The sequence below is a fragment of the Somniosus microcephalus genome, unplaced genomic scaffold (assembly GCF_052327205.1).
Source record: "Somniosus microcephalus isolate GS21.2 unplaced genomic scaffold, FLI_Smic_1.0 scaffold90, whole genome shotgun sequence".
NCBI lineage: Eukaryota > Metazoa > Chordata > Chondrichthyes > Squaliformes > Somniosidae > Somniosus > Somniosus microcephalus.
The window spans coordinates 391597-463685 of NW_028225277.1; the positions used below are offsets into that span (position 1 = coordinate 391597).

General features: G+C 44.6%; 5 non-coding genes across 5 annotated transcripts; all 5 read right to left on the minus strand.

Moving 5' to 3' along the window:
* Positions 1 to 676: 676 nt before the first annotated feature.
* On the minus strand, positions 677 to 748 carry trnaq-uug (transfer RNA glutamine (anticodon UUG)). The gene has a single exon. It is a non-coding gene; the product is annotated as a tRNA-Gln (tRNA).
* Positions 749 to 17589: 16841 nt separating this feature from the next.
* Positions 17590 to 17665, minus strand: trnag-ucc (transfer RNA glycine (anticodon UCC)). Its single transcript has one exon. It is a non-coding gene; the product is annotated as a tRNA-Gly (tRNA).
* A 2262-nt stretch (positions 17666 to 19927) lies between these two features.
* Positions 19928 to 20001, minus strand: trnav-uac (transfer RNA valine (anticodon UAC)). Its single transcript has one exon. It is a non-coding gene; the product is annotated as a tRNA-Val (tRNA).
* Positions 20002 to 22264: 2263 nt separating this feature from the next.
* On the minus strand, positions 22265 to 22337 carry trnag-ucc (transfer RNA glycine (anticodon UCC)). The gene has a single exon. It is a non-coding gene; the product is annotated as a tRNA-Gly (tRNA).
* Positions 22338 to 24600: 2263 nt separating this feature from the next.
* trnav-uac (transfer RNA valine (anticodon UAC)) lies at positions 24601 to 24673 on the minus strand. Its single transcript has one exon. It is a non-coding gene; the product is annotated as a tRNA-Val (tRNA).
* Between the last annotated feature and the right edge of the window lie 47416 nt (positions 24674 to 72089).

Below are 72089 nucleotides of genomic sequence, written 5' to 3' on the forward strand. Positions count from 1 at the left end.
GCTGGAGAATGTTACAGAGATAGGGGGAGGCGAGTCCATGGAGAGATTTGAAAGCAAGGAAGAGAATTTGAAAATTCAGTTGTCGCCTGGTTGGGAGCCAATGTAGGTGAGTGAGACCCGGGGTGATGGGTGAACGGGACATGGTGCGAGTTAGGATACGGGCAGCAGAGGATTGGATGAGCTGAAGTTTATGGAGGGAGGAAGATGGGAGGCCTTCCAGGAGTACATTAGAATCGTCAAGTCTGGAGGTGACAAAGGCAAGGATGAGGGTTTCAGCAGCAGATCAGCTGAGGCAGAGGCGGAGTCGGGCGATGTTACGGAGGTGGAAGTAGACCGTCTTGGGCAGAAGCTCATCTCGGGGTCAAATACCAAGGTTGCAAGCTGTCTGGTTCAGTCTCAGTGGCCAGGGATTGGGATGAAGTCGGTGGCTCGGGAACGGAGTATGTGGCGGGGACCAGCACCGCAATGGCGATACATCACTGCCCTCTCAAGGCTACTTGCAAATCCCGTCCAGCAGCAATATTGAAAGGACTGGACAATTTTAACTTCACCATTACATTTTTGCCCGGCCTTTTCTCATTCAGACTTTCAGCTTCGACACTTTCCCGCTGCTGAGCAGCCAATCACACAGCTGCCATCAAAATTACTTTCACGACAGCTGGGACAAGAGGGAACCAAGTTCCACCGAGATTTGAACTCGGATCGCTGGATTCAAAGTCCAGAGTGCTCACCATTACACCATGGAACCCTGACACACTAGCTCGAAGCCAATTCGCTTTTTTCCGACTCACCTGCCATTCACAGCTGCTGAGTATTTTCAGCAAATTCTGTTTTTATTTCAAACTTACATCATCCGCAGCATTTTGTCTTGTGTTGGAAAAGCAAACGGGATCCTGGGCTTTATAAACAGAGGCATAGAGGGCAAAAGGAAGGAAGTCATACCAAACCTTTGGAGTATTGTGTGTAATTCGGGCACTGCGCTTTAGGACGGATGCGGGACTTCAGTTCCGTGGAGTAGTGGAGAAGAAGAGGTTGTTCTCCTCAGAGCAGAGAAGATAAGGGGAGATTTTGTCGACGTGTTGAATATCATGAAGGGTTTTAATAAAGTAAACAAGGAGAACATTTTCCAGCGGCAGAAGTGTTGCTGACCAGAAAACACATATTAAAGTGATTGGATAAAGTATCAGTAATAAGGTTCTCTCGGGCTTTTGTTGGCCGATTTACTGGTAAAGCTGGGAATTGAGGGGAAACTGGTTCATGGTTTGTAACACAAGCAGTGCGCGGGGTCAGACCGGCCCGGCTAGCTCAGTCGGTAGAGCCTGAGACTCTTAATCTCAGGGGCGGTTTGTGTTTCTAATTATTGGGCTGGTTTCACAGGCGATCCCCAGCTCTAAATCCCCCGGCACCTCTCGATCAATGACTCTTTCAATAAATGTGATTCAACAACATTATCAGGAAATCTGAAGTGTTTATAAACACCGGAAGCTGACACACCAGGGGAGACCTCACAGTCTTGGACACAGATTGAAATACACTGAAGTGTTTATAAAAAGTTACAGAACACAACACGTGTGTAAAATTCCCCGTTGTTTTCTCGGCCCTGATGGGTTGTGAAGGGAGAGACGGGCCGAAGTCCCACTGAGCCGCACTGACCCCGAGCCAAGGTGAAATTAAAGTCAGTTCAATCTTTAGCAGCGAGCGGCTGGAGAGAGACAAGATTCCGGAATCAAGGAGAGATTTTCTTATTTTGTTGAGCCGCATTTATATGAAACACTCATTGACCGAGCTGGAAATCGGCTTTAAAATGAGCCCAAAAATTTAAAACACAAACTCCCCACCCTGGGGATGAAGTATCCGACACTCCACCGACTGGGCTAGCCGGACTGGTCTGTCGCAAGGACCCTGCCTGTGCTCCAGTTTCCTCTCAATTCCCCGGTTTATCAGTAAATCCACCAGCAAAAGCCCGAGGGAACCTTATTACTGATTCATTGTCCAATTACTTGAATAGAAAGCGAGCGGAGGAGAAGAATTGAGAGTTTTTAGTGTGGGACAGAAGTGATGTTGTTTGACGGAGAAGCGACACAATCTCAATCAGTGCAGAGAGAGGTGAGTCAGCGGGTCACCTTCTCCCTTAACACATCCTTCTGACTTGCGGCTGACAAACTGAGCAGAGATTTCGGGACTGCAGCAATTATCACGCTCGCCTTACACCCGAAATGCCCCCGATTCCGCTCCAGGGCGGGATGAATGATTTTGGATCTTGCTCCAGGTGAACCTCCAGGGGTGAGTTTCTTCCCCTGTGTAAAAGCGGCGACAATTGTCGGTTCCTCTTAAACTGAACAACGGCTGCAGCAGATTCCCGGTGTGATAAACACTGAACAGTTTTAATCAACTCCTGTTGAAAATTCTTCACAAGCAAAAGGCAGAACTCTTGTGAAAGTTTTTCCTGTCACTCAGTGACCATGTTTGGATTTCCTTCAGTCTGAAACAGAAAGTTGATTCTTCAATTAGAAGAATTGTCCATCTTTTTACAGAGTTTAATGAGTTTTGTGAAAATCAAATAATAACGTGTATTAATACAAAAGTTAATCCCGGACCTGCATTTGCAGATCGCAGTTCTCTTCTGTGATGTTCTTGCTGCAACTAATTGCGGCAGAGATTCCCGTAGTGTAGTGGTTATCACGTTTTGAAAATCTTCCCCTTTAAAATTCAATTAATATAAGAAAATGGAAGATATTATGTGGTTACATTTCAATAAAGTTAAAAATCTCAAAGAACCCGTCCATTTTCTCTGTCCAATTCTGCACAGACACACACTCAGCAAAGACACCGACAGTGTCCCTCCCTCACTCCCGTTTCCTGCCCTGACGGTGCAGAAAGCCCCTCTCAAAGCTACACATTCCACTGGTTTCAGTGGATCAGCGGGAGATCTTTAAAGGATCCTGCAGCGTCGCCTTGGCTAATAACCATAGATCGTCGCCATATTTCACCCACCGCAGCAACCCCGTCCATTTCAGTCTAAGTCCCCTTTTTAACTCTTTCGCGCCAGGCAAACTGTTTGTACAAAATGACATTTTATAGACGAACACACAAAAGACGTGTTCGCGAAAGAACGGCACCAAGTGCGGGTAGGCATCCACTTGAAATCGATTTCCTCCTGTGTTTTTCTCTGGATGTTGTCTCTCTCGGTGCTGGGCGAACAATTCATTGATGCATTTGTCCTGATGCCTTTCGCCCATCTCGTGGGGTCAGAGGCGCTCTGTCTGTCTCTTACCTGCTTGTGACCAAAGATGTGCGGGTTAGGTTGATTGGCTATGATAAATTGACCCTTAGTGTTAGGGGGATTAAATACGTGGGGTTACGGGGATAGGGTGGGGTATGTGTTGGTGACGGGGATCGCGTGGGATATGTGTCGGTGCAGGCTCGATGGGCCGAAATGGCCTCTATCTGCACTGTGGGGTTTCTGTGATTTCTGTGATTTCTGTGACCATTATCGGGAACAGGCCGCCTTTTCAACGTTCATCAGCAAACTCAGAAAGACAAATAAACAGAAAGATGTGTCTCTCATGCCCCGGTGGCAAAGGTGCAATGGATGTTAATCCAAATAAATCCCCCGTGAGATTCTGTGTGCATCGGCTTCCTTATAAAGTTTGTATTTTAAACGTGCGGGAAAAGCGTTAAATTATGAAAGTAATCCGATGGCCCGCACGGGGATCGAACCTGCGACGTTGCCGTTAATTAACACCACGCTCGTACACCAACTGAGACTAATCGGCCACAATGCTCCCGTTGGCCAGGTTCGAAGATTGTCTTTCAGGCTCGCACTGGGTGACCGAGTTACGGCACAAAAAGTGAACACACCACATCGCTTAAACATTGTTCCTATATACAACTGGGCAGAGTGTAAATCGAAAGTAACAGTAAAAGAGCTCTTTAATCTAACAAACCTCATTCCAAAAATTATTATCGCAGCACCGCTGAACAGTCCCTCCCTCAGTCCCGGTATAAAAACAGCCGGCGGGACCTCGCCTGGATTCGAACCCGCAGCGAACGGTTGGAGTAGGATCCAGCGGGTCAGATATGGTTGCACTCCCATTCCTTCAGGAGACGCGTGTCCCGGAGAGGAAAATCTCTCCTGATTCGCTCCTCTTACAGTGAAGGAGGAAAATATAACTAAAAATTGCCGAAACCCGGGACCTTTAGAATCTAACGCTGTCCCAACTGAGCTATTCCGGCTTCACATCAAGTTAAATATTCTGTCTTTCGGAGGATTTTCTAACCCCGGGAGGAATTGCCCCTCTCACTCATTCCTCACTTCGGGCAATGTGACCCGACCAGATCTCGTAGCTCAGGTTGTGTTAATGTAAAGCTGGAGTGTTGATAAAGATACAAAGCTGACACAGCACGGGGACCTCACCGTGTTGGACACAGCGTGAAATGCAATGACATGTTCAAATAAAGTTACAGAGCACAACACATGTGTAAAATTCCCTGTGCTTTTCCCCGCACTGGTGGGCTGTGAAGGGAGAGACGGGCCGAAGTCTCACTGAGCCGCACTGATCACGAGAAAAGGTGAAATTATATCAAATTCAATCTTCAGCAGCGAGATGCTGAAGAGAGATCAGAGTCCCGAATCAAGGAGTAATGTTCGGATACAAATGTTGAATCTCATTTATATCAAACTCTCGTTGAATTCACTGCTGGGGGATTCAGAGCTGGGGATCGCCTGTGAAATCAGCTTAAAACATTGAAATGACAACTTCAGTCCCTCCGACAATGAAGGTTACATTTATTTAATTTGCACAAGTAAACAGAGACTGGACAGTTGCTATCTTGCTCTCTGTGACCTGAGGTTTTATCTCGGTAAACGCCGGCTTTAGTATATGTTGTAATCAATATTTCAGCCAGTCTCTGTAGCGCAATCGGTTAGCGCGTTCAGCTGTTAGCAGAAAAGTTGGTCGTTCCAACCCACCCAGGGACGGTGCGTTAACCTTTTCCAGGTTTTCAAAATGTATATTTTGGCTGCAAGATCATGGGATGAACTGTAGCACTGGGTACAATGTCGGTGAGTATGAGATCATCCACTGGGATCTGAGAAAGCCATTCCGTAACATTTTCTTAATGGTGACAGACTAATAGGAACATGAGGAGGCCATTCAGCCCCTCAGCCCTGTTCCGTCATTCAATTAGATCCTGGATAATCTGTATCTCAGCTGCATTGGCCCGCCTTGGTTCCATATCCAGTTTCACCACTTTGGAATGGTCTCATTTTTAGGTGCGCCTGGTGCCGCTCCTGGCCTCTCATCTCACATCTCACTGAACCAGGTTTGGTCCCCTGGCTTGAGGGTAATGGTAGAGTGAAGGATACGCCCGACGAGATTGTGGTTGAATGTAATTCTGCTGCTGCTGATGGCCCAGAATTGCACAGAGAAAATATACGTGTTTTAAGAGATTTTATTTTATTCATTGTTAACCACAAAATTAATTAACTTTTTCATGTTTATTCATTTTTAATGGGGAATATTTTACAAAATGTTTCCGCCCCGAAGTGGTGGAACCGGAGTCACTCAAAGTTTTCCAGGGGAGACTGGATAGGCACTAGAGGGAATAAACTTGCAGGGCTACGGGGAGCCAGCGGGGAATGGGACTGACTGGGTTGCTCGACAGAGAGCCGGCACGCACTCGATGGGCCGAATGGCCTCCTTCTGTCCTGTTTTGACTCACTGATCATGAACCAAGCTGAAATGATGTCAGGTTCAATCTTCAGCAGCAGGTATGGTGCTGAGCCCCACACAGAACTGAATATGCCCAGGCTCGATGCCCGGCCTGTGGTCTCTCAGTTCCTCACTCAGCGGGCTACTGAGCAATACAGGAAGGGCTCAGGCCTAATGAATATCTTAATGCTCAGTTTACATTATCACTGCCCAGGCACTCTCTGATTCCAGTCTTGCACACGTTGCTAAGCTTCAAATGTTGCATTTTTCTCACTGGCAATAAATTGATTGATAGCCGTGCTGTGACAATCTAGGTTTGTTAGGGAGATGTTGTGGGAAAGAAGATACATAGAAGACTATTGATAACTGTGACTGTTCTGACACTGTGAGCTGCAGTCAAGTGTAGGCAACATGTAAAGTGTCCTGTTCCAAATGTTGATAGAAAGGTCTAGTAATTTCCTGATGACTTTGAAACAGCAGGCATTGTGCAGAAGGCATGGAAGTGAATTTTGTGAAATTCAGATCACTTCCACGCCAGGCAAACTTTTGGTACAAAATGACATTTTTAGGTGAGAATACAGAATACATGTTCGCGAAACCACAGCACCAAGTGTGGGTAGGCATCCACTTGAAATCTATTTCCGTCTTTGGTTTTCTCAGAGACAGAGAGAAAAACCTTGAGTATTGTGTGCCGCTTTGGTCACCTTATCTGAGGAAGGATGTTCTTGCCATGGAGAGTGCAGCAACGATTCACCAGACTGATACCTGGGATAGCAGGGAAGTCGTATGAGAGATTGGGTTGATTAGGCTTAAATTCGCTAGAGTTAAGAAGAATGAGAGGGGATCGCATTGAAACTGATAAAATTCTAACAGGACTAGACAAACTAGATGCAGGAAGGATGTTCCTGATGGCGGGGGATTCCAAAACCATGGGTCATAGACTAAGCGTAAGGGGTAAGTCAATTAGGACTGAGATGAGAAGGAATTTCTTCACCCAGAGAGTGGTGAACCTGTGGAATTCTCTGCCACACGGGGCAGTTGAGGCCCATTCATTAAATATATTCAAGAAGGAGTTGGATATATTTCTTGAGGCTAAAGGGATCAAGGGATATGGGGAGAAAGCAGGGACAGGGTACGGAATTTTGGTGATCAGCCATGATCTCATTAAATGGTGGAGAGGGTTCGAGAGGCCGAATGGCCTACTCCTGCTACTATCTTCTATGTTTCTATGAAACATACAGAGAGAAGCTGTTGGGGAATTGAATACTCACCGCTATACTGTCAAGGACGTGGTAGAGGAAGTAGTTATGCAGTGTTTGAGACAAATGCTCAAACACACACAGACACAGACATGTGTCTCTTTGTGTGTGTATGTCTCAGATATCCATCTGAGTTTCATTGATTGATGGAGGCTTGCATTACATTGGGAGGCCATTCGGCCCGACGAGCCTGTGCTGTATCTTTGAAAGAGAAGTCGTGCTTAGTCCCAAACCCCTGCGATTTGTGCGTAACCTTGTTAATCTCATTTGGTCTGTCACTCTCTCGCTCCTCCATGCCCCACACAAAAGGGAAAGGGAAACTATACTAACGAGGAAAGGTTGCAGGAAATTGTTATACATTTCTTCATATGCCAGTACATCTTTAAAAATTCATTTCGTTTTTTTTTTCTGTTCAAAAAGGAGCATTTTAAGGTGATGTCCAAAAGTTTATAATTGGGGATGTTAAAAATCAACTGCCCTGTCAAAAATGGAACCACCGGTCTCACGCGTGACATACCACACAACTATCTTAACATATACAGAATCTGTCAGAGCAACAGTACAGCTGTGAACAGAGTGATAAATAGACGGGCATAGAAAGAGCAATAGACAGAGGGAGAGACAGAGAGAGAGGAACAGACGCAGAGAGCAAGAACCTCGGTTTGAAGTCTCAGATTGGTCCCAGGGATGAGAGACTTCAGTTATGTGGAGAGACTGGAGACGCTGGGATTGTTTTCCTCAGAAGGTTAAGAGGAAGTTTAATAGAGGTTTTCAAAATTTCAAGGGGTTTTGATAGAGTAAATCAGGAGACACTGTTTCCAGTGGCAGGAGGGTCGGTAACCAGAGGACATAAATTGAGGATAACTGGCAAAAGAACCAGAGGGGAGGTGAGGAGCACTTTTTTACGCTGTGAGTTATTCTGATTGGGAATGCGCTGCCTGAATGGGCGGTGGAAGCAGATTCAATAGTAACTTTCAAAAGGGGAATATTGATAAGGAGAAGTTTGGAAGGCTGTGGGGAAAGAGCAGGTGAGTGGGATTAATTGGAGAGCTCTTTCAATGTAACAGTGCAGACTTGATGGGCCGAATGGCCTCCTTCTGTGCCGTATCAATCTATGATTCTATGGTCTATGTGTCTCTCCACCCTGGTGTCAAAGGTGAAATGGATATTCATCCAAATAATTCCCCCGTGAGATACGGTTTGGATTTGTTCCCTTATAAATTTTATATTTCAAATATTATGAAAATCCATAAAATTATGAAAATTTTCTGATGGCCCCTCCGGTGATCGAACCCACGCTCTCAATAGCGGAGGTAACCGGCCACAAAGTGCCTTTTGGATAGGTTCAAGCCCAGACTGGGGAATTGGCTTTCAGGTTCCCACTTCGTGACAGAGTTACTGCACAAACATTGAACAATGCACATCTCTTAAACACTGTTAACGGTTCATATATACAACTTGGCACAGCATAAATCGAAAGTAACAGAAAAAGAGCTCTTTATTCTAACAAACTTCATTCTGAAAATCATCACACCACTGCTGAACAGCCCCTCTCTCAAACACTGTCCTGATATAAAACCAGCCAGCGCGACCCTGAGCCGCTGTCACCACAACCGGACTCGAACCTGCAGCGGGCGGCTAGAGCCGGATCCAGAAGGTCAGCTGTGATTTACATATAAGAACATGAGAAATAGGAGCAGGAGTAGTCCATTTGGCCCTTCAAACCTGCTCCGCCATTCAATAAGAACATGGCTGATCTTCTACCTCATCTCCACTTTCCTGCACTTTCATTGAATCCTTTAATATTCAAAAATCTATCGATCTCTCGAAGGTATTGGTGAGACCGCACCTGGAATACTGCATACAGTTTTGGTGTCCATACTTAAGAAAAGTCATACTTGCTCTCGAGTCAGTACAAAGAAGGTTCACTCGGTTAATCCCGGGGATGAGGGGGTGGTCATATGAGGAGAGGTTGAGTAGATTGGGACTCTACTCATTGGAGTTCAGAAGAATGAGAGGCGATCTTATTGAAACATATAAGATTGTGAAGGGGCTTGATCGGGTGGATGCGGTGAGGATGTTCGCAATGAAGGGTGAAACTAGAACTAGGGACCATAATCTTAAAATAAGGGGCTGCTCTTTCAAAACTGAGATGAGGAGAAACATCTTCACTCAGAGGGTGGCGGGTTTGTGGAATTTGCTGCCCCAGAAGGCTGTGGAAGCTACATCATTAAATAAATTTAAAACAGAAATAGATAGTTTCCTAGAAGTAAAGGGAATTAAGGGTTACGGGGAGCGGGCAGGAAATTGGACATGAGTCTAGGTTCGGAATGGTCATGGCCCTGTGGGTAGTGGAGTGGGCCCAAGGGCCGTGTAGCTTGGTTCTGCTCCTACTGTGTTCTAATTCTGTGTTAGATTTCAGGAGATAGTTTTATTCCTGTTCCTGGCTGGGGTGGAGATCGCCTTTACAGAAGGTAAGTACTGTAGAAAATATAGGGACAGTGATCTCCTGGAAGAATTTCGATTGCCTAGATGGGTCGGAGAGGAATTTCCCAGATTTTTTTCTCCCAAATTTGCCATTGGGTCTTTATCTGGTTTTTCGCCTCTCCCAGGAGATCACATGGGTTCGGGTGGATGCAGAGTGATAGAAGATTTGAGGTTAGGATCAGATCAGCCATGATCTTATTGAATGGTGGAGCAGGCTCGAGGGGCCGATTGGCCTACTCCTGCTACTATTTCTTATGTTCTTATGTTATTATGTTCTCTCGCTACGAAGGCCAACATACCATTTGCCTTCTTAACCAGCTGCTGCATCTGCATGCTTACCTTCAGCGACTGGTGCACTAGAACGCCCAGGCCTCATTGCACTTCCCCTTCTCCCAATCTATTGCCATTCAGATAATAATCTGCCTTCTTGTTTTTGACACCAAAGTGGATAACCTCGCTTTTATTCACGTTATTTTGCATCTGCCATGCTTCTGCCCAATCACCCAACCTTCCCATTCATACTGGAGTTTCTCAGCATCCTCCTCACAACACACACGCCCACCCAGCTTTGTGTCGTCTGCAAACTTGTAGATATTACATCCAGTTCTCTCACCCAGATCATTAATATATATTGTGAATAGCTGGAGTCCAAGGACTGATCCCTGTGGTACCCCACTAGTCACTGCCTGCCACTTGTAAAAAGAGACGTTTATTCCAACTCTTTGCTTTCTGTCTGCCAACCAGTTCTCTATCCAAGTCAATACCTTGCCCCCCAACCACATGTGCCTTAACTTTACACGCTAATCTCTTATGCGGGACCTTATCGAAAGCCTTCTGAAATCCAAATACACCACATCCACCTGTTACATCCTCAAAAAATTCCAGTGGATTAGTCAAGCATGAATTACCTTTTGTAAATCCATGTTGACTTTCTCCGATCCGGTCACTGTTTTACAAGTGCTCTGCTAGTTCATCTTTTAAAATGGACTCTAGCACTTTCCCAAATACCGATGTCAGGCTTACTCCCCGTTTTCTCTCTACCACATATTTTGAACAGTGGGGTAACATTACATAACCTCCAATCCATGGGTGCTGTTCAAGAGTCTATCGAATTTTGGAAGATGAACAGCAATGCATCTATAATTTCTAGGGCCAGTTCCTTAAGTACCCTAGAATGTAGATTAGCAGGCCCTGGGGATTTATCGGCCTTCAATCCCGTCAATTTCTCTAACATCATTTCCCTACAAATACTGATTTCTATCAGTGCCTCCCTTTCATTAGACCATATGTTCCCCGACAGCTTTGGGAGATTATTTGTGTCCTCCTTTGTGAAGACAGAACCAAAGTATGTATTTAATTGTTCTGCCATTTCTTTGTTCCCCATTATAAATTCCCCTGATTCTGACTACAAGGGACTTACGCTTGACTTCACTAATCTTTTTCTCTTCACATGTCTTTAAAAGCTTTTACAGTCAGTTTTTATGTTCCCATATAAGCTTACTCTCATACTCTATCTTCCCCCTCTTAATGAATCCCTTTGTCCTCCTTTGTTGAATCCTAAACTGCTCCCAATCCTCAGGTTTACTGCTTTTTCTGGCCAGTATGTCCTCTCCTTGGATATTATGCTATCCTTAATTTCCCTTTTTAGCCACGGTTGAGTCACCTTTTTTGTTTTATTTTTATGCCAAACTGGGATGAACAAATTCTGTAGTTCATCCATGCGACCTTTGAATGTTTTGCATTGCCGATCCACCGTCAACCCTTTGAGTGACTTTCCCCAATCAATCCTACCCAACTAGCGCAGGATGACAGGACATCAGCCTGAACCATTAACTGTGTTTCTCTCTCCACAGATGCTGCCTGACCTGCTGAGCATTTCCGAGATTTTCTGTTTTTGTTTCGGATTTCCAGCATCCGCCGTCTTGTGCGTCTATTGTCTGTAAAGTTGTCGGCTGCAGGTTTAATATTTGCTATTCATCCACTTGCACGGGGAAAATTGCATTTTAAACTGAGAGTGATTTTTCTACTCGCGTTGTTGTTTTACTTTTTCTGTCCCTCGTTACTTCGCACACTGCCTCCATTTTTCTCTGATAATTTCTCTCTCTCATTCTCTGTTTCTCCCTCTGTTTCTTTCTCTTCGTATTTCTCTCTCCCTGTCGCTCTCTCGTTCAGTCTCAATACCTCTCTGTCTAGGTCTATCTCTCTGTCTTTCTGTCTCTGCGTGTCCGTCTTTCTCTACTGGCCCATCTTTTATTCCCTCTTGCTCTCCTATCGAATGGTCTCTCCCTTTCTTCCTCACACTGTGCCCGTGTCTTGTTTGTTTAATGGAACTATGCCTTTGAAAAACTAACATAACCGTTTCGAGATTTCCATGACTTTTTCACTGCAACTGCTAATGCTACGTAGGTTTATCAACGTTTGATTCCATGATCCCTGCCAGAACACAGAAACAGATCTGTCACCTACACCCGTATTAACATTGAACTAAAAGTATTTGAAATATGCTTCGGCTGCTAGAATGGCCGATTGTTTAAGGCGTTGAACTGTAAAATCCAATGGGCATGTGTCTGCTGTAGGTTCGAACCCAGCTCCTGGGTAACGTTCCAATTTAACCTTTATCTCTCCCACTACCACCACATTTTGCTTTGCACCATCATCCATTTTGTCGTTTATTCACTCCTGCCCCTCCACCCAATCACAGATTCCTATAATTTCCTCACCCGCACACTTTTCCTCGGGTCTGCACTGCCTTATAAAATGTTAAATCTCTAGCTTATTCCATTTCTGACGAAAGGTCAACGACCTTAAAGGTGAACTCGGTTTCGCTCTCCACAGAAGCTGCCCTTACCTGCTGAGCGTTTTCCAGGTTTTTCTGTTTTTATTTGGATTTCCAGCATCCACAGTAGTTTGCTTTAATTTAAGCAGCGGCTTGACTTTCACTTTCTTTATGCTCTTAGCCTTCCGTTCCTTTTCCAATTGCCCCGACTGGATTACCGCCCCAGACATGGGTGACGCTGTTGAAGCTGAATCTGAAGGAAGAATGTTGTGATGTGAACAGATGGATCGACAATGAGGCAGATCAGCAGATAACCCTCCCCTGGAAGGTGTGAAACTTTAAAATAAAAGTTAAAACTGATATACCTGATGACAATTCACACTATTCTTTCCATAAAGGATGAGCTCCCAAATAACAGGCGCAGTGCAGTCTGGTCAACGTCAGCCCTCCTTTCTTATTCAACAGAGGAAGAAGCGACATGTACGAGAATCAGATCCAACAAACTTTAATAAAGGCACAAATACGAGTAACACAGACTCCCAAATCGTTTCACTGAAAAAATCTTTCACTTGGTGTAGAAGCTGACTGCGTTGAATCTGAAAATGAGCATCTTGAGATATTTTGTTCACGATTGATTCTATTCTCTATGAGCAGTGAAACAGAGGTTTCCGTAGTGCAGCGGTTATCACGTTTCCCTTACACATGAAAGGTCCCTGATTCGAGCCCAGCGGAAACATTCCATTTCTCAGGATTTTATTCTGTGCAGTGACCAGTCCTGTTAATTTTAACAAAAGTTGCCCCAGATTTCTGCTTTCATAAGCAATGAGAATTTTAAACAAGCCTACCAAAATAAGTTGTGTAAAATGAGATATGGGTAACAGATCATCAATTACAAAGGGCAAAATGCGTTATTGAAGTGTGTTTCGCCTTTCTTTCATTCTGTAAATTATGGTAATCGTTTATTTAATGGTGATGGTAAAAAAGTCAACTGCAAGTCCAATAGTGGCGGCAAAATAAGGGCTCGTTTGTGATTTGAACTGGGGATTTCTCGGAAATTTAAACAACCACCGAAGCGAAAATCGGACACCGAGAACGCCAGTTCAAACCTAGCCGAGTGAGGAGGTAACCATTGTAAAACTATTTAATAAGTGGCTATTCTAAATGAGCTGTTAGGACGTTAATGTATCCGGGCTGCAGGAGGCCACCCTAGGCGCAGCAGTGGAGTCTCTGCATTAGTTCTGCGAGGAAACAATATTTTTCCCTACTCTCATCCTCTTCTCTATATCCTTGTGTTTTGATTTCTATAGTTATTCCCCCTGTCTCAGTTTCCTGAATCATAACACGGTGTTGTCATTTTTGGAGACGCACTTACTTTGTTACTTATTGAAAGGACACCCAGACGGACCGATTGAAACAAATATTTTGAATCCTGTCGCTGCCCCTGTGTTTTCTGATTAATCTGTGTTGTTCTGCGTCCAAATTCTTAATGACAAAGGCGTAAGTCCCACCGCTTCAAATAGTGACACGCGAGCGGGAGATTCCCTAAATCAGTGACACATTTCCCCAAATCCTCCTTACAGTACCGTAAGCCAAACTGTGTACTATATGGGAAATATCATTGAGAATGACTTCACGCACTGTAACGCTGCCATTTGAATGGCATAATTCACCTGATAATGCCCATTTTATTTATATTAACAAATATGCAAATTATTCCAGTTTTCATATTTACTAATCTTGAATGGGGAAAAGGTATTAAATTGCTTCCACCCACTTTCGAACCGTTGAGATTCCGTGTGCTGGTGGAATGAGATAACCACCACACACCAGAAATCCTCCAGCACTCGGTGCATTCCATTGCAGCGACTCCATAGGAACAGGAAGAGTCCATTCAGCCCCTCGAGCCTGCTCCGGCATTCAATTAGATTCGGTCTCGTCTGTTTCTTCACTCCATCTACGCACTTTGTTTCCGTAACCCGTAATCACCTTACCCAACAAAAATCTATCGACACTAGCGGCAATCTTGAGCCTGAAAACAGCTGCACTCCCGGATCCAGCGAGAAAAGGCTTGTTACTGACGGCCACCCTGCAGATCAATGAATTACATTTCTGAACTTCAGGGCTTCAGAGATTCCAGGGCTTAAAAGGGAACAAAGGATGAAATGGGCCTCACTGTGGATCACTTTACTCTCACTCAAAGGTATCTGATTAGTGAAGTTAAATAAAGAACAATTAAAAAGCCGCTGTAGCCCTATTAACAAGAGAATAAACTACCCATACATCTCTCTCAGTTCCCAGTTCTATAGAAGGGTACTTGACTTGAAACGTACACTCTGTTTCTTTATCCACAGATACTGCCTGAACTCATGAGAATTTGCAATAACTTTCTTCTGTCATTTGGAATGAACCAGCTGGTTGTTCATCCAATTTCAATTTCAATTTCAATTTTATTTGTCACATAACCAAATAAAGCAAGTGAAATCCAATCAGTGAAATGCTTTTTTCTTAACGAGCCGAGCGCACCAAGCAGCAAAGGACACCTAGCTGCCTGGTACGCACGGAGCCCGCAAGGACGGCAACCATCTTTATCGGTGCCATCACAATAGGGTCCGCTCTCGCCCCGCTCCGCCTTTCCCGCATTCCTGCCCGACAATCTTCAGCCGCCGTACCGACGTCACGGGGCCTGCTTCTCCCTGGCTCTCCTTCTACCCGGTCTGACCTCCAAGCCTCCCGCGGTGTCCGACCTTCCAGGGCCTGCTTTTCCCACCCTTGGTCCGCTGGCCACCTCCCCTCCTACCGGTTCGACCTCCGAGCCTCCCGCTGAGGAGCTGCCAGCCGCCGTGCTACAGCGGGTCGTCGTGGCCTCCGTCGCTGCTTCTGCTGCCTCCCCGCCGACCTCATCAGCGCCGATGCACAGCATCTGACTACACTTCAAAAAGTGCTTAATTAACTGTAAAGCGCTTTGGAACTTTCTGAGGTCGTGAAAGTCGCTATATAGCAAGTTTAATCAATAATGTTCCCACCCGGGATCGAGGCGGGAATTTTTCACGTGTAAACCGAACGTGATATCCATTTCACTACAGGAACCGCTTTGCGCACCGCTTCAACACAGGGGAACTGACCAGTGAACCCCCTCTGTGCTGATTGGTTCACCTTAAACATCATCACTCAATATAAAGGAAGCGCTCAAAAATATCAGCCGCAGTGCAGTCTGGTCAACGAATGCCCTCCTTTCTTTATCAACAGAGGAAGAACAGACATGAATGGGAGTCAGACGCCACAACATTTAATTAGAGGCACAAATACGAGTAACACATACTTCCACATCATTTCACAAAAAAATTATTTCACTTCGATGTAAACGTTGACTGCATTGTATCTGAAAATGAGCACCGTGTGATGTTTTGTTCACTATTGATTCTATTCTCTGCGAGCAGTGACGCAGAGTTTTTCGTAGTGTAGCGGTTGTCACGTTCACGTCAGAAGCGACAAATACCCGGTTCGACTGCTGGCGGAAAAGTTACATTCGCCAGCAGTTTATGCTGTGCATTGACCAATCCTGTTAATTTTTTAAAAAGATGCCCCAGATTTCTGCTTTCATAAGCAATTAAGATTTTAAACGAGGTTCCTAAAATGCAATCTGCAAAATGAAATATGGTAAACAGTTCATTACTTACAAAGCGTAAAATGCGTTATTGAAGTGTGTTTCGCCTTTCTTTCATTCTGTAAATTATGGTAATCGGTTATTTAATGGTGATTGCAAAAGATTCAACTTCCAATAGTGGCGGCAAAACGAACGCTCCTTTGTGATTTGAACCGCGGACTTCTCGGAAATTTAAACAGCCACCGAAGTGAAAATCGGACCCCGAGAACGCTGGTTCAAACCTAGCCGAGTGAGGATCTAACCATTGATAAAAGAATTTGTGTGTGTGGCTATTCTTCATGATCAGAGCACCTGAGATCGAGACAGTGTCTTTGCCTTTTCGACCTGTCTTCTGAAGCGCCGCCCGATCCCACTCCTACAGTTAATGAGCTGTTAGGACGTTAATGTTTCCGGGCTGCAGGAGGCCGCCCCAGGCGCAGCAGAGGAGTCCCGGCATTAGTTCTGCGTGGAAACAGTATTTGCCCCTTCTCTCTTCCTCTTCTCCATATCCATGTGCTTTTATTTCTCCATTTCTACTCCCGTCTCAGTTTCCTGAATCATAACATGGTACGGACATTTTTACAGACGCGCTTTTATATTACTTATTGAAAGGACACACAGTTGGAACGATTGAAACTCCAATTTGAATCCTGTCGCTGACCTTGTGTTTTCCTATTAATCTTTATTGTTCTGCTTCCACATTCTCAATGATAAACTTCTCAGCCTCAATTTTTAAATAAAATATGACCGACCTCTTTAGTCCGCGACACGCGAGGGGAGATTCTCTAAATCAGCGCCAACTTTCCCCAAATCCTCCTTAAAGTCCCGCTATCTGTGTCCTATATGGGAAATATCATTGAGAATTACTTCACTCACTGTAACGCTGCCATTTGAAAGGTATAAGTCGCCTGTCAATGCGTATTTTATTTACACTGAACCAAGCATGCAAATTATTCCAATTTTCATATTTAATAAACTTGAATGGAGAAACGGCATTAAATTGCCTCCACCCACTTTCAAACCGTTGAGTTTTCGTGTGTTAGCGGAATGCGATAACCACTACACACTGGAAACACTCCAGCACTCGGGTGCACTGCATCGACTCCATAGGAATAGGCCATTCAGCCCGTCGAGCCTGTTGCGCCATTCAATTAGATCAGGACTGGGCTGTATCAACACTTCATTTACCCGCTTTTTTTCCGTAACCCTTAATAACCTTATCCACAAAAATCTATCGACAGTAGCAGCAATCTTGAGCCTAAACGCGCTCCTCTCCCGGATCCAGACAGAAAAGTTTTCTTACTGACGGCCACCCTGCAGATTAATGAATTACATTTCTGAACTTCAGGGCATCAGAGATTCCAGGGATTAAAAGGGAACAAAAGATGAAATGAGCCTCACTGTGGGTCAGTTTTCGCTCACTCAAATGTATCTGATTAGTGAAGCGAAATAAAGAAAAATTAAAGAATAAGAGGGAAGCCGCTTAGCCCTATTGACAAGAGAATAATCTCACCATACATCTCTTCCGTTCCCAGTTCTAACGATGGTTAATTGACCTGAAAGGTTCACTATGTATTTTTTTCCACATTACTGACTGACCTCCTGATAATTTCCAGCATTTTCCGTTTCGATTTCAGATTTACAGCAATTTTCTTTTCTCATTTGGAACAAAACCCGCTTGCCTTTCATCCACAGCAAGTTTAAACATAATGCGCCCGCCCGGGCTCGAACCGGGGACTTTTCGCGTGGAAAGCGAACGTGATAACCACTACACTACGGGAACCGCTGTGCAAATACGGTCAACACAGGGGAACTGACCAGTGACCACCCTCTGTGCTGATTGGTTCACCTTAAACAGCATCACTCAATATAAAGGATGAGCTCACAAAATCAGCCGCAGTGCAGTCTGGTCAACGAATGCCCTCCTTTCTTTATCAACAGAGGAAGAACAGACATGAACGGGAGTCAAACGCCACAACATTTAATTAGAGGGACAAATACGAGTAACACATACTTCCACATCATTTCACTAAAAAGTTATTTCACTTGATGTAAACGTTGACTGCATTGTATCTGAAAATGAGCACCGTGTGATGTTTTGTTCACTACTGATTCTATTCTCTGCGAGCAGTGACGCAGAGTTTATCGTAGTGTAGCGGTTGTCACGTTCACGTCAGAAGCGACAAATACCCGGTTCGACTGCTGGCGGAAAAGTTACATTCGCCAGCAGTTTATGCTGTGCATTGACCAATCCTGTTTATTTTTAAAAAAGATGCCCCAGATTTCGGCTTTCATAAGCAATTAAGATTTTAAACGAGGTTCCTAAAATGCAATCTGCAAAATGAAATATGGTAAACAGTTCATTACTTACAAAGCGTAAAATGCGTTATTGAAGTGTGTTTCGCCTTTCTTTCATTTTGTAAATTATGGTAATCGGTTATTTAATGGTGATTGCAAAAGATTCAACTTCCAATAGTGGCGGCAAAACGAGCGCTCCTTTGTGATTTGAACCGCGGACTTCTCGGAAATTTAAACAGCCACCGAAGTGAAAATCGGACCCCGAGAACGCTGGTTCAAACCTAGCCGAGTGAGGATCTAACCATTGATAAAAGAATTTGTGTGTGTGGCTATTCTTCATGATCAGAGCACCTGAGATCGAGACAGTGTCTTTGCCTTTTCGACCTGTCTTCTGAAGCGCCGCCCGGTCCCACTCCTACAGTTAATGAGCTGTTAGGACGTTAATGTATCCGGGCTGCAGGAGGCCGCCCCAGGCGCAGCAGAGGAGTCCCGGCATTAGTTCTGCGTGGAAACAGTATTTGCCCCTTCTCTCTTCCTCTTCTCCATATCCATGTGCTTTTATTTCTCCATTTCTACTCCCGTCTCAGTTTCCTGAATCATAACATGGTACGGACATTTTTACAGGCGCGCTTTTATATTACTTATTGAAAGGACACACAGCTGGAACGATTGAAACTCCAATTTGAATCCTGTCGCTGACCTTGTGTTTTCCTATTAATCTTTATTGTTCTGCTTCCACATTCTCAATGAGAAACTTCTCAGCCTCAATTTTTAAATAAAATATGACCGACCTCTTTAGTCCGAGACACGCGAGGGGAGATTCTCTAAATCAGCGCCAACTTTCCCCAAATCCTCCTTAAAGTCCCGCTATCTGTGTCCTATATGGGAAATATCATTGAGAATTACTTCACTCACTGTAAACGCTGCCATTTGAAAGGTATAAGTCGCCTGTCAATGCGTATTTTATTTACACTGAACCAAGCATGCAAATTATTCCAATTTTCATATTTAATAAACTTGAATGGAGAAACGGCATTAAATTGCCTCCACCCACTTTCAAACCGTTGAGTTTTCGTGTGTTAGCGGAATGCGATAACCACTACACACCGGAAACACTCCAGCACTCGGGTGCACTGCATCGACTCCACAGGAGGAGGCCATTCAGCCCCTCGAGCCTGTTGCGCCATTCAATTAGATCAGGACTGGGCTGTATCAACACTTCATATACCCGCTTTTTTTCCGTAACCCTTAATAACCTTATCCACAAAAATCTATCGACAGTAGCAGCAATCTTGAGCCTAAACGCGCTCCTCTCCCGGATCCAGACAGAAAAGTTTTCTTACTGACGGCCACCCTGCAGATTAATGAATTACATTTCTGAACTTCAGGGCATCAGAGATTCCAGGGATTAAAAGGGAACAAAAGATGAAATGAGCCTCACTGTGGGTCAGTTTTCGCTCACTCAAATGTATCTGATTAGTGAAGCGAAATAAAGAAAAATTAAAGAATAAGAGGGAAGCCGCTTAGCCCTATTGACAAGAGAATAATCTCACCGTACATCTCTTCCGTTCCCAGTTCTAACGATGGTTAATTGACCTGAAAGGTTCACTATGTATTTTTTTCCACATTACTGACTGACCTCCTGATAATTTCCAGCATTTTCCGTTTCGATTTCAGATTTACAGCAATTTTCTTTTCTCATTTGGAACAAAACCCGCTGGCCTTTCATCCACAGCAAGTTTAAACATAATGCTCCCGCCCGGGCTCGAACCGGGGACCTTTCGCGTGTAAAGCGAACAGTGATAACCACTACACTACGGGAACTGCTGTGCCAATAAGGTCAACACAGGGGAACTGACCAGTGACCACCATCTGTGCTGATTGGTTCACCTTAAACAGCATCACTCAATATAAAGGATGAGCTCACAAAATCAGCCGCAGTGCAGTCTGGTCAACGAATGCCCTCCTTTCTTTATCAACAGAGGAAGAACAGACATGAACAGGAGTCAAACGCCACAACATTTAATTAGAGGCACAAATACGAGTAACACATACTTAACATCATTTCACTAAAAAGTTATTTCACTTGATGTAAACGTTGACTGCATTGTATCTGAAAATGAGCACCGTGTGATGTTTTGTTCACTACTGATTCTATTCTCTGCGAGCAGTGACGCAGAGTTTTTCGTAGTGTAGCGGTTGTCACGTTCACGTCAGAAGCGACAAATACCCGGTTCGACTGCTGGCGGAAAAGTTACATTCGCCAGCAGTTTATGCTGTGCATTGACCAATCCTGTTAATTTTTTAAAAAGATGCCCCAGATTTCTGCTTTCATAAGCAATTAAGATTTTAAACGAGGTTCCTAAAATGAAATCTGCAAAATGAAATATGGTAAACAGTTCATTACTTACAAAGCGTAAAATGCGTTATTGAAGTGTGTTTCGCCTTTCTTTCATTCTGTAAATTATGGTAATCGGTTATTTAATGGTGATTGCAAAAGATTCAACTTCCAATAGTGGCGGCAAAACGAGCGCTCCTTTGTGATTTGAACCGCGGACTTCTCGGAAATTTAAACAACCACCGAAGTGAAAATCGGACCCCGAGAACGCTGGTTCAAACCTAGCCGAGTGAGGATCTAACCATTGATAAAAGAATTTGTGTGTGTGGCTATTCTTCATGATCAGAGCACCTGAGATCGAGACAGTGTCTTTGCCTTTTCGACCTGTCTTCTGAAGCGCCGCCCGATCCCACTCCTACAGTTAATGAGCTGTTAGGACGTTAATGTATCCGGGCTGCAGGAGGCCGCCCCAGGCGCAGCAGAGGAGTCCCGGCATTAGTTCTGCGTGGAAACAGTATTTGCCCCTTCTCTCTTCCTCTTCTCCATATCCATGTGCTTTTATTTCTCCATTTCTACTCCCGTCTCAGTTTCCTGAATCATAACATGGTGCGGACATTTTTACAGACGCGCTTTTATATTACTTATTGAAAGGACACACAGTTGGAACGATTGAAACTCCAATTTGAATCCTGTCGCTGACCTTGTGTTTTCCTATTAATCTTTATTGTTCTGCTTCCACATTCCCAATGATAAACTTCTCAGCCTCAATTTTTAAATAAAATATGACCGACCTCTTTAGTCCGCGACACGCGAGGGGAGATTCTCTAAATCAGCGCCAACTTTCCCCAAATCCTCCTTAAAGTCCCGCTATCTGTGTCCTATATGGGAAATATCATTGAGAATTACTTCACTCACTGTAACGCTGCCATTTGAAAGGTACAAGTCGCCTGTCAATGCGTATTTTATTTACACTGAACCAAGCATGCAAATTATTCCAATTTTCATATTTAATAAACTTGAATGGAGAAACGGCATTAAATTGCCTCCACCCACTTTCAAACCGTTGAGTTTTCGTGTGTTAGCGGAATGCGATAACCACTACACACTGGAAACACTCCAGCACTCGGGTGCACTGCATCGACTCCATAGGAATAGGCCATTCAGCCCGTCGAGCCTGTTGCGCCATTCAATTAGATCAGGACTGGGCTGTATCAACACTTCATTTACCCGCTTTTTTTCCGTAACCCTTAATAACCTTATCCACAAAAATCTATCGACAGTAGCAGCAATCTTGAGCCTAAACGCGCTCCTCTCCCGGATCCAGACAGAAAAGTTTTCTTACTGACGGCCACCCTGCAGATTAATGAATTACATTTCTGAACTTCAGGGCATCAGAGATTCCAGGGATTAAAAGGGAACAAAAGATGAAATGAGCCTCACTGTGGGTCAGTTTTCGCTCACTCAAATGTATCTGATTAGTGAAGCGAAATAAAGAAAAATTAAAGAATAAGAGGGAAGCCGCTTAGCCCTATTGACAAGAGAATAATCTCACCATACATCTCTTCCGTTCCCAGTTCTAACGATGGTTAATTGACCTGAAAGGTTCACTATGTATTTTTTTCCACATTACTGACTGACCTCCTGATAATTTCCAGCATTTTCCGTTTCGATTTCAGATTTACAGCAATTTTCTTTTCTCATTTGGAACAAAACCCGCTGGCCTTTCATCCACAGCAAGTTTAAACATAATGCTCCCGCCCGGGCTCGAACCGGGGACTTTTCGCTTGGAAAGCGAACGTGATAACCACTACACTACGGGAACCGCTGTGCAAATACGGTCAACACAGGGGAACTGACCAGTGACCACCCTCTGTGCTGATTGGTTCACCTTAAACAGCATCACTCAATATAAAGGATGAGCTCACAAAATCAGCCGCAGTGCAGTCTGGTCAACGAATGCCCTCCTTTCTTTATCAACAGAGGAAGAACAGACATGAACGGGAGTCAAACGCCACAACATTTAATTAGAGGGACAAATACGAGTAACACATACTTCCACATCATTTCACTAAAAAGTTATTTCACTTGATGTAAACGTTGACTGCATTGTATCTGAAAATGAGCACCGTGTGATGTTTTGTTCACTACTGATTCTATTCTCTGCGAGCAGTGACGCAGAGTTTTTCGTAGTGTAGCGGTTGTCACGTTCACGTCAGAAGCGACAAATACCCGGTTCGACTGCTGGCGGAAAAGTTACATTCGCCAGCAGTTTATGCTGTGCATTGACCAATCCTGTTTATTTTTTAAAAAGATGCCCCAGATTTCTGCTTTCATAAGCAATTAAGATTTTAAACGAGGTTCCTACAATGCAATCTGCAAAATGAAATATGGTAAACAGTTCATTACTTACAAAGCGTAAAATGCGTTATTGAAGTGTGTTTCGCCTTTCTTTCATTCTGTAAATTATGGTAATCGGTTATTTAATGGTGATTGCAAAAGATTCAACTTCCAATAGTGGCGGCAAAACGAGCGCTCCTTTGTGATTTGAACCGCGGACTTCTCGGAAATTTAAACAGCCACCGAAGTGAAAATCGGACCCCGAGAACGCTGGTTCAAACCTAGCCGAGTGAGGATCTAACCATTGATAAAAGAATTTGTGTGTGTGGCTATTCTTCATGATCAGAGCACCTGAGATCGAGACAGTGTCTTTGCCTTTTCGACCTGTCTTCTGAAGCGCCGCCCGGTCCCACTCCTACAGTTAATGAGCTGTTAGGACGTTAATGTATCCGGGCTGCAGGAGGCCGCCCCAGGCGCAGCAGAGGAGTCCCGGCATTAGTTCTGCGTGTAAACAGTATTTGCCCCTTCTCTCTTCCTCTTCTCCATATCCATGTGCTTTTATTTCTCCATTTCTACTCCCGTCTCAGTTTCCTGAATCATAACATGGTGCGGACATTTTTACAGACGCGCTTTTATATTACTTATTGAAAGGACACACAGCTGGAACGATTGAAACTCCAATTTGAATCCTGTCGCTGACCTTGTGTTTTCCTATTAATCTTTATTGTTCTGCTTCCACATTCTCAATGAGAAACTTCTCAGCCTCAATTTTTAAATAAAATATGACCGACCTCTTTAGTCCGAGACACGCGAGGGGAGATTCTCTAAATCAGCGCCAACTTTCCCCAAATCCTCCTTAAAGTCCCGCTATCTGTGTCCTATATGGGAAATATCATTGAGAATTACTTCACTCACTGTAACGCTGCCATTTGAAAGGTATAAGTCGCCTGTCAATGCGTATTTTATTTACACTGAACCAAGCATGCAAATTATTCCAATTTTCATATTTAATAAACTTGAATGGAGAAACGGCATTAAATTGCCTCCACCCACTTTCAAACCGTTGAGTTTTCGTGTGTTAGCGGAATGCGATAACCACTACACACCGGAAACACTCCAGCACTCGGGTGCACTGCATCGACTCCATAGGAATAGGCCATTCAGCCCGTCGAGCCTGTTGCGCCATTCAATTAGATCAGGCCTGGGCTGTATCAACACTTCATTTACCCGCTTTTTTTCCGTAACCCTTAATAACCTTATCCACAAAAAGCTATCGACAGTAGCAGCAATCTTGAGCCTAAACGCGCTCCTCTCCCGGATCCAGACAGAAAAGTTTTCTTACTGATGGCCACCCTGCAGATTAATGAATTACATTTCTGAACTTCAGGGCATCAGAGATTCCAGGGATTAAAAGGGAACAAAAGATGAAATGAGCCTCACTCTGGGTCAGTTTTCGCTCACTCAAATGTATCTGATTAGTGAAGCGAAATAAAGAGAAATTAAAGAATAAGAGGGAAGCCGCTTAGCCCTACTGACAAGAGAATAATCTCACCATACATCTCTTCCGTTCCCAGTTCTAACGATGGTTAATTGACCTGAAAGGTTCACTATGTATTTTTTTCCACATTACTGACTGACCTCCTGATAATTTCCAGCATTTTCCGTTTCGATTTCAGATTTACAGCAATTTTCTTTTCTCATTTGGAACAAACCCGCTGGCCTTTCATCCACAGCAAGTTTAAACATAATGCTCCCGCCCGGACTCGAACCGGGGACCTTTCGCGTGTAAAGCGAACGTGATAACCACTACACTACGGGAACCGCTGTGCAAACACGGTCAACACAGGGGAACTGACCAGTGAACACCCTCTGTGCTGATTGGTTCACCTTAAACAGCATCACTCAATATAAAGGATGAGCTCACAAAATCAGCCGCAGTGCAGTCTGGTCAACGAATGCCCTCCTTTCTTTATCAACAGATTGAAGAACAGACATGAACGGGAGTCAAACGCCACAACATTTAATTAGAGGCACAAATACGAGTAACACATACTTCCACATCATTTCACTAAAAAGTTATTTCACTTGATGTAAACGTTGACTGCATTGTATCTGAAAATGAGCACCGTGTGATGTTTTGTTCACTACTGATTCTATTCTCTGCGAGCAGTGACGCAGAGTTTTTCGTAGTGTAGCGGTTGTCACGTTCACTTCAGAAGCGACAACTACCCGGTTCGACTGCTGGCGGAAAAGTTACATTCGCCAGCAGTTTATGCTGTGCATTGACCAATCCTGTTAATTTTTAAAATAGATGCCCCAGATTTCTGCTTTCATAAGCAATTAAGATTTTAAACGAGGTTCCTAAAATACAATGTGCAAAATGAAATATGGTAAACAGTTCATTACTTACAAAGGGTAAAATGCGTTATTGAAGTGTGTTTCGCCTTTCTTTCATTCTGTAAATTATGGTAATCGGTTATTTAATGGTGATTGCAAAAGATTCAACTTCCAATAGTGGCGGCAAAACGAGCGCTCCTTTGTGATTTGAACCGCGGACTTCTCGGAAATTTAAACAACCACCGAAGTGAAAATCGGACCCCGAGAACGTTGGTTCAAACCTAGCCGAGTGAGGATCTAACCATTGATAAAATAATTTGTGTGTGTGGATATTCTTCATGATCAGAGCATTGAGACGAGAAAGTGTCTTTGCCTTTTCGACCTGTCTTCTGAAGCGCCGCCCGGTCCCACTCCTACAGTTAATGAGCTGTTAGGACGTTAATGTATCCGGGCTGCAGGAGGCCGCCCCAGGCGCAGCAGAGGAGTCCCGGCATTCGTTCTGCGTGGAAACAGTATTTCCCCTTCTCTCTTCCTCTTCTCTATATCCATGTGCTTTTATTTCTCTATTTCTACTCCCGTCCCGGTTTCCTGAATCATAACATGGTGCGGACATTTTTACAGACGCGGTTTTATATTACTTATTGAAAGGACACACAGTTGGAACGATTGAAACTGCAATTTGAATCCTGTCGCTGACCTTGTGTTTTCGTATTAATCTTTATTGTTCTGCTTCCACATTCTCAATGAGAAACTTCTCAGTCTCAATTTTTAAATAAAATATGACCGACCTCTTTAGTCAGCGACACGCGTGGGGAGATTCCCTAAATGAGCGCCAACTTTCCCCAAATCCTCCTTAAAGTCCCGCTATCTGTGTCCTATATGGGAAATATCATTGAGAATTACTTCACTCACTGTAACGCTGCCATTTGAAAGGTATAAGTCGCCTGTCAATGCGCATTTTATTTATACTGAACCAAGCATGCAAATTATTCCAGTTTTCATATTTACTAAACTTGAATGGAGAAAAGGAATTAAATTGCCTCCACCCACTTTCGAACCGTTGATTTTTCGTGTGTTAGCGGAATGCGATAACCATTGCACACCACGGAAACACTCCAGCTCTCGGGTGCACTGCATCGACTCCATAAGAACAAGAGGAGGCCATTCAGCCCCTCGAGCCTGTTGCGCCATTCAATTAGATCAGGACTGGGCTGTATCATCACTTCATTTACCCGCTTTGTTTCCGTAACCCTTAATAGCCTTAGCCACAAAAATCTATCGACAGTAGCAGCAATCTTGAGCCTAAACGCGCTCCTCTCCCGGATCCAGACTGAAAAGGTTTCTTACTGACGGCCACCCTGCAGATTAATGAATTACATTTCTGAACTTCAGGGCATCAGAGACTCCAGGGATTAAAAGGGAACAAAAGATGAAATGGGCCTCACTGTGGGTCGGTTTTCGCTCACTCAAATATATCTGATTAGTGAAGTGAAATAAAGCAAAATTAAAGAGTAAGTGAGAAGCCGCTCAGCCCTATTGACAGGAGAATAATCTCACCATACATCTCTTCCGTTCCCAGTTCCAAGGAAGGTTAATTGACCTGAAAGTTTCACTCTATCTTTATCCACAGATACTGCCTGTCCTCTTGACAATTTCCAGCACTTTCCATTTCTATTTCAGATTTACAGCAATTTTCTTTTGTCATTCGGAACAAGCCCGACTGGCTGTTCATCCACAGCAAGTTTAAACATAATGTCCCCGCCCGGGCTCGAACCGGGGACTATTTTTCGTGTAAAGCGAACGTGATAACCACTACACTACGGGAACCGCTGCCCACAGGCCTTCCACACAGGGGAACTGACCAGTGAACTCCCTCTGTGCTGATTGGTTCACCTTAAACAGCATCACTCAATATAAAGGATGAGCTCACAAAATCAGCCGCAGTGCAGTCTGGTCAACGAATGCCCTCCTTTCTTTATCAACAGAGGAAGAACAGACATGAACGGGAGTCAGACGCCACAACATTTAATTAGACGCACAAATACGAGAACCACATACTTCCACATCATTTCAGAAAAAATTATTTCACTTGATGCAAACGTTGACTGCATTGTATCTGAAAATGAGCACCGTGTGATATTCTGTTCACTATTGATTCTATTCTCTGCGAGCAGTGGCGCAGAGTTTTTCGTAGTCTAGCGGTTCTCATGTTCACGTCAGAAGAGACTGAAATGGACGGGGTTGTTGCGGTGGGTGAAATGTGGTGACGATCTATGATTATTATAGTGAGGGAGGGACACTGTCGGTATCTGTGCTGAGTGTGAGTCTGTGCAGAATTGTACGGAGAAAATATACGGGTTCTTCGAGATTTTTTACTTTATTGAATTTTAACCAAAAGATCAGTTGTTTCTTTCAATTTTAATGGGGAACGTTTTCAAAATATTTCAGCCCGGTTTCAAACTGGGGAATTTTCGCGTGTTATGCGACCGTGATAACCACTACACTACGGAAACTCTGCCATTGTTTGGGCCAAGAACATCACAGAAGAGAACTACGATCTGCAAACGCAGGTCCGGGATTAACTTTTGCATTAATACACTTTATTATCTGAATTTGACAAAGCTCAATAAACTCTGTAAAAAGATGAATAATTCTTCTAATTGATGAATCAACTTTCTGTTTCAGACTGAAGGAAATCCTAACCTGGTCACCGAGTGACAGGCAAAACTTTTATAAGTGTTTGTCTTTTGCTTGTGATGAATTATCACCAGTTCTCATTTTACAGCCGGCATGTGAGGAGTTGGTTAAAAATGTTCAGTGTTTATCACACCGGGAATCTGGTGCAGCCGTTGTTCAGTTTAACAGGAACCGACAATTGTCACCGCTTTTACACAGGGGAAGAAAATGACCCCTGGAGGTTCACCTGGAGCAAGTTCCAAGATAATTCATCCCGCCCTGGAACGGAACGGAGGGCATTTCGCGTGTAAGGCGAGCGTGATAATTGCTGCAGTCCCGAAACCTCTGCTCAGTTTGTCAGCCGCGAGTCAGAAGGATGTGTTAAGGGAGAAGGTGACCCGCTGACTCACCTCTCTCTGCACTGATTGAGATTGTGTCGCTTCTCCGTCAAACAACATCACTTCTGTCCCACACTGAAGGCTCTCAATCCTTCTCCTCCGCTCGCTTTCTATTCAAGTAATTGGACAATGAATCAGTAATAAGGTTCCCTCGGGCTTTTGCTGGTGGATTTACTGATAAACCGGGGAATTGAGAGGAAACTGGAGCACAGGCAGGGTCCTTGCGACAGATCAGTCCGGCTAGCCCCATCAGGGCAGAGAAAACAACGGAGGATTTTACACACGTGTTGTGTTCTGTAACTTTTTATAAACATTTCAGTGGATTTCACTCTGTGTCCAACACTGTGAGGTCTTCCCTGGTGTGTCAGCTTCCGGTGTTTATAAACACTTCAGATTTCCTGATAATGTTGTTGAATCACATTTTTTGAAAGAGCCATTGACCGAGAGGTGCCGGGGGATTTAGAGCTGGGGATCGCCTGTGAAACCAGCCCAATAATTTGAAACACAAACCGCCCCTGAGATTAAGAGTCTCAGGCTCTCCCGACTGAGCTAGCCGGGCCGGTCTGACCCCGCGCACTGCTTGTGTTACAAACCATGAACCAGTTTCCCCTCAAATCCCAGGTTTACCAGTAAATCGGCCAACAAAAGCCCGAGAGAACCTTATTACTGATACTTTATCCAATCACTTTAATACGTGTTCCCCTTATTTACTTTATTAAAACTCTTCATGATATTGAACACGTCGACAAAATCTCCCCTTATCTTCTCTGCTCTGAGGAGAACAACCTTTTCTTCTCCACTACTCCACGGAACTGAAGTCTCGCATCCGTCCTAAAGCGGAGTGCCCGAATTACACACAATAATCTAAAGGTTTGGTATAACTTCCTTCCTTTTGCCCTCTATGCCTCTGTCTGTAAAGACCAGGATCCCGTTTGCTTTTCTAACACAAGACAAAATGCTGCGGATGCTGGAAGTTTGAAATAAAAACAGAATTTGCTGAAAATACTCAGCAGCTGTGAATGGTAGGTGAGTTGGAAAAAAGCGAATTGGCCTCAAAAATGCTGTATAAGGGTTTCATGGTGCAATGGTGAGCACTCTGGACTTTGAATCCAGCGATCTGAGTCTCGGTGGAACCAGGTTTCTTCTTGTCCCAGCTGGGGACAAATAAAATAAATTTTGATAGCAGCTGTGTGATTGGCTGCTCAGCAGCAGGGAAGTGTAGATGCTGAAGGTGTGGATGAGAAAAGGCCGGGCCAAAATGGAATGGTGGAGTTAAAATTGTCCAGTTCTTCCAATATTGCTGTTGGACGGGGTTTACAAGTAGCCTTGAGAGGGCAGTGATGTATCACCATTGCAGTGCTGGTCCCCGCCACATAATCCGTTCCCGAGCCACCGACTTCATCCCAATCCCTGGCCACTGAGACTGAACCAGACAGCTTGCAACCTTGGTATTTGACCCCGAGATGAGCTTCTGCCCAAGACGGTCTACTTCCACCTCCGTAAACGTCGCCCGACTCCGCCCCTGCCTCAGCTGATCTGCTGCTGAAACCCTCATCCTTGCCTTTGTCACCTCCAGACTTGACGATTCTAATGTACTCCTGGAAGGCCTCCCATCTTCCTCCCTCCATAAACTTCAGCTCATCCAATCCTCTGCTGCCCGTATCCTAACTCACACCATGTCCCGTTCACCCATCACCCCGGGTCTCACTCACCTACATTGGCTCCCAACCAGGCCACAATTCAGTTTTCAAATTCTCGTCCTTGTTTTCAAATCCCTCCATGGACTCGCCTCCCCGTATCTCTGTAACATTCTCCAGCCCTACACCCTCTGAGATCTCTGCACTCCTCCAATTCTGGGCTCTTACACATCCCCGATTTTAATCCTTCCACCACCTGCCATGGTGGGATTGTGAGCTCAGGTCTCCAGATCATCATGAAGTCTGCGGCTGAGGAACAGTTTGTGGCGGGACCAGCACTGCAATGGCGATTCATCGCTGCCCCCTCAAGGCAAACCTCTCCAGCAGCAAGCACTGGACAATTTTCTCCCCACCATTACAATTTTCCTCTGGAATACTGGTCGATTAACAAACTCACTGTGCCGCCCTACCTCATAAATAATTGATTGAAGATTCGTTAATGAGCAGCGCAGTCTGAACCAGGATCTGTTAGAACAGTGAATTCAATGTCAAATCAGGCACAGAAAGCGAAAGTGTCAGGAAGGGGCAGAGGGTATGGAGTAAAAGGTAAAGTAATAAAAGGGGCAAAAGCAGGAACTAAGTGTCACAAAACATATTTGAAAGTTCTCTATCTGAATGCACGTAGCATTCGTAACAAAATAGACAAGTTAATGGCACAAATAACTACATATGGGTATGATCTTGTGGCCATTACAGAAACATGGCTGCAGGGTGACAATGCCTGGGAATTAAACATACCAGGTTAGTTAACGATCAGGAAGGACAGGCAGGAAGGAAGGGGAGGTGGGGTGGCTATGTTAATAAAGGGAGGAATCACTGTAATACAGAGAAATGATATTGGGTCATAAGATCAGGATAATGAAATAGTTTGGGTGGAGGTAAGGAATAATAAGGGGAAAAAAACACGAGTGGGCGTAGTCTATAGGCCTCCGAACAGTTGCAACTATGTTGGATGGAGTATCAATCAGGAAATAGTTGAGGCTTGTAATAAGGGAACATCAATAATTATGGAGGATTTTAACTATCATATTAATTGGACAAATCAAATTGGCAGGGCTGCCTTGAGGATGAGTTCATTGAGTGTATTAGGCATGGGTTTCTTGAGCAGTATGTAACTGAACCGACCAGGGGGCAAGCAACCTTAGATCTGGTCCTGTGTAACGAGACAGGATTAATTAAAAATGTCCTAGTAAAGGATCCCCTTGGAATGAGTGACCATAACATGGTTGAATTCCATATTCAATTAGAGGATGAGAAGGTTGGATCTCAAACAAGCGTGCTAAGCATGAATAAAGGAGACTATGAAGGTATGAGAGCGGGATTGAGTAGAGTGGATTGGGAAAATAGATTAAAGGGTAAGACGATACATGATCAGTGGTGTACATTTAAGGAGTAATTGCACCACTTCCAAAAAATATATATTCCACTGAGAAGAAAAGGGTGCAAAAGAAAAGACAGCCATCCGTGGCTAAGTAAAGAAATTAAGGATAGTATTCCACAAAAACAAAGGCATATAAGGTAGCCAAATCTAGTGGGAGGATAGAGGATTGGGAAAACTTTAAAAGACAGCAAAAAATAATAAAAAGATTGATTAAGAAAGGGAAGATAGATTATGAAAGTAAATTAGCAAAAAATATAAAAACAGATAGTAAGAGATTTTATAGTTATATTAAAAGAAAAAGGGTGGCTAAAGTAAATGTTGGTCCCTTAGAGGATGAGACTGGGAAATTAATGATGAGAAATATGGAGATGGCAAAAACACTGAATGAATATTTTGTATCAGTCTTTACAGTAGAAGACACTAAGAATATCCCAACACTGGACAAACAGGGGGCTATAGGGGGGGAGGAGCTAAACACGATCAAAATCACTAAGGAAGTGGTACTCGGTAAAATAATGGGACTCAAGGCGGATAAATCACCTAGACCTGATGGCTTACATCCTAGGGTCTTGAGGGAAGTGGCGGTAGGGATTGTGGATGCATTGGTAATAATTTTCCAAAACTTCCTGGACTCAGCAAAGGTCCGGCAGGCTGGAAAACTGCTAATATAACACCCTTATTTAAAAAGGGCAGTAGACAGAAGGCTGGAAACTATACACCGGTTAGCCTAACATCTGTGGTAGGTATAATTTTGGAGTCCATTATTAAGGAGACAGTAAGAGGACATTTGGATAATCATCATTTAATAGGACAAAGTCAGCATGGTTTTAAGAAGGGGAAGTCATGTTTGACAAATTTGCTGGAGTTCTTTGAGGAAGTAACATATAGGGTGGATAAAGGGGAACCAGTGGACGTAGGGTATTTAGACTTCCAAAAGACATTTGACAAGGTACCACACAAAAGATTATTGCTTAAGATAAAAAATCACGGGATTGGGGGTAATATTCTGGCATGGATAGAGGATTGGCTATCGAACAGAAGGCAGGGAGTTGGGTTTAAATGGTTCATTCTCAGAATGGCAAACAATAACTAGTGGTGTTCAGCAGTGGTCGGTGCTGGGTCCCCAACTCTTTACAATCTATATTAACGATTTGGAGGAGGGGACTGAGTGTAACATATCAAAGTTTGCAGATGATACTAAGATGGGAGGGAAAGTAGTGAGTGAGGAGGACATAACAAACCTGCAAGGGGACATAGACAGGCTAAGTAAGTGGGCAGAGATTTGGCAGATGGAATACAATACTGGAAATTGTGAGGTTATGCACTTTGGCAGGAAAAGTCGTAGAGCAAGTTATTATCTTAATGGCAAGAAACTTGAAAGTACTGAAGTACAAAGGGATCTGGGGGTCCTGGTGCACGAAACTCAAAAGGTTAGTATGCAGGTGCAGCAACTGATTAAGCAGGCCAATGGAATGTTGGCTTTCAATGCTAGGGGGATAGAATATAAAAATAGAGAGGTATTGCTTCAGTTGTACAAGGTATTGGTGAGACCGCACCTGGAATACTGCATACAGTTTTGGTGCCCATACTTAAGAAAAGACATACTTGCTCTCGAGTCAGTACAAAGAAGGTTCACTCGGTTAATCCCGGGGATGAGGGGATGGACATATGAGGAGAGGTTGAGTAGATTGGGACTCTACTCATTGGAGTTCAGAAGAATGAGAGGCGATCTTATTGAAACATATAAGATTGTGAAGGGGTTGGATCGGGTGGCTGCGGGGAGGATGTTGCCGATGATGGGTGAAACAAGAACTAGGGGGCATAGGCTTAGAAAAAGGGGCTGCTCTTTCAAAACTGAGATGAGGAGGAACTACTTCACTCAGAGGGTGGTAGGTCTGTAAGAATTCGCAATAATTTACAGTTCTGAAGATTCATGTTTTTTTGATTAAAGTATCCCTGGGCAATGTGCTTTTTAAATTTCCAGGGGTAAAATGGCTGTCACACCACATGGCCGAATGACAAAAGAGGTTTGGAATGCAGCTTTCTGTGTCTGGAAGTAAGGTTCAATGAAGACAAAGGACATTGCTTTGTTTATAAAGCAATTGAATGCTATTAGCATTTGTTTGTATATCGAGTGGATACACCTAAACTGCAGAAGAGACTCTTTGTATCTTGAATGGGTTTCCAATCACCCAGCACTGGACTATAGAGCAGATGTATCTCCCTTTTGTTTCAGCAAAGGGAGCTCTGAAAATCACATTAACTCAATCTAACCACTTTGAGTTAGCCTATCACAGCTTTGGGGTTAATTTTGCACACAGCCCTTGCAAGGCAGGATGTGAGGGGCTCACCAGGTATAAAAAAAGGGCTGAGCAGCCAGCTCGCACTCTTGACTCTTGCCTCTTGACTCTCTTGACTTCCTGGGACGATATGTGAGCTCTCTCTCTCTCTCTTCGCTGGACCACATGTCGGCAGAGTTTCTGAGTCCACACAAGGCAATCTAGCAGGAGTTAAGGGGGGATGGTGATTTAAGGGAATTGCTAAGATTGTTTAAATACATTGTAGCCATTGTATCCCTCGTTTTTGCCGTGTGTACCCCCTTGACATATTGTTTTACAATTTTACTGTGTTCGTGTGGGATAGTTTGATATTGTGATTGTAGTTTCTTTTAGTTAATAAAGCTTGATTTTTTTCTCTCATCCAAACCACGTGTTCTGTTTTAATATCATTAATTATAAGTTCCTCCACTCAGAACTAAAGGAGGGGTAGCGATTAGAAACCACTGTTTTAAATTGGTTTTATTGGAATTGGTCTGATGTGCAGGCAAAGGCTGCAAGGCCAGGAAAATTACTTTAAACCAGTTTAAAAGAAACCCCCCAAATCCTTACAATGGCGAGCCAGGTAGGAGTGGAGGCAGTTTTTGATTTAATAAGTGGTCTGGATCTGGAGAAAGCATCAGCTCTTGTTTCTCTCGTTGTTTTCAGTATGTGTGTAGTCCTGCGGATGTTAGAAGCAGCGTGTAGGCTGACCTATCGGGGTATAGGTGGCTGGGTTAGGAAGGGAGTGAAGAGAGAGCAGGAGGAAAGGTTTAGGGAACCAAAGGCAGCTTATAAGCTGGCCTGCGCCCTAAGGTTTGAGGAAGCAGATCATGGCCCCTGTAGGGCAGAGATAGAAAGCCTTAACATGGCTTTAAATGCCTTTAAGGGGATGATTTGCATGATCAGCCTGAAGGCAGGTCAGCTGGACTTTACTGGCAGCCCAAGTAGAACTATCCCACAGGCAGCACCCAGAACGGTGCTGGATTGGGAATTAGAGATCCGAAGACAGCAGCCCACAGCTCCGAGGTTTGAGGAGCACTGGCAGCGAGGAGGGGTGGACAATGGGGTTGTAGGAGGACACCAGCAGGTCCTGCTAGGCAGGTGGGGACCAGGACCAGTGTACCCCCTCCAACAATGGAGGTACGGTCCGCCCGTGAGGAGTGAGCCTGAGAAGAGGGATCCTCAGCCCACAGCATGTTTGAGTTCACAGGCAAGCACTGTGGCTTGTGTGGGCAGGAAAGAGCAGACAAACCCAGAGAGAGATTTGCACTGGCAGGCTGCCAGGTACATTATACAGTGCGGGCTATTTGGACATAGGGGAGCAGGTTCCCAGCCAGCTGGGGCTGTAACCCAAGCTCAAGGTCCGCCAGCCAAAGTTTCCCCCTTAGAGACTCCCCTCAGAAGGTCTCAGCGGGTGCCCCAGCCTAAGAAAGCATGGTCACCCACTTTACAGTGGAGTAGGGTGGTCTCCCGAGCCAGGGAAAAGCCAGAGAACAGAGGCCCCCACTCAACAGCCATAAGCTGCGAGGGACCAGAGACAGGAGGCAGTCCAGCTTTGCTGCAGTCAGCAGCAATCTGCAACAGTGCCAGAGATTAGACTGGCCGTCCGGAGACGGGCGGCATTTGTATTATAGCTATGTGTGTGTATCTAGCGTGCTTTTAAGGTGTATTTTAAGTTTTGTTGATATAACTAGTTTTAAGTTAAAGTGCAAAGAGTTTAAGTTTACATGTGTGCCAAATGTTTGTATTTTGGTCCGAGGTCGAGGGACCCGACCATGTCTCCACCTAAGGCAGCAGGTCAGTGAGACCTGGCTCCATGTCCCTTTCAAGTTTTTGCAGGAGATGGGAAAATGAAGCAGCCATGTTCGCCCAGCCCGAGCTGGACATCGAATGAAGATACGGAATGTTGGGGATCACCTCGCCACTGGACGAATCCAGGAGACCCCGCAGCGATCTTCGGGAAAACCCGGACAGAGTCCGGAGGAACTTGCCTACTCCTCCTACGGGGAGGAGATGGCCCCAGCTGGGTGGGGCACGGCCGCCAACCCAGCACTATCCTGACCGAAGTTCACGTGCGGGAGACCTCGCTGTTGAGGAGTCACGATGGGGAAGCGCGGGCGCCTGGTCATAGGGACGCGTTGCCCGGGGGTGGGTGTTGATGGCCCGGGAATGATTTTATAGAGGAGGGGGAGACCCAAGAGTCGCGTGTGTGCGGTCGGGGGAGGGAGGAACTCACCCGGGGGCCCACGGGCAAGAAGATAAGTTGTGGCTGGGAAGAATGAGTGGGTGACAGGATCAGTGTGGGGCCAGGGAGTGCCGCCACACAGGCACCCATCATTTTCTGCAGCCAGTCGAGGGAAGACGGGAGGGGGAGGGACTGGGAGTCATGAGATCCCATACTCCCTGGTCTCGGTCTGTGGAAGGTAATTTTAAACGTGAGGGGTACCCCGCCTCCACAAAAGGACAAGGGAACGGCTCGGGGCTGTCGGAGCAGGCTGGTCGCTAAATCCATTCTGCTTGTTTTAAAGTTTAAACCAATCAAAGGGGGATGGAAGGTACTTTTACTGCCCGAGTGGGAGGAGCAATACCCACTCGAATTTCGCGACCCATCATCGGCCCATGATGATCGGGGTTCATAAGCATGTTGTTTAATGATTTTTTGTATTTTGTGTTGCAGCCCCAAGTTGAGCAGAGGCGTGAGGTCCTCTCCGTGCTTGGGACCAGTTTGTGACAACTCCAAGTTGAGCAGAGGCGTAGGACCCTCTCCGTGCTTGCGATAATTTTTGAGTACATTGTGTAACTAAGATTGCAACATTTTGTAATAACTTATGATGTAAAAAAAAAGGTGATTGTAAGTTTGGTTTACAATGTATAATTTTACAAGTGTGTAGGGGTATGAGACCCCTTAGTGAAAACTGAAGTATCTGTAAGATGCCTACCGTACCATGGTTTTTTTCTTGAATTTAAGGGGAATAGATGGGACGGGGATCAGTGGCAGATAGCTATTAGGTAAATACAGGGGATGGTTGTTTGTGGGGGGTCAGAAATTATTGCTCATTTCTTCAAGAGGATACTACAAGCAAGCTGGAATATCCAAGGGCGGACTATTCGCAATAATTTACAGTTCTGAAGATTCATGTTTTTTGATTAAAGTATCCCTGGGCAATGTGCTTTATAAATTTCCAGGGATAAAATGGCTGTCACACCACATGGCCGAATGACAAAAGAGGTTTGGAATGCAGCTTTCTGTGTCTGGAAGTAAGTTTCAATGAAGACAAAGGACAATGCTTTGTTTATAAAGCAATTGAATGCTATTAGCATTTGTTTGTATATCGAGTGGATACACCCAAACTGCAGAAGAGACTCTTTGTATCTTGAATGGGTTTCCAATCACCCAGTACTGGACTATAGAGCAGATGTATCTCCCTTTTGTTTCAGCAAAGGGAGCTCTGAAAATCACATTAACTCAATCTAACCACTTTGAGTTGGCCTATCACAGCTTTGGGGTTAATTTTGCACACAGCCCTTACAAGGCAGGATGTGAGGGGCTCAGCAGGTATAAAAAAAGGGCTGAGCAGCCAGCTCGCTCTCTTGACTCTTGACTCTTGACTCTCTTGACTTCCTGGGATGATAGGGGAGCTCTCTCTCTCTCTCTCTCTCTTCGCTGGACCACATGTCGGCAGAGTTTCTGACTCCACACAAGGCAACCTAGCAGGAGTTAAGGGGGGATGTTGATTTGAGGGAATTGCTAAGATTGTTTAAATACATTGTAGCCATTGTATCCCTCGTTTTTGCCGTGTGCACCCCCTTGACATATAGTTTTACAATTTTACTGTGTTCGTGTGGGATAGTTTGATATTGTGATTGTAGTTTCTTTTAGTTAATAAAGCTTGATTATTTTCTCTCATCCAAACCACGTGTTCCGTTTTAATATCATTAATTATAAGTTCCTCCATTCAGAACTAAAGGAGGGGTAGCGATTAGAAACCGCTGTTTTAAATTGGTTTTATTGGAATTGGTCTGATGTGCAGGCAAAGGCTGCAAGACCAGGAAAATTACTTTAAACCTGTTTAAAAGAAACCCCCGAAATCCTTACAGGTCCATGGAATATGCTGCCCCAAAAAGCTGTACAAGCTACATCATTACATAAATTTAAAACAGAAATAGACAGTTTCCTAGAAGTAAAGGGGATTAAGGGTTACGGGGAGCGGGCAGGAATTTGGACATGAGTCTAGGTTCGGATCGGACATGGCCCTGGGGGTAGCGGAGCGGGCCCAGGGGCCGTGTTGCCTGATCCTGCTCCTATTTCGTGTGTCTAATTCTGTTAGATTCAGGAGATGGTTCTGTGATAGTAGATTGGCGGTTAGGATCAGATCAGCCATGATCTTATTAAATGGCGGAGCAGGCTCGAGGGGCCGATTGGCCTACTCCTGCTCCTATTTCTTATGTTCTCATGTTCTTATGAAATAAAGAGAGGGAAATAAAGGTTGGATTAAGAGAGAGTGAAAAATAAATAGAAAAATGTAAAAAACATTTTAAAATATTCCACTAGAATTTATATCTGAAGGAATGAGATTCCAAACTTATAAAATATATTTTCAGTGCCAGAGAGGTTATTTGGCGGTAATTAAGACTGTTAAAAAGGGGACTTAGACTGAAATGGTCGGAGTTGCGGCGGTGTGTGAAATATGGTGACGATCTATCATTATTAGCAGAGGCGACGCTGCAGGATTCTTTAAAGATCTCCCGCGGATCCAATGAAACCAGTCGAATGTGCAGCTTTGAGAGGGGCTTTCGGCACCATCAGGGCAGGAAACTGGAGTGAGTGAGGGACACTGTCGGTATTTGTGCTGAGTTTGAGACTGTGAAGTATGGTGTGGGCTCAGATAATATACGGGCTCTATGAGATATTTTATTTTATTGATATTTAATTACAATATGTATTCTTCCATTTTCATATTTATTCAATTTTAATGGGAAAGGTTTCTTTCCAGTTTTGAACCGGGGATCATTTATCGAACATAATGCTTGCGCCCGGGATTGAATCGGGGACTTTGCACTTGTGAGGCGAACGTGATAACCACTACAATATGGAAACCTCTGTTTAGCTAAATATACAGAAAGGACTGTTCAGCGAGAAGGTGAAATGCTGGATCCCAGATTCTGGATTCATTTCCTTTCAGTAACATTTCTCTGACCGAAACTGCACAAGTCAAAAATGTTCCTTTCAAAGTCATTAAACTCTCGAATTTCCGCGTCTCCCCCAAATCTTCTGAATTAGATGCCTCCAGTTTTTCCACTCAATCAATGTTCCTTTGCAATTCCCTGTTCCCATCCACACTAATTACTGTGCCACTGTCGATCAGTGATAATAGATAGTCAAAGTGATCAGGCCATGCGAGCTCAGTCGGTAGCAGGCTCCTGGGTTCGTGCCCACGTTGGTTGAAGGTTTTTGTTAAACTTTTTGTTTGTTGCTTTAACGGTAAAGCCTCATGAATTAACCAACAATTTTCTTTGTCACAATGAAAGAAATACTAACTGAGGGAGAGTCGACAGTTCAATAATTTGTACTATTTCCCATATCTCATTTTACACACTGTACTTTAGGAGTCTGGTTTAAAATGGTCATTGCTGATGACACCAGGAATCTGGGGAACTTTGGTCAAATTGAACAGGACCGGTTATTTCTACCATGCGCACAAAATAGAAACAGTTTTGAACTTAAAATCCCATGGTGCTGACATTCAGATTAAACGTAGTCAGCGTTGAAATAAAGTGAAAGAATTTTACAGTGAAAAGATTTGTCAGTAAGTATTTTTGCCTTTAATTAAAGTTTGTGGCTTCTGATTCCCGTTCATGTCTCTTCTTCCTCTGTTGAATAAGAAACAAGGGATTTGACATTTGACTGCACTGCGCCTGATATCTGTGAGCGCATCCTTTATATTGAGCGGTTTTTCAGTCTTTGATCGGTGTCAGCTTTAGCTCAGCGGTTACTTCGCAGCAACTTAATTCTAAGTTTGAGCCCTGTTTCCCCGCGGGTGCTGACTGGCGTTTTTTTTGTCATTTTCAACCCCCTTATTTTACACCGAAACAAATTGCAGCCGTGATTTTAATTTAGCAGAGTGATATTTTCGAGGGCACCTTTACATGATTCAATAAGCTATTCTGATCCGTATGTGTGACCAGTTCGATCCCCGGTTAGGGAAGTAACTTTGACATCACCGTTTTTAATTAATTAAAACGAAGAAATTTGAGTAAATAAATAACATGCAACTAATGTGAAAAAATAAGAAATGTTTTAATCACCATTAATTAACTGACAGCCTTCTTTTGCAGAATGAATAATATTATAATATGGTGACTGAGTGTCAGTCCAAACTTCAGTCATTTATTTTGCTCTTTGCATGTGCTGAACTGTTAACCCATAACTCATTTTACACATTGTAATTTAGGAGAATAGTTTAAAATGTTCATTGCTTGTGAGAGCAGGGATCTGGGGAAACTTTTGTTGAATTAAACAGGACCGTTTTTTTCACAGAAAAAATATTCTCTGACATAGTTTTTTCAGACCAAACACTGACCGATCTTTCTTAGACCCAAAGTGAATGATCTGACACGTGCCCACATTGAACTGCATTAATCACAGTTCAGGGGAGATTTAATAGAGTTGTTCAAAATTATGGGGGAAACAGTTTCCACTGGCAGGAGGGTCAGCGGGGCTATGGGGGAAGAGCAGCGGAGTGGGACTATTTGGATAGCTCTTTCAAAGATGTTACATCTATTGTTCATTTTAATCTGCGATTGGTAGCTTTTTGTTAACCAAAGGTAATAAGGGATGATTCAAGTCAGTGAGATTCTTTATAACTGTTTCAATCATCATTAATCAACCCAAATCATTGTGTTGCTCACTACAGGAATTGATAACAAGTTTACTGGGTGACAGACATACTGTAATAACTTAATATAGAATCATAGAATCAGACAGCACAGAAGGAGGCCATTCGGCCCATAGTGCCTGTGCCGGCTCTTTGAAAAGGCGATCCAATTATTCCCACTCCCCTGCCCTTTTCCCAAAGCCTCGCAAGTGTTTTTTTTTCAATTTATTTCCCTTTTGAAAGTTAAAATTGAATCTGCTTCCACCACCATGCCAGGCAGAGAAATATTGATATTAATCTTATCCAAGTCCCATTTTACACAGTGATTTCCATGCTTTGCATGTCATGAACTTTTAGCACTTCTGATTTTACACACTCTATTTTAGCAGTTTGATTAACAATATTCGGTGCTTGTGACGTCAGCCATTGTTAGATTTAATGGATTGCAGCCTCTTTCCTCGGAAATCTCTGCCCCAAAGTGCGGTTGATGCTCAGTCGTTGAGTATATTCAGGGCAGAGATCGATAGATTTTTGGACTGTAGTGGAATCAAGGGATATGGTGATAGGCAGGAAAGTGGAGTTAAGGTCGATGATCAGTCATTATCTGATTGAATGGCAGAGCAGGCTCAGGGGGCCATATGGCCTACTCCTGCTCTTATGTTCTTATGCCCTTTCACAGGAGAGCAAACTCGCCCCTGGACCTGCATAAGGAGCAAGTTCCAACAAAATGTTTCCGCGTACATGATAGCTCCTACACTGCGGAAATGTCTCCACTTTCAGTACCAGGTCAGATGGAAATGTTCAGCGAGCAGGTGAACCGCTGAATCCCACTTTTGAGGGATGTCCCAAAGCGCTTCACAGTGGCGTCAAAAGAAACGAGTTGCACTTAGTAATTAAATATGCACAATGTCAGCAGTGGGATTTAAACACACGCCTACCAGAAGAGACTACGACCTAAACGCAGATGTCTTAGACTACTCCTCAATGCTAGAAAACTCGCTTGCAAGTTCTTACTTCCGCATTTAAACTGTTTCAGTCTGGGTGCTTGTTCAATGCTGCTCGAAGGCTCAGTGACCGGGTTATCATCTCCCCCGGGGTTTTCCTGAGCCTGTGCTCGGTGTATGGGGAGGTTTGGCCCGGGTCACTGGGATGGACAATAACAATCTGAGCTCTGGAGCTGGGGAAGAGCGAATAATTAATGGGTTTGTTCCCGTGTCTGAAATGTGGCTTAGATCTGTTTGCATTAAACGAGACCGGGGCTGCGAGATATTGCATTTTGTTCACGTTTAATCAGAGGAATATCCGCAGTCAGGAGCTGAAATGGACCAAAAGCTGAAAAAACACAAGAAAAAGAGAAGAAATGTCAGCAATTGTGATAAACACTTTAAAGTGTTTTCTGGTAATTTAGTGGTTTAATTGTTTTAATCACCATTCATTAACCGATAGCGTTGTTTTTGCAGAATGAAAGAAATGCTCACACTGAGGGACAGTCGAAACTTCAATAACTAAACTTTAATAATTTGTGAAACTTTATTCATTGATTAAATTTTATCACCTATCTGATTTTACACACTGTGTATTAATTAATTTCACATAAATAATACTCTCGGGCATAATGCTTCCGCTCGGGTTCGAAGTGGGGATTTCTCGCGTGTTAGGCAAACGTGATAATCACTACCCTATGGAAACAACTGATATACGACTCCTCCAGGAAGATCTGTTCAGCGAGAAGGTGAAATGCTGAATCCCAGATTCTGGATAAATTTTCCATCTCTAACATTTCTCTGAACAAAACTGCACCAGTCAAAAATGTTCCTTTCAAACTCATTAGCGTCCCTAAATTCCGTCTCCCGAATCTTTTGAATCAGATGCTTCTGATTTTACCTACTCAATCTATGTCCCTTTGCAATTTCCTGCTCCCATCCGCACTAGTTACTCTGCCACTATCTTAGCGATTACCAGGTCCTCACCACTCACTGCATGAAAAAAGTTTACCTAACGTCCCCCCTGTATCTCTTGCCCAATACCGTAAATCTGTGTCCCCGAGTCCATTAACATGAACTCGTGGGAACAGCCTTTCCCCATCTAACCTATCCAAGCTCATCATAATCTTGTACACCTCTATAAAATCACACCATAACCGCCTTTGTCTGTAAATACTCCATTGCAGCGCCTTGGGACGATTTATTACGTGAAAGGTGCTATGTAAATACACGTTTTTGTTGTTATAATGAAAACAAATGCAGCTTCTCCAACCTGTCCTTGTAGCTAAGATCCCCCATCACCGTGAACATTCTGGTAAATCTCCTCTGCTCCCTCTCAAGGGCCTTCACATCCTTCCTAAAGTTTGTTGACCAGATCTGGATGCAGTACTCCAGTTGTAGCCTAACCAGAGCTTTATTAAGATTCCACATAACTTCGCTACCTTTGTACTCATTACATCTATTTATGAAGCCCAAGATCCCATATGTTTTTTTAACCACTCTCTCCATATGTCCTGCCACCTTCAAGGACCTATGCACATTAACTCCCAGGCTCCTCTGTCCCTGCACACACTTAAAACTGTGCCATTAAGTGTATATTGCCTCTCACTGTTCCTTCTGCCAAAATACATCACCTCACACTTCTCTGTATTAAATTCCATCTGCCACTTGTCTGCCCATTCTGCTAGGCTTTCTATTTCCTGCTGCAGTCGATTGGTATCATCCTCACTGTTTGCTACACACCCATGTTTGGTGCCGTCGGCAAATTTAGAAATTCTACTCTTTATTCCAATATCCAGGTCATTTATAAATATCCAAAAGTAATGGCCCCAGCATTGACCCTTGGGGAACCTCCTCCAGTGTGAAAAAACAGCTATTTACCACAACTTGCTGTTTTCTGTCCTTAAGCCAGTTCCTTATCCAAGCTGCCACTGGCTACCTATTCCATGAGCATCAATTTTGTTAACCAGCCTTCTATGTGGTACTTTGTCAAACGCCTTCCTAAAATCCCTGTGGACAACATCCATTACATTCCTTTCTGTGCAGTCTTCAGGGAACATCCCCATTTCTGTCCTTATTTTGGATGGATGGTCATTGATGAAGCAGCTGAAGATGGTTGGGCCTATCACACTGCCTTTCTTTCTTTATTAAGCGTTTATGGGATCTGGTCGTCGCTGGCAAGGCCAGCATTTATTGCCCATCACTAGTTGCCCTTGAGAAGGTGGTGATGAGCCGCATTCTTGAACCGCTGCAGTCCGTATGGTGATGGTGCTCCCACTGTGCTGTTCAGTAGGGAGTTCCAGGTTTTTGACCCAGTGACGATGAAAGATCGATGATATTCTTCTACGTTAGGAAGGTTTGTGACTTGGAGGGGAACTTGGAAGTGGTGGTGTTCTCATGTGCCTGCTGCCCTTGTCATGCTAGGTGGAAGAGATCGCGGGTTTGGGAGGTGCTGCCAAAGAAGCATTTGCGAGTTGCTGCAGTATATCTTGTAGATGGTACACACTGCAGCCACGGTGCACCAGTGTTGGTGGGAGTGAATGTTTAAGGTGGTGGATGGGGTGCCAATCAAGCGGGCTGCTTTGTCCTGGGTGGTGTCGAGCATCTTGAGTGCTGTTGGAGCTGCACTCATCCAAGCAATTGGAGATTATTCCATCACATTCCTTACTTGTGCCTTGTACATGGTGGAAAGGCTTTGAGCAGTCAGGAGGTGATAAACTCGCCACAGAATACCCAGCGTCTGACCTGCTCTTGTTGCCATAGTATTTATGTGGCTCGTCCAGTTAAGTTTCTGGTTAATGGGGACACCAAGATGTTGATAGTGGAGGATTCGGCGATGGTAATGCCATTAAATGTCAAGGGGAGGAGTTTAGACGCTCGTTTCTTGGAGATAGTCATTGCTTGGCACTTCTGTTGCGGGATTGTTACCTGCCACTTATCAGCCCAAGCCTGAACGTCGTCCAGGTCGTGTTGCATGCGGCATGGACGGCTTCATTATCTGAGGGGTTGTGAATGGCGCTGAACATTGTGCAGTCATCAGGGAACATCCCCATTTCTGACCTTATGTTGGAGGGAAGGTCATTGCTGAAGCAGCTGAAGATGGCTGGGCCTAGGAAACGGCCCTGAGGAACTCCTACAGGAATGTTCCGGGGCTGTGATGATTGACCTTCAACCACCACAACCATCTTCTTTTGTGCTAGGTATAACTTCAGCCAGTAGAGCGTTTTCCCCCTAATTCCCATTGACTTCAGTTTTATAGGGCTCCTTGATGTCAGACTCGGTCAAATGCTGCCTTGATGTCAAAGGCAGTCAGTCTCACCTCACCTCTGGATCCAGCTCCTTTGTTCATGTTTGGAATCAGGCTGTAATGAAATCTGGAGCCGAGTGTTCCTGGCGGAACCCAAACTGGGCATCAGTGAGAATATTATTGGTGTGTAAGTGCCGGTTGATAGCACTGTCGATGACACCTTCCTTCATGTTCCTGATGATTGAGAATAGACTGAAGGTGCGGTAAAAGGCCGGGTTGGATTTGTCCTACATTTTGTGGGCAGTTTTCCACATTGTGGGATAGATGCCAGTGTTGTAGCTGTACTGGAACAGCTTCGCCAGATGCGTGGCTAGTTCTGGAGCACAGGTCTTCAGCACTATAGCCGGGATGTTGTCCGGGCCCATATCCTTTGCTGTATCCAGTGCGCTCAGCCGTTTCTTGACATCACGTGGCGTAAATCGAATTGGCTGAAGACTGGCGTCTGTGATGGTGCGGATCTGGGGAGTAGGCCGATATGGATCAACCACTCGGCACTTCTGGCTGAAGTTGTTTGCAAACACTTCAGCCTTGTCTTTTGCACTCACGTGCTGGGCTTCACCATCATTGAGGATGGGAATATTCTTGGAGCCTCCTCCTCCCGTTAGTTGTTTAATGGTCCACCAACAGTCACGACTGGGTGTGGCAGGATTGCAGATTTTTGATCTGATCTGTTGATTGTGGGATCGCTTAGCCCAGCCTATTGCATGCTGCGTCTGGTATTAAGTCCTGTTTTGCAGCTTCCCCAGGTTGGCACTTCATTCTTATGTAAGCCTGGTGCTGCTCCTGGCATGCTCTTCTACACTCGTTGTTGAATCAGGTTTGGTCCCCTGGCTTGGTGGTAATTTTAGAGTGAGTGATATGCCTAGCCATGTGATTACAGATGGTGGTGGAATACAATTCTGTTGCTTCTGATGGCCCACTGCGACTCCTGGATGCTCAGTTTTGACCTGCTAGTCTGTTCTGAACCTATACCATTTGGCACAGTGGTAGTGCCACACAACACAAAGGTGGGTGTTCTCAGTGTGAAGACGGGACTTCGTATCCACAGTGTTTTTGCGGTGGTCACTGCATCTGCGACAGGTAGATTGGAGAGGAAGAGGTCAAGGAGGTTTATCCCTCACCATCTGTCACAGCCCCAGACTGGCAGTTATGTCCTTCAGGACTCGGCCAGCTCGGTCAGTAGTGGTGCTGCTGAGCCACTCTTGGTGATGGACATTGAAGTCCTCCACCCAGAGTACATTCTGTGCCCTTGTACTCTCAGTTCTTCCTCCAAGTGGTGTTGATATATTTGGCCAGAAAAAGCCTCAAACCTGAGGATTAGGAGCAGTTTAGGATTGAGCAAACGAGGAGAAACGGATTAATTAATAGGGGGAATATAGATTATGAGAGTAAGCTTGCAGGGAACATAAAAACTGACTGTGAAAGCTTCTATAGATATGTGAATAGAAAAAGATTGGTGAAGTCAAGCATTGGTCCCTTGCAGTCAGAATCAGGGGAATGTATAATGGGGAACAAGGAAACGGCAGAACAATTAAATACATACTTTTGTTCTGTCTTCACAAAGGAGAACACAAATACCCTCCCAGAGGTGTCGGGCAACATAGGATCTAATGAGAGGGAGGAATTGACTGAAATCAGTATTTGTAGGGAAATGGTGTTAGCAATATTGATGGGATTGAAGGCCAATAAATCCCCAGGGCCTGATAATCTCCATCCTAGTATACTTAAGGAAGTGGCCCTAGAAATAATAGATGCATTGCTGGCCATCTTCCAAACTTCTATGGACTCTGGAACAGTTCCCATGGATTGGAGGATAGCTAATGTAACCCCACTATTTAAAAAGGGTGGTAGAGAGAAAACAGGCAATTATAGAACGATACGCCTGACATCGGTAGTGGGGAAAATAATAGAGTCAATTATAAAAGATGTAATAGCAGAGCACTTGGAAAACAGTGACAAAGTCAACATCGATTTACAAAAGGTAAATCATGCTTGACTAATCCAGTGGAATTTTTTGAGGATGTAACTGGTAGAATAGATAAGGGAGAACCAGAGGATGTTGTGTATTTGGACTTTCAAAAGGCTTTTGGCAGGGTCCTGCATAAGAGATTAGCGTGTAAATTTAAAGCACCTGGGATTGGGGGTAATGTACTGACTTGGATAGATAACTGGTTGGCAGACAGGAAGCAAAGCGTTGGAATTAACGGGTCTTTTTCTGAGTGGCAGGCAGTGACTAGTGGGGTACCGCAGGATCGGTGCTAGGACCCCAGCTATTCACAATATATATAAATGATCTAGACAAGGGAACTAGATGTAATATCTCCAAGTTTGCAGACGACACAAAGCTGGGTGAGTATCTCTGCTGTGTGGAGGATGCAGAGAAACTCCAGTATGATTTAGACAGGTTAGGTGATTGGGCAGATGCATGACAATTGCAGTATATTGTGGATAAATGGGAGGTTATCCACTTCGGTGGCAAAAACAGGAAGACAGATTAGTATCAGAACGGCAATAGATTGGGAGAAGGGGAAGTGCAAGGAGACATGGGTGTCCTTGTGCACCAGTCGCTGAAGGTAAGCATGCAGGTGCAGCAGGCGATTAAGAAGGCAAATGGTATGTTGGCCTTCATAGCGAGAGGATTTGAGTACAGGAGCAAGGATGTCTTGCTGCAGTTGTTCAGGGCCTTGGTGAGACCACACCTTGACTATTGTGTGCCGTTTTGGTCGCCTTATCTGAGGAAGGATGTTCTTGCCATGTAGAGAATGCAGCGAACATTCACCAGACTGATACCTGGGATGGCAGGAATGACTTATGACGAGAGATTGGATCGATTAGGCATATATTCGCTAGTGTTTAGAAGAATGAGAGGAGATCTCATTGAAACTTATAAAATTCTAACAGGACTAGACAGACTAGATGCAGGTAGGATGTTCCCGATGGCGGGGGAGTCCAGTACCAGGGGTCACAGTCTATGGATAAGGGCTAAGCCATTTACGACTGAGATGAGGAGGAATTTCTTCACCCAGAGATTGCTGGAACAGTGGAATTCTCTGCCACACAGGGAAGTTGAGGCCAATTCATTAAATATATTCAAGAAGGAGTTGTATATATTTCTTGAGGCTAAAGGGATCAAGTGATATGGGGATAAAGCAGGGACAGGGTACTGAATTTGGATGATCAGCCATGGTCTCATTATGTAAGAAGTCACACAACACCAGGTTATTGTCCAACAGCTTTATTTGAAATCACAAGCTTTCTGAGCGCTGCTCCTTCGTCAGGTGAAGTGGAGAAATGCATAAAGACACAGCTTACACCATTCACACCTTTGATTGCTGTGATTATCTCTCTGCCGAGGAGCAGCGCTCCGAAAGCTTGTGATTTCAAATAAAGCTGTTGGTCTATAACCTGGTGTTGTATGACTTCTTACATTTGTCCACCCCAGTCCAACTCCGGCATCTCCACACCATGATCTCATTAAATGGCGGAGTGGGCTCGAGGGGCCGAGTGGCCGACTCCTGCTCCTATCATCTCTGTATCTATGTTCAACATGGAGGTGTACTGATTCTTCAGCTGAGGGAGGGCTGTAGGTGGTAATCAGCAGGAGGTTTCCTTGCCCATGCTAGACACCTCCTGATTTTGAACACCTCTATCAAATCTCATCGCAATCTTCTCTACTCTGAGGAGAACAACGAAAACGTCTCAATCTATACACCTAACTGAAGTCCCTCATCCCCCGAAACAAGCTTGTAAATCTTTTCTGCCTTCACATCCTTCCTGAAATGTTGTGCCCAGAATCCTCCAGCTGAGGCCTAACCAATGATGTATAAAGGCTCAGTATTACTTCCTTGCTTTTGTACTCTCTGGCTCTATTAATGAAGCCAAGGATCTCGTGTGCTTTTTAACAGCCTTCTTAACTTGTCCCGCCACCTTCAGAGATAGATAATTACACCCCAGGTCTCTCTGTTCCAGCACCCGATTTAAAATTGTATCATTTAGTTTATATTGCCTCAGTTCAATCATCCCACCAAAATGGATCACTTCACACATCTGTTGTGTCTCTGCCCATTTCACAACTCTGTAGATGTCCTCATGAAGCCTGTTAACTTCCGTCTCATTATTTACTATAGTTCTGAGTTTCCTGTCATCTGCAGACTTTGATATTATGCCCAGTATACCCAAGTCCAGGTAATTAATGTATATGAGAAAGAGCATTGGTCCTAATACCGATCCCTGGGGAACAGCACTTTATACTTCCCTCCAGTCTGAAAAATAACCGTTCACCACTTATTTACAACTGACACACGTGCACAGCATCGTACTCAGTCTATAAACACCCATTTTTATACAAACACCACACTCATAGACATAACAACAACAATTTGCATTTATGTAGCACCTTTAAAGTAGTAAAACGTCCAAAGGCGCTTCACAGGACCGATTATCAGACAGAATTGTACACCGAGCCACATAAGGAGATATTAGGACAGGTTTGAAGCTTGGTCAAAGTGGCAGATTTTAAGGAGCTTCTTAAAGGAGGAAAGAGAGGCGGAGATGTTTAGGGAGGGAATTCCAGAGTTAGGGCCTCGGCTCACACACACAGTTTATATTCTTACACAGCCTTGTTTGCAGTTCTGAATATTGTTTCCCACCGCAAGTTTAATTGTTTTTCAGGAGCTGCTCGACCAGTTGTGTATTTTGAGCAGTTTCCCAGTTTATTTCCCCGCGATGTGCTGATTGTGGAGGCTCGGTGTGTGTAATTGGATTTGCTGCAGTCCGTCGGCAGCAGGTGGTGAAAGCGGGCGTGAGACGGCGAGTGACAGGTGAGCGCTGCTTCTGATGCTTTCTGACACCCGGGGGACTCGAGTGGGCGGGGATTTTAAAGCCCTTTTATTACTCCAAGGCAGGAGAAATGAAACAGTGTTTGAGGAACGTCTATATATACAAACATCACTGCTTGCATTGTAGATCTCGTGGCATAACGGTAGCGCGTCTGACTCCAGATCAGAAGGCTGCGTGTTTAAATCATGTCGAGGTCACTGTCCTTTTGGATAATCCCGGAGTTAATATTTTCTTTGCTGTTTCACAACAACCAGATCCTTGCTCTAAAGTCTGTCTCACTGTTTCCCCAGTGTCAGGGAGCGAAGTGCCTGATGCCCTCATGTATTTAATTTTAATATTCACAAATACAGTTATTCGTTCAAAATCAACCTGCAGGTGGCCACACACAGAATAAACAGAGCCAGAGAGACAGACAGAATCGGGAAACACCGGGAAATAGGCAAGAGATATTGACAAGCAGATGTTTCCGAGACCAGAACCTATCATTATTGATGAGGAACTGGAGCCTGTCCCAAAAACTATCAACACAGAGCTGGATATACTGGGGTTTCTAAAGATTACTGATATTGCCAGCCCACCTGTCCTCTCTCGGCACTTGGTTCTACCCATAGCCCTGAATAAAGAAGGTAATGACCTGGGGAGTGGATTACCCGAAGAAACTGAAGATGAGAACTCTGCTTCTCAGATTGCTGGAAAGATGCCGTAGTTTTGTGTCTAAAAGCACTTTGCGATCAGAACATTGCCTGAAGCCCTGTGGTTAATGAAAGGGCTTTTGATGCTTGATTTTCTTAAACACCTTGGAATTCAGGAGAACCTGGTTCATGGTTTGCAGAACAAGTTAAATTCCTGGAGCGAAGCCACCTGGCGCCTGGCTGCAAATCAGCGACAAAGATGTTCATAAATGATTGGACCCGGCGAGCTCAGTTCGTAGAGTGTAAAACTCAAAATTTCAGGTTCGTGGTTTCGAGCCCCACGTTGGGCGAAAGCATTTTGTTAAACTTTTATGTTGCTTTCACGGGAAAGCATAATTAATTAACCAATAATCTTCTTTTGCACAATGAAAAAAATGCAAATTCAGGGAGAGTCGATAGTTCAATAATTTGTACTGTTGCCCAAATCTCATTTTACATACTGTGCTTTAGGAGTCTGGTTTAAAAATGTGCATTGCTGATGGCACCAGGAATCTGGACAACTTTGGTCATATTTAACAGGACCGATTATTTCTACTCGTCCAGAAAATAGAATCAGTAGTGAACATAAAATCCCATTGTGCTGAATTTCAGATTCAACGCAATCAGCTTTGAAATAGAGTGAAATGATTTTACAGTGAAAAGATTGGGAAGTAAGTGTTACTCGTATTTGTGCCATTAATTAAAGTTTGTGGCGTCTGACTCCCGTTCATGTCTTTTCTTCCTCTGTTGAATGAGAAAGGAGGGGCTTGACATTGACCAGACTGCACTGACCCTGATATTTATGAGCTCACCCTTTATATTGAGCGGTTTCTCAGGCTTTGCGCGACGTCAGCTTTAGCTCAGCAGTTACTTCACAGCATTAACTTACTTATAATGTTCGAGTCCTAACTCACCGCGGGCGCTGTTTGGCGGTTTTATTGTCATTTTCAACCCCCTTCTTTTAAACCGAAACAAATTGTAACCCTGATTTTAATTTAGCAGTTTAAGATTTTTAGAGGACAAGTTTAAACGATTCGGTACCGATTCCTATCAGCACCCTGGTTCGATTCCCAGTTAGGGAAATAATTTTGATATCACCGCTTTAAATTAATTAATGCGAAGTAATTTTTTAAAATTAATAACATGCATCTAACGTGAAAAGTATTGTTTTAACAACCATTATTGAACCAATAACTTTCTTTTGCAGAATGAAATACATTAAAATGTGGTAACTGAGGGACTGTCGCAACTTCAGTCATTTATTTTGCTCTTTGCATCTGCTGAACTATTAACCCATATCTCATTTTATACATCGTATTTCAGGAGAATGGTTTAAAATGTTCATTGCTTGTGAGAGCAGGATTCTGGGGAAACATTTGTTCAATTTAACAGGACCGGCTATTTCACAGAAACGAAATATTCTCTGACATAGTGTTTTCAGACCATTCAGTGGCAGAACTTGGTTAGACCCAAGGTGGATGATCAGACACTTGCCCACTTTGAACTCCATTAATCGCAGTTCAGGGGAGATTTAATAGAGGTGATCAAAATTATGGGGGAACAGTTTCCACTGGCAGGAGTGTCAGCAGGGCTATGGGGGAAGAGCAGCGGAGTGGGACTAATTGGATAGCTTTCAAAGATGCTCAATCAATTGTTCATTTTAATGTGCAATTGATTGATTTTTGTTAACCAAAATTTTAAGGGATAACTCACGTCAGTGAGACTCTTTACCATTGTTTCAATTATCATTAATCAACCCACAACAGTTTGTTGCACACTGCAGGAATTACTAACAAGTTTACTGGCTGACAGAAAAACTTGAATAACCTTTTATAGAATCAAAGAATCAGACAGCACAGAAGGAGGCCATTCGGCCCATGTTGACTGTGCCTGATCTTTGAAAAAGCTATCCAATTATTCCCACTCCCTTTGGAAAGTTAATATTAAATTTGCTTCCGCCACCCTGTCAGGCAGAAAAATATTGACATTAATGTTATTGAAGTCCCATTTCACATAGTAATTTCCATGCTTTGAATGTCATGAATTTTTTCCCTTCTCACTTTATTTTAGCAGTTTGCTTAAAAATGTTCGGTGCTTGTGACGTCAGTAATTGTTAGATTTAAAGGTTTGCAGCCCCTTTCCTTGGAAATCTCTACCGCAATGTGCTGTTGATGCGCAGTCATTAAATTTATTCAAGGCTGAGGTCGATAGATTTTTGGACTGCAGTGGAATCAAGGGATATGGGGATAGGCAGAAAAGTGGTCGAAGATTAGCCATGAATTTATTGAATGGTGGAGCAAGGTCTGGGTACCATAAGGCCGACTCCTGCTCCTACTTCTTTTGTTCTTATGTTCTTATATCATTCTACAGGAGAGCAAATTCGCCCCTGGACCTGCACGAGGAGCAAGTTCCAACAAAATGTTTCCGCGAACCTTATATCTCCTACAGTGCGAAAACATTACCACTTTCAGTACCAGGTCAGAAGGGAATGTTCCGCGAGCAGGTGAACCGCTGAATCCTACTTTTGAGGGATGTCCCAAAGCGCTTCACAGTGGCATCAAAAGGAATGAGTTGCACTTAGTAATTACATATAAGGAATACCAGGTTTAAGATTCGAACACACGCCTACAGAGCAGATCGCAACCATAACCAGAAAACCTCAGACCGCACGGTCATCCTGACTGCTTGATGTTAGTTTTAGCAACATAAAAGCTAGGAGCAGGAGTAGGCCATTCGGCCCCTCGAGTCTGTACCACCATTCAATGAGATCATGGCTGACCATCCAAATTCAGTACCCTGTCCCTGCTTTCACCCCATATCCCTTGATCCCTGTAGCCTTAAGAAATATATCTAACAAATTTTTGAATATATTTAATGAATTGCCCTCATCTGCCTTCTGTGGCAGAGAATTCCACAGGTTCACCACTTTCTGTGTGAAGAAATTCCTCCTCCTCTCAGTCCTAAATGGCTTACCCTTTATCCTTGGACTCCCCCGCCATCGGGAACATCCTTCCTTCATCTGGTCTGTCTAGTCATGTTACAAATTTATAAGTTTCAATGATATCCCCTCTCATTCTTCTAAACTCTTGCGAATATAAGCCCAATCGACCCAATCTTTCCTCATACGTCATTCCTGCCATCCCAGGTATCAGTCTGGTGAATCTTCGCTGCACTCTATCTATAACAAGAACATCCTTCCTCAGATAAGGTAATCAAAACTGCACACAATACTCAAAGTGTGGTCTCACCAAGGCCCTGTACAACTGCAGCAAGACATCATTGCTCCTGTGCTCGAATCTTCTCGCTATGAAGGCCAAAATACCATTTGCCTTCTTAACCGCCTGCTGAACCTGCATGCTTACCTTCACAATTGGTGGACAAGGACACCCAGGTCTCGTTGCACTTCCCCTTTTCCCAAACTATTGTCATTCAGATAATAATCTGTCTTCCTGTTTTTGCCACCAAAGTGGATAACCTCACAGTTTGAAACTCAGCGCTTTCACATTTAGAAAGTTTCATTCCATGTGCATGTTCAATGCTGCTCAAAGGCTCAGTGACTGGGATATATTGCCCTTTTTAGGGTCTGTCGCTGTCCTTGCATATTACTCCAAGCTTTGTTGGAAACCACAATATGGTGACTTTAAACTGGGGAATCAATGACGTCTGAAACACCTACTCCAATTAACCCTAACTCCCTAAGGTACATAAGAATCAGGAGCAGGAGTAGGCCATTCGGCCCTGTGAGTCTATTCCACCATTCAATGAGATCAGGGCTGATCTTCGACCTATACTCCATTTTCTCACCTGATCCTCGCGTCCGTTGATTTCCTTAGAAACCAAAAGCCCCGTACAATTGCAGCAAGCCTTCTTTACTCTTTTACTCCAACCCACTTTGCAATAAAAGCCAACATGTCATTCGCCTTCCGAATTGTTTGTAGTACCTGCATGTTAACTTTCTGTATTCTGTGTACAAGGAAACCTAAATCCCTGAATAAATTCAATGACTGAGCATCCAAAACCCACTGGGGTAGAAAATTCCAAAGATTCACAATGCTCTGAGTGAAGAAATTTCTCCTCATCTCAGTCTGAATTGGCCGACCCCTTATCCCACGACTATGCCTCCTAGTTCTAGACTCCAGCCAGGTGAGCCTGCAGGCTCTCAGCATCTACACTGTCAAACCCAGTTAGAATTTTGTATTTTTCAATGAGATCACCTCTCGTTCTACGAAACTCCGGAGAATATCGGCCCAATCTACTCAATCTCTCCTCATTGGTCAACTCTACCATCACAGAAATCAAGCTAGTTGAACCTTCTTTGCACTACCTCTAAGGAACCTCTTCCTTAGCTAAGGTGACCGAAATTGAATTGCGTCTTAGAACAGCTGGTATGAAGCGAGGCAAAGGACTGAGAGACATTGCATTTTGCTCAAGTTTTCCCTGGTGGTCTAGTGGCTCGGATTCGGCGCTCTCACCGCTGACCTAGCTTTGATTCCCAGGCAGGGAATTCAGTTCTGACAAAAATATTTCAAGTCTGTGAGACACGTAATAATTGTTTTAATAAACACCCAACTTTTTTTTTGCACACTGAAGGAAATGCTTACATGTTTGCTGGGTGATAGTCAAACTTTAATTATTTTTTTATAGAATTATAGATTCGGCGCAAAGGTGCTTATTTAGCCCAGCGTTTCGGTGTTTATCACGTTCGCTTAATATGCAGAGAGGACACGGTTCAAAAACATGCGAAAACATTTTGAAAATTTGTTCAATTAAATAGTAGAAAAATGGAACAATTCGCATTTGTTATTCAATGTACAAAGTCCTGTTACATTTGTTGTTTCTCTGTACAGTTCTGCAAACACTCAAAACTCTACAGTGTCGCTCCCTCCCTCCCGTTTCCAGCCCTCACGGTGCAGAAAGCCCCTCTCAAAGCTGCACATTCCGGTGCTTTCAGTTGATTTGTGAGAGATTATTAAAGGATCCTACAACGCTGCCTCGGTTGAAAACAGCAGACCTCAGCCGCGTTTCTGCAAACTACGCAGCATGTTCTCCAGAATTCCAAGGTGCCTAAGGAGACCAAGTATCAAAATGAGGGCATCAGACACTTCTGTGCACGACACTGGGGAAACAGTGAGACAAACTTTAGAGCAATGTCTGGTTACTGTATTCCCGTCCTCAATGGTGGCGGAGGGCAGCGCGTGAGTGCAAATGCCAAGGCTGAAGAGTTTGCAACCAGCTTGTGACAGAAGTGCCGAGTTCTTCTTTTTGGGCAGCAGTGGGAGCGGCGGACCTCTGAGGGAGCAGCGAATGTGGGAGAAAATAAATTTCAGTGATTTTCAGGCTCAGTCAATTAGCGGGAGCAGCGGAAGCAGCGGCAGAATTTGAGAGCGACATCATAGTAAAGAAAATGACGCCACAGCAAAGAGCGTGAAGCCAGTGCAGGGGAAGAGGCTGATTGCTGAATACTGGGTGAGTGCTTTTTTTTCAATTTTCAATTTATTTCTTTTGAGGTATTTCATAGTTAAGGTCGTTCTGGAGAGCAATAATCCGAGAGTTTAAATTTGAGGTAAGTGTTTTTAATTGAAATATGGCAGGGGACCTCAGTCCCATGCATTGCACGGCCTGCAGCCTGTGGGAATTCCTAGACACTTCTTGCCATCAGGATGACCACATGTGCAGTAAGTGCCAACGGTTTGGCCCACTTGAGATCCGGTTTTCGGAGCTCGAGCGTCAGCTGGAGGCAATGCTGTGTATCCACGAGGCTGAGAGTTACATGGATAGCACGTTTTTAGACGTGGTCATCCCGCAGCTTAAGAAAGTGCAGTCAGAGAGGGAATAGGAGACCACCAATCAGAAGAAGGTGGGCAGGCAGGTAGTCAGGAAAGCCCCAGAGTGCATCTCACTCAACAACCATTTTTCTGTGTTGGAAAACGGTGAAAGTGACTGTTGCTCTTGGGATTGCAGCCAGAGTCAAGTTCATGGCACTGTGGGTGGCTCAGCTGCACAAGGCAGGAGGAGTAAGCGTGGAAGGGCAATAGTGGTAGGAGACTCAATAGGGAGGGGTGCAGGCAGGCGTTTCTGCGGCCGCAGAAGTGTCTCCACGATGGTATGTTGCCTGCCTGGTGCCAGGGTCAAGGATATCATTGAATGGCTACAGGGCATTCTGAAGGGGGAGGGCGAACAGTCAGAGATCGTAGTTCACATTCGTACCAACGATATAGATAGAAAGATGGATGAGGTCCTGCTACAAAATTTAGGGAGCTATGTAGCAGATTAAAAGCAGGCCCTCAAAGGTTGTAATGTCTGGATTACTCCCGGTGCCACATGCTAGTGAATACAGGAATAGGAGGATAGAGCAGATGAATGCGTGGCTAAAGAGTTGGTGCAGAATGGAGGATCTGTTTCTGGGGAAGGTGGGACCTATACAAGTCAGACGTGTTGCACCTGAACCGGAACAGGACCATCATCCTTGTGGGGAGGTTTGCTAGTGCTGTTCGTGTGGGGTTTAAATTAACTTGGCAGGTGGATGGGATAAGGACTGGAGCTATAATAGACAGTGATGCACAGCCAAATATAGACGAAAAAACAAGTCAGTCTGGAAGGCAGAGCAAATATGTAACGGCACTATGGTGTATGGCAAGGCTGGATGCCATTTATTTTATTGCAAGGATACTTACGAGTAAGGCAGATGAATTGAAGGTGTTGATGAACACATGGGAGTATGATATTGATGCTGTCACAGAGACATGGTTAGGGGAGGGGCAGGACTGGCAGCTCAATATTCCGGGGTGTAGAATCTTTAGGCGAGACAGAGGGCGTGTAAAAGAGGAGGAAGTGTCGCAATATTAATCAAGGAGTCAATTAATGCAGTAAGGAGGGTTGATATCTTAGCAGGTCCCTCTAATGAGGCCATATGGGTTGAACTTAAAAACAAAAATGGGTCAAGCACTTTGCTGGGAGTGTACTATAGGCCCCAAACAGTCAGGGGAGGTAGAACATAGGATATGTAGGCTAATCTCAGAGAAGTGTTGAAATAATTGCATAATAATAGTAGAGGATTTCAAATTTCCCAATATTAACTGGGATAGTCAGAATGCGAAAGGCTTAGAGCCTGCTGTATTCTTAAAGTACAACCAGGAGTACTTTTTGAGCCAGCATGTAGAAAGTTCGACAAGAGAGGGGGCGGTTCTGGACCTAATTCTCGCGAATGTAGCCAGGCAATTGATAGAAGTATCAGTAGGAGAACATTTTGGTGACAGTGATCATAAATCGGTGAGATTTAAGGTAGTCATGGAAAAGGAAAAAGATGGACCAGAAACAAAGGTTCCAAATTGGGTGAAGGCCGATTTCAATATTGTTGTGTATGTAACTGTTCTACCTTTAAGAGAACTATTGTATGTAACCGTCCCACTTTAAGAGAACTATTTTAGGTGTGGCACTATTTGATCTTGGCTGATGTATACTGTAATACCGTCGGTGACCACACCGGTATATAAGTGCAGTGTCAGTATTTATTGGGCAGATTCGCCCTGACCTTCGAATAGTAAAGTCCTGTTAAAGTTACTCTTGTAGTCTGTGTATTATTTCGCCATAATACCTACAGACTTTACAGTGGCGACGAGTTCGATCTTACCCTGCGGCAACAATACTTCCGAAGCAGTTAACGAGCGTCGAGAAGAGGCACCCGCCCTCGTCGTTCTGCTGAGAGAAAACTCGAGTCTGCAGAGCAAGGAAGAAAGAAGAATTCAGACACGAAGCCTTCCATCAGCAACAGGCACTGATTGTCCCTTCTGCCACGGTGGTGAGTGAGCTGATCAGCACGAGAAGCAAGTCGGCCACGGTAACTGTGAGTAAAGGGAAAATAAAAAAATAAACGGAGGATAAGGGCGGTGAACTCGACCACGGTCGGGGGGGAAAGGAGCCAGAGGGAAGCCGGGCCCAGAGGCGCTGAGACTGGGGCAGCGTGGAGCAGGGAAGCCGTGGTACAAGCGGGCTGGGAGACGCAACGGCGTCGTGAGACAGCTAGACCGTGACCGGCGAAAAAGGCCGGGCAGCGACCGAGGCCACGGAGCGCTGCGACCGGGATCGTAAGGCGCGGGAAGATATAAAAATAAATAAATTGCGGAGAACTCAGCCGCAGCCGGGGAGGAAAGCACCAGACTGCGAGAGGGCTGGGAGGCGCGATTGGAAGCCGCTGAGGGAGAGACAGAGCCTGAGCGAGCGGGAGAGACAGAGCCCGAGCGAGGGAGACTGAGCGAGATCCAGCCCAGCGGCTGAAACTGTTCGCCGTCAACGGGTTGTACCCAGCACCAGTTGCCCTGCCGAGAAAAGGGAACAAGGAACGCTCTGAAGCCGACGCGCAGGCTGCGAACCCCGAAAGCCAGCGGTCGTCGCCCGAGGGAAAAGCTTACCCCTCCCGCCAGAGGAAGAAACGTGGGAAGCCGCCAGTAGGCGGGGAAGAAGACAGAAGCGGGAAACCGCCATTTTGAAAGTGGGCGTGGAAAGAAGACAAGCGCAGGAAACCGCCATTTTGGAAAAAAAAAGTTAAAGAAATATTTCGTTGTTGTTTCTCAGGAAGAGTGTGAAGATGCCTAAGCGTAGTAACATCAACGGTTTCGATTCCGATGTGGAAGATTGGGCCACGTATGTAGAACGCATCGAGATATATTGTAAGGTCAATAAGATAGCAAATTATGACAAAGCTCTAACCTTACTAAACTCAATGGGTGCGAAGACATACGGGTTATTGAAGCATCTTCTATCACCAGCTAAACCGGCAGATCAGTCTTTCGCTTATATTGTTGCTGTCCTGAAGGATCATTTGAACCCCGCACCGCTGATGTTAGCGGAACGATCTAAATTTTACGTGAGAACGCAACTAAAAGAGGAAAGCAACGCAGAGTACCTGGTTGAACTGCATAGACTAGCAAAATACTGCCAGTTTGGGGTAAATCTGTCAGAGGCACTGAGAGACAAGTTCGTGTGCGGGTTGTCGAAGGAAGGAACACAAAAGCGTCTGCTCGAAGAGAACGATCTTACACTTGATAGGGCTGTCCTTATTGCAGCATCGCATGAAGCCGCAGCGAGAGGCACAGCGGAAATGCAGCTGAAGGCAGCAGTACTCAGTGTGGATCAAATTACTTCGGGTACATCGAAATGTTATCGTTCTGGGAAGACAACACACGACCAGAACCAATGCTGGTTTAAAAACCAGGATTGTAGAAAATGTGGCAAGCTTGGTCACATAGCTAAGGTATGCCGGTCAGGGAAGAAGACCAACAACAACAAAAAAAAGTCACCGCAGGAAAAGTACAACAAGGTACACAAGGTGGCTGAGAAGAGTTCAGATGAACAGAATTTGGATTCAGACCCAAACGGCCAGGAACTGGGTAGTCTGAGAATTCACAATGTGAGTAAAGAAACCGACCTACAAACTATATGGGTCATGCTAAAAATAGCCGGAGTCCGAGTGAAAATGGAATTGGACACAGGATCAGCCCTATCAGTCATAAATCGAAAGGATTACAACCGGCTATTCTCACATATACCCTTGAGAGATACTAAGTTTGAATTGCAGACATACACGGGGCATAAAGTATACCCCATGGGAAAGATAAGAGTCAAGGTGAGAGACAGGGGCAAAGAACACCCAGGAATGGATTTATATGTACTACCTGAGGGAGGAGCACCACTTCTAGGACTGGAGTGGATCAAGAAAATAAACATGGAATGGCACTACCTAAAAGCAATAACGAGTGAGGACTCGGTGCAGACAATCAGCTCAGACTCTGAAACGGATGACGATAAGACCAGCCCAAGTACGAAAGACAAGTCTAAAATGGACTTGCTGACTAAGGTTGGAAAAACGAAGGCGTGCATAAATGCTTATGCTCCAGAGGAGAACAAAGTTGCAGAACAGAATTCCACTGAACAGCAACAACATAGTTTGACAGCGAATTCTGAGTCTGTCCAGGTTACAGACATATACATTACTGAGGAACACCGAGCTCGAACTCAACTCCATTGCAAATTACGACAGCAATTAGAACAATTGAGTTGCCGTCTCGAGCAAGAGATGAAAGCAATGCAAAAGTTCTTGGACACCGAATGGGAGATTCTGGAAAGACAACAGAAGCAGCTGAGGGAGAAAAGGGAGCAGGAGCACACAAACCATCTGCGCGAGGAGGCCAAACGAATCAAAGCTGATTCGGGTTCTGAAGGTGCGTGCTCTAATCTGGTGGAACATGATGTTCAGCAACTGAAGGCGCTTGTTAGCAGGTTGCAGGCAGAAAAGGCTGAGTTGATCGACATGACTTCCGAGCTCCTACTGAAGTTGGGTGCAGCATCACCGGACGATTCAATTGTGGAAATTCGAATGGTGGAGGCTGCGGATGATGGCGAAGTAGAAACAGCAAAGGAGCCCCAGGGCAAGGTTATAAACAGCCCTGCAGCTAATGGGAAACGGATGATGGCAGAAGAATTAACAGTCAGCCAACTCCTTCATATGCTGAGGGACAAGACTCTAAAATGGAAAAAACTTGAACACGAGCCTCAATCTTCAAAGGAAATGGGTTCGGAGCTCTCAAAAGTTATTGAAATAGCTGAGGTGGCAACACAGACTGAGAAGACTGCAGCAGAGCAGCCCTTGGATGCCAAAAGTACGCTGACTCGCGTCAATGTAGAACAACGGAATGCTGAAACAGCTACTTCAGTAGAAGGATTGAATAGTCCGATCAATCAATCTCCGAATGAAGTTGAAGTATTGAAATCACAAATGAGGTCATTAGTAAAAGACTTGCAGGAAGCCCAGGAAAAGCGGGATGAAGCTGAACGCATGAAGAAGTCTCTTCAGGAAAGATATCTGGATTTGGAACAAAAGTTGGCTAACGTCCAGCTGGGTAAGGAGGAAATAGAAGACCCTCTCGCTGGTCTAGCTCAGGACGACACCAAATATTACCATGACCTGTTGAGCGACACTGAATATTACGATGACCTGGTCTGCCCAGCTTGTGCTGAAAACTCCCAAAGTGCCGAAACCATGATGAATCACCTAAAGTCTAAGGAATATCGGGAGATGGTGGCGCTACTACGGGAAAAGGAGGATGAGAGGGAGGAACTGTGCATGCAGCTGGCAGCTGACAGTGGAGCCCAGAGAGTCTCCAGGAAGCAGAAAAGGAAAAGACGAAGCAGAAGACGATGACCATCTGAACCATTATCACCTCTACCAGATCACGCACGTGGTCCCTCCGAACGGAGCCAAATCAGTTGGGAAGTAGAGAAACTTCCCAAGGCAATCTAGCTGTTTGTAAAAGTCAACAATGCTGGTTCAGAAGTGACGGAAGTTCAAGCTGTTAAGTTAGGGAAGGACTATTGGATGAGTCACTCCAGCAACGTGAACCGACTACACCACAAGGAACTGCTACACCACAGAGGCGTTGTCCGGACCGAGTCAAGAAGCACAGGAGACGCCTCCACAGAGACTGAATCTGTGAACTGTTTCCTGCAGAGGCTGAATCTGTGAATTGTTTTCCGCAGAGACTAAATCTGTGAACTGTTTTCCGCAGCGACTATATCTGTGAACTGTTTTTACATGAAGTGAATATATGTTATGTTTAATGGGAAATAAGTATGTTGTAAGCTAAAAAGGGAGGATTGTAGTGTATGTAACTGTTCTACCTTTAAGAGAACTATTGTATGTAACCGTCCCCCTTTAAGAGAACTATTTTAGGTGCGGCACTATTTGATCTTGGCTGCTGTATACTGTAATACCGACGGTGACCACACCGGTATATAAGTGCTGTGTCAGGATTTATTGGGCAGATTCGCCCTGACCTTCGAATAGTAAAGTCCTGTTAAAGTTACTCTTGTAGTCTGTGTATTAATTCGCCATAATACCTACAGACTTTACAAATATGATAAGGCAGGATCTGGCCAAAGTGGACTTGGATCAGGTACATGTAGGAAAATCCACATCAGAGCAGTGAGAGTCATTCAGAAAGGAAATAGAGAGACTGCAGCGCCAACATATTTCTGTAAAGGTCAAGGGTGGGACCAACAAGTCCAGGGAACACCGGATGTCAAGGGATATACAAGAATGGATCAGGAAAAAAAGGGAGGCTTTTGGCAGATACAAAGGACTAAACACAGTGGAAGCCCGAGAGGAGTATAGAAAGTGCAGGGGGATATTAAAACAGAATTTAGGAGAGCGAAGAGGCAGCATGAAAAAAGCACTGGCAGGCAAAATAAAGGAAAATCACAAGGCCTTTTATAAGTATATTAAGTGCAAGAGGATTACTAGCGAAAGAGTAGGGCCCATTAGGGACCCAAGTGGCAATCTGTGTTTAGAGTTGGAAGATGTAGGTGAGGTTTTAAATGGATATTTTGCATCTGTGTTCACTATGGAGAAGGAAGATGTAGGCATATAAATCAGGCAGGGGGATTGTGATATGGTTGAACAAATTAGCATTGAGAGGGAGGAGGTACAACCGGCTTTAGCAGGCTTAATATTGGATAATTCCCCAGGCCCAGACGAGATGTATCATAGGCTGCGGTGTGAGAAAAGGGAGGAGATTGCTGGGGCTCTGACACAAATTTTCAGAACCTCTCTGGCCACAGTGGAGGTGCCAGAGGACTGGAGGACAGCTAATATAGTACCATTATTCTAGAAGGTTAGTAGGGATAAACCAGGGATTTACAGGCCAGTGAGCCTAACATCAGTGGTAGGGAAATTATTTGAAAAAATTCTGAGGACAGAAATAGTCTCCACTTGGAGACGCAAGGATTAATCAAGGATGGTTAGCATGGTTTTGTCAGGGGGAGATCATGTCTAACCAATTTGATTGAATTTTTCGAGGGGGTGACTAGGTGAGTGAATGAGGGTAGTGCAGTTGATGTAGTCTACATGGACTTCAGTAAGGCTTTTGACAAAGTGCAGCATGGGAGACTGGTCAAGAAGACAAGTGCCCATGGGATCCAGGGCAATTTGGCACATTGGATCCAAAGTTGGCATTGTGGCAGGAGGCAGAGGGTGATGGTCGAAGGTTGTTTTTGTGACTGGAAGCCTGTGTCCAGTGGTGTATCACAGGGATCGGTGCTGGGTTCCTTGCTGTTGGTAGCGTACATTAATGATTTAGATCTGAATGTAGATGTTATGATCAGTAAGTCCAACACCGCCTTCAGTGTGCCATTGCAGCCTTCCGTCGCCTGAGGAAGAGACTATTTGAAGACTAGGGCCTCAAACCCAGCACAAAGCTCATGGTCTACAGAGCAGCAGTGATACGTGCCCTGTTGTATTCTTCAGAGACATGGACGATGTACAGCAGGCACCTCAAAACACTGGAGAGGTACCACCAAAGCTGCGTCTGCAAGGTCCAGCATATACATTGGCAGGAGAGGCACACCAATGTCTGTGCTCTCAGTCAGGCCAACATCCCCAGCATCGAAGTTTTGACCACGCTCGATCAACTCCGATTGATGAGCCGCATTGTCCGCATGCCCGATACGAGACTCCCAAAACAAGCGCTCTACTTGGAGCTTCGACACAGCAAGAGAGCCCCAGGTTGGCCGAGGAAACGGTTCAAGGACACCCTCAAAGCCTCCTTAAAAAAGGGCAACATCCCCACCGACAACTGGGAATCCCTGGCCCAAGACCGCACAAAGTGGAGGAGAAGCATCCGGAAAGACACCGAACACCTCGAGTGCATTCACTGGGATCAAGCGGAAGCGAAGCGCAAAATGCGAAGGAGCGCATGTCAAGCCAAGCACACCAGCCACCCGCGCCTTCGACCATCGTAAATAAGGAGAATACTTTCCAGCGGCAGAAGTGTTGCTCACCAGAAAACACATATTAAAGTGATTGGATAAAGTATCAGTAATAAGTTTCTCTCGGGCTTTTGTTGGCCGATTTACTGGTAAACCTGGGAATTGAGGGGAAACTGGTTCATGATTTGTAACACAAGCAGTGCGCGGGGTCAGACCGGCCCGGCTAGCTCAGTCGGTAGAGCCTGAGACTCTTAATCTCAGGGGCGGTTTGTGTTTCAAATTATTGGGCTGGTTTCATAGGCGATCCCCAGCTTTAAATCCCCCGGCACCTCTCGGTCAATGACTCTTTCAAAAAATGCGATTCAACAACATTATCAGGAAATCTGAAGTGTTTATAAACACCGGAAGCTGACACACCAGGGAAGACCTCACAGTGTTGGTCACAGAGTGAAATACACTGAAGTGTTTATAAAAAGTTACAGAACACAACGCGTGTGTAAAATTCCCCGTTGTTTTCTCGGCCCTGATGAGTTGTGAAGGGAGAGACGGACCGAAGTCTCACTGAGCCGCACTGACCCCGAGCCAAGGTGAAATTAAAGTCAGTTCAAGCTTTACCAGCGAGCAGCTGGAGAGAGACAAGATTCCGGAATCAAGGAGAAGTTTTCTTATTTTGTTGAACAGCATTTACAAGAAACATTCTTTGACCAAGCTGGGAATCGCCTATAAAATCAGCCCAAAAATTTAAAAGGCAAACTCCCCACCGTGGGGATGAAGTATCCGACACTCCACCGACTGGGCTAGCCGGACTGGTCTGTCACAAGGACCCTGCCTGTGCTCCAGTTTCCTCTCAATTCCCCGGTTTATCAGTAAATCCACCAGCAAAACACGAGGGAGCCTTATTACTGGTACTTTTGCCAAATACTTGAATAGAAAGCGAGCGGAGGAGAAGGAATGAGAGCTTTTAGTGTGGGACAGAAGTGACATTGTTTGATGGAGAAGCGACACAATCTCAATCAGTGCAGAGAGAGGTGAGTCAGCGGGTCACCTTCTCCCTTAACACATCCTTCTGACTTGCGGCTGAAAATCTGAACAGAGGTTTCGAGACTGTAGCTCGCTTGCTTTGTATGTGAAACGCTTCCGGTTAGGATCCCGGGTGGAAAGAATGATTTTGGAACTTGCTCCAGGTGAACCTCCAGGGGCGAGTTTCCTCCCCTGTGTAAAAGCGGCGACAATTGTCGATTCCTGTTAAATGGAACAACGGCTGCAGCAGATTCCCGGTGTGACAAACACTGAACATTTTAACCAACTCCTCAAATGCCGCCTGTATGAGAACTGGTGAAAATTCATCACAAGCAAAAGAAAAAAGAGATATGAACATGCTGCCTTTCATTCGGTGATCATGTTAAGATTTCCTTTAGTCTGAAACAGAAAGTTGAATCATCAGTTAGAACAATTTTTCAGCATTTTACAGAGTTTACTGAATTTTGTGAAATTCAGATGGTAAAGTGTATAAATAGAGAAGTTAATCCCAGACCTGCACTTCTAGGCCGCAGTCCTCTTCAGTGATGTTCCTGAAGCTCTCTGCAGAGCTGAGCTTTCCGAGTGTAGCGGTTATCACTTTCACCCAACGTGAAAAGTCCTTGGTTTGGAACCAAGCGGCAACATTTTGAAAACCTTGCCCATTAAAATTGAATGAATGTAAAAAAGATGGTAGAATTTATTCGTGGTTAATTATCATTAAAGTTATAAATCTCAAAGAACCCGTTTATTTTCTCTGTACAATTCTGCACAGACTCACACTCAGCACAGATACCGACAGTATCCCTCCCTCACTCCCGCTTCCTGCCCTGACGGTGCAGAAAGCCCCTCTCAAAGCTGCACATTTGACTGGTTTCAGTGGATCCAAAGGAGATCTTTAAAGGATCCTGCAGTGTCACCTCGGCTAATAACCATAGATCGTCACCATATTTCACCCACCGCAGCAACCCCGTCCATTTCAGTCTATGTCCTTTTTTAACGGTATTAATAAGTCTCAATTACTGCCAGCAACCTCTCTGGCACTGAAAATGAACTTTTACAAGCTCGGAGTCTCATTCATTCCGATTTTAATTGTTGCTGGTGATTTTTTAAATAAACAAATGTTCTTTTTACTTTTTTCAGATTTTCCTGTCTCCCTCCCTTAATCCAGTCTTTCTTTTCCATTCTTTATTTTGCTTTATCTGCCTGATTTGACATTGAATTCACTCTTCGAGCTGATATGGTATGGCATCATTGTGGTTATGTTACTGGACTATTAGTGATCCATTAATGATTTAAGACGTGTGAGTTCAAATCTCACCACGGCAGCTGAGGAATTTAAATTCAATTAAATAAATCTGGAGTTCTGACCATGAAAAAACACATCTGGTTCACTAATGCCCTTCAGGGAAGGAAATCTGCCATCCTTACCCAGTCTGGCCCATATGTGACTCCCGACACGTAGCACCATGCTGAGTCTTAATGTTTCTCTGAAATGGCCCTGCAAGATACTCAGTTGCCTCAAACCACTCAGAAAAACATTAATAAGAATAAAACTGAATGGACCCCCCAGCATTGGCCTAGGTACCAGATTCGGCATTTCAACGGTCCGCCCAGCCGACCGTGCAAATTCCTCATCATTAACATCTGCGGACTTGTGTCAAAATCGAAAGAGCCTGATATTGTCATACTCACAGAATCTATTTCCCTCGTGTTGGTTCACTCACCACCTGCCAGAGAACCAGTGTGGCAGCTCTGTCCTTCAGGACTCAGCCAGCTCGATCAGCAGTGGTGCTACCGAGCCCACACGGGGTAATTGACATTGTAGTCCGCTACCCAGAGTACATTGTGCACCCTTGCTATGCTCAGTGCTTCTTTCTAGTGATGTTCAACATGGAGGGACATTGATTCATCAGCTGAGGGGAGGACGGTATATGATAATCAGCAGGAGGGTGCTTGCCCATGTTTGACCTGATGCCATAAGACGATGGTCTGGAGTTAATGTTAAGGTCTCCCAGGGCCACTGCTCTCCCACTGGATACCGATGTGTAGGCACATCTGGTGGGTCTGTCCTGTCGATGGGTCAGGAAAAACCAGCGATGGTGATGGAAGGGCCTGGGACGTTAACGGAAATTTATGCCTCTGTGAGTTTGACAAGGTCAGACTGATAGCTCTTCCAATTTGGGCACATGTCCGCAGATATTAGTGACGAGGACTTTGCAGGGTCGACTGGGCGGGCCGTTGTAATGCCGAATCTGATACCTAGGCCAATGATGGGGGGTCCATTCAGTTTTATTCATATTAATGTCTGTGGTAGCGGTTTGATGCAATTGAATTGTGCAGCACCAGCACCGGGTTCAATGAGAGAGATGCGGAACTGATCTAGCAGCTTTAAAACCGGATATCCATGAGGTGCTGTGGGCCATCAGCAGCAGCAGAATTGTATTCCAGCACAATCTGTAACCTCATGCATGGCACATCACTCACTCTACAATTATCATCAAGGCTGGGGACCAACCATAGAAACATAGAAATATAGAAACGTTGAAGATAGGAGGAGCAGGAGTAGGCCATTCGGCCCCTCGAGCCTGCTCCACCATTCAATGCGATCATGGCTGATCATCCAATTCAGTACCCGGTCCCTGCTTTCTCCACATACCCCTTGATCGCCTTAGTTTAAGAAAAATATCCAAATCCTGCTTGTATATATTTATTGTATTGGCCTCTACTGCCTTCCGTGATACAGAATTCCACAGGTTCACCACTCTCTGGGTGAAGAGATTCCTCCTCATTTCTGTCCTATATGGCCTATCCCTTATCCTTAGAATGTGACCCCTGGTTCTAGACTCCCCGACCATCGGGAACATCCTTCCTGCATCTAGTCTGTTCAGTCCTGTCAGAATTTAATACCTTTCAGTGAGATCGCCTCTCATTCTTCTAAACTCCAGCGAGTAAAAGCCCAATCGACCCAATATCTCCTCATACATCATTCCTGCCATCACAGGTATCAGCCTGGTGAATCTTCGCTGAACTCCTTCCATGGCAAGCCATCCTTCCTCAGATAAGGCGATCAAAGCTGCACACAATACTCAAGATTTTGTCTCACCAAGGCCCGTGTACAGCTGCAGCAGGACATCCTTGTTCCTGTACTCAAACCCTCTCGCTATGAAGGCCAACATACCATTTGCCTTCTTAACCGCCTGCTGCACCTGCATGCTTACCTTCAGGGACTGGTGCACAAGAACACTCAGATCGCGTTGCACTTCCCCTTCTCCCAATCTATTGCCATTCAGATGATAATCTGTCTTCCTGTTTTTGCACCAAAGTGGATAAGCTCACATGTATCCACGCTATATTGCATCTGCCATGCTTCTTCCCAATCACCCAACCTGTCCAAATCAACCTGTATTTTCTCGGCATCATCCTCACAGCACACACACCCACCCAGCTTTGCGTCGTCTGCAAATTAGGAGATATTACATCTAGGTCATTACTATATATTGTGAACAGCTGGGGTCCAAGTTCTGATTCCTGCGGTACCCCACTAGTCACAGCCTGCCACTCGGAGAAAGGCCCGTTCATTCCAACTCTTTGCTTTCTGTCTGCCAACCAGTTCTCTATCCAAGTCAATACCTTGCCCCAATCCCATGTGCCTTATGCGGCACCTTATCGAAAGCCTTCTGAAAATCCAAATACACCACATCCACTGGTTCTCCCTTATGTATTTTACCAGTTGCATCCACAAAAAATTCCAGTAGATTAGTCAAGCACGACTTACCTTTCTACATCCATGTTGACTTTGTCCGATCCTGTCACTGTTTTCCAAGTGCTCTGCTATTACATCTTTTATAATGGACTCTAGCATTTTCCCTACTACCGATGTCAGGCTTACCAGTCTGTAATTCCCCCTTTTCTCTCTACCAACTTTTTTGAATAGTGGGGTAACATTAGCTGCCATCCAATCCATGGGTACTGTTCCACATTCCATTGAATGTTGGAAGATGATCAGCAATGCATCTACTATTTCTAGGGCCACTTCCTTAAGTACCCTTGGATGTAGATTATCAGGCCCTGGGTATTTGTCGGCATTCAATCCCATCAATTTCCCTAACACCATTTCCCTACAAATACTGATTTCTTTCAGTTCCTCCCTTTCATCACACCCTATGTTTCCCAACATCTTTGGGAGGTTATTTGTGTCCTCCTTTGTGAAGACAGAACCAAAATATGTATTTAATTGGTCGCCCATTTCTTTGTTCCCCATTATAAATTCCCCTGATTCTGACTGCAAGGGACCTACGCTTGACTTCACCAATCCTTTTCTCTTCACATATCTATAAAAGCTTTTACAGTCAGCTTTTATGTTCCCTGAAAGCTTACTCTCATATTCTATTTTCCCTTTCTTAATTAATCCCTTTGTCCTCCTTTGTTGAATCCTAAACTACTCCCAATCCTCAGGTTTACTGCTTTTTCTGGCCAATTTATATGTCCTCTCCTTGGATCTTATGCTATCCATAATTTCCCTTATTAGCCACGGTTGAGTCACCTTTTTTGTTTTATTTGTATGCCAAACTGGGATGAACAAATTCTGTAGTTCATCCATGCGGTCTTTGAATGTTTGCCATTGCCTATCCACCGTCAACTCTTTGAGTGACATTCCCCAATCAATCCTACCCAACTCGCACCTCAGACCATCGTAGGTTCCTTTATTTAAATTAAGGACCCTAGTCTCTGAGTCAACTCCTACATTCTCCATCTTAATGAAGAATTCTATCATATTATGATCGCTGTGACCCAAGGGGCCTCGTACAACAAGATTGCTAATTAATCCTTTCTCGTTACAAATTACCCAGTCTAAGATGGCCTGATCTCTACCAGGAAAATGTCCCGTAAACACTCCAGGAATTCCTCCTCCACAGTATTGTGATAATTTGGTTAGCCCAATCTATATGTAGATTAAATTCATCCATGATGACTGCTGTGCCATAATTACAGACTTCTCTAATTTCCCTTTTAATGTCATCCCCAACCTTTGCATTACTGGTTCAAAGAAGCGTGTAGAAGCACATGCCAGATGCAGCATTAGCTGGACATAAAATGAGGTGCCTACGTGGTGCAGCTGCAACAAAGGACTACATACATGGTAAACAGCTGAAGTAACATGCTATAGACAGCAGAAGCAACATGCGAAGCGATCACAAAACAAATGCATCAGATCAAAGGTCTGCAGTGCTCCACATCCAGTCGTGGAGAAAATGCTAGAATCGATTATAAAAGATGTAATAGCAGAGCACTTGGTAAGCAGTGACAGGATCGGACAAAGTCAACATGGATTTGCAAAAGGTAAATCATGCTAGACTAATCTACTGGAATTTTTGAGGATGTAATTGGTAAAATAGATAAGGGATGTGGTGTATTTCGACTTTCAGAAGGCTTTCGATAAGGTCCCACATAAGAAATTAGCGTGCAAAATTAAGGCACAAGGTATTGACTAGGATAGAGAACTGCTTGGCGGACAGAAAGCAAAGAGTTGGAATAAACGGGTCGTTTTCCAAGTGGCAGGCAGTGACAAGTGGGGTACCGCAAGGATCGGTCCTAGGACCCCAGCTGTTCACAATATATATTAATGATCTGGACGAGGGAATTGGATGTAATATCTCCAAATTTGCAGGCGATACAAAGCTGGGTGGGAGGGTAAGCTGTGAGGAGGATGTCGTGAAACTCCAGCACGATTTGGACAGATTGGGTGATTGGGCAGAAACATGGCAAATGTACTATAATGTGGATAAATGTGAAGTTATCCACTTTGGTGGCAAAAATAGGAAGGCAGATTATTATTTGAATGGCAATAGATTGGGAGAAGGGAAAGTGCAAATAGACCTGGGTGTTCTTGTGCACCAGTCGCTGAAGGTAAGCATGCAGGTGCAGCAGGTGGTTAAGAAGGCAAATGGTATGTTGGCCTTCGTAGCAAGAGGGTTCGAGTACAGGAACAAGGATGTCTTGCTACAGTTGTACAGGGACTTGGTGAGACCGCACCTTGAGTATTGTGTGCAGTTTTGGTCGCCTTATCTGAGGAAGGACGTGTGATGAAATATTCCATTCATCACTGCCTGTGACTGTGGTTGGTTTCAGGTTCCCCCTTACCATTGTATTGCCTGTGACTGTGGTTGGTTTCAGGTTTCTCCTCACCATTGTATTTTGTATTGGAATGTATGGAATGTGTTGTGTGTAGGGCTCCGCCCATACCTGGCCTCTATGTAAGCCAGCTCAGTCTGGCCTCACAGCCAGTACTGCAGACCTCCAGGGAAGATACCTCTCTCCACTGCGTGTCATCTTCTAAGTTAATAAAAGCCTTGTTTTGTTTCGCTAACATCGAGTCTCAGGATTATTGAGGCACATCAATTTTATTAATTATTTTTCAACACAATGGATCAACTCCTGAAACCCGAACGTTTGGATTTGGATCAGCATGCTCCGGACGCATCAGCACACTTTGGCCACTGGTTTATGTGTATGGAATTCTTCCTGGACAATTCTGCAGCCGTCAAAGACGCTACGGACGCTGCGACTATGAAACTCGGAATTCTGCAGAATTGGGTAAGCCATCGGGTTTACCCCCTCATCCAAGACGCCGACACGTACCTAGCCGCCTGCGACATCTTAAAGGTGCATTACCAGCAGCCTATGAATGAGGTGTATGCTAGGCATCTGCTCGCCACTCGCGCACAGCGACCTGGGGAATCGGTGGAGGAGTTCCTAGGCACCCTGAAAATGCTTGGCAAAGACTGCAAGTGCCGAGATGTAAAAGCCGCAGTGTACACCGACGAGCTTGTTCGCGATGCCTTTATCACAGGCCTCAGCTCCACTTACATCCGGCAAAGACTGCTGGAAAAAACGGGATTGGACCTGAAACAGGCTGCGGACACCGCGCGATCCCTGGATGTGGCCCAGAGAAACTCAGACGCCTACTCTTCAGCCCG